The sequence below is a fragment of the Mytilus edulis genome, chromosome 4, assembly GCF_963676685.1.
Source record: "Mytilus edulis chromosome 4, xbMytEdul2.2, whole genome shotgun sequence".
NCBI lineage: Eukaryota > Metazoa > Mollusca > Bivalvia > Mytilida > Mytilidae > Mytilus > Mytilus edulis.
This window is the reverse complement of record NC_092347.1, coordinates 42516271-42577218: the sequence shown is the minus strand read 5'-3', so window position 1 is coordinate 42577218 and position 60948 is coordinate 42516271. Positions and strand designations below refer to the sequence as shown.

Sequence of the window (60948 nt, the reverse complement as noted above, 5' to 3'; positions counted from 1 at the left end):
TCCATGTCAGATTTCCTCAAAATGCTTTGGTTTTTGAGTTATAAGCCAAAAACTGCATTTTACCCCTATGTTCTATTTTTAGCGGTGGCGGCCATCTTGGTTGGTTGACCAGGTCACGCCACACATTTTTTAAACTAGATACCCCAAAGATGATTGTGGCCAAGTTTGGATTAATTTGTCCCAGTAGTTTCAGAGGAGAAGATTTTTGTAAAAGATTAATTTAATTTATGAAAAATGGTTAAAATTGACTATAAAGGGCAATAACTCCTAAACGGGTCAACTGACCATTTTGGTCATGTTGACTTATTTGTAGATCTTACTTTGCTGAACATTATTGCTGTTTACAGTTTATCGCTATCTATAATAGTATTCAAGATAACCAAAAACGACAAAATTTCTTTAAAAATTACCAATTGGAGGGCAGCAACCCAACAACCAGTTGTCCAATTCATCTGAAAAATTCAGGGCAGATAGATCTTGACCTGATAAACATTTTTACCCCCAAGTCAGATTTGCTCTAAATGCTTTAGTTTTTGAGTTATAAGCCAAAATCTACATTTAACCCCTATGTTCTATTTTTAGCCGTGGCGGCCATCTTGGTTGGTTGACCGGGTCACGCCACACATTTTTTAAACTAGATACCCAAATGATGATTGTGGCCAAGTTTGGTTTGATTTGGCCCAGTAGTTTCAGAGGAGAAGATTTTTGTAAAAGTTAACGACGACGGACGACGACGACGACGGACGACGGACGACGGACGACGACGGACGACGGACGCCAAGTGATGAGAAAAGCTCACTTGGCCCTTCGGGCCAGGTGAGCTAAAAATGGTTAATTAACAATAGGCAATGAATAATCATCTCTTCAATCATAATATATAAATCAGTTCGGCAGGATACATTTCTTTAGTAAAACGGCATCATGACCTAAGTCGTCATTATTGAAAGCAAATATCTCTTCCAAATATCTTAAATTTTTGAATTTATAGATGTTCTTTCGACGTTTTTTTGTTAATTTTAGTTAGAAATTGCAACTCTTTAGCAAATACAGAAACAGGTCAGTAATGAGTGGTGCACAGTAAGTCCCCATTGGAATTCCGATAACTTGAATGCGATATACGGAAACTCCATAGAGAACACAGATGCTATAGAGCTAATAAAAATTCATGGGCAGTTATAGTATCAAGCAGGTCTTTTGTTACTGAAAAATGACCTTACAGAGTATATATTTGCATTCTAACTTTTTAAATGCCCATTCAGTAATTAAGTGAGGTGTGTGAATTTATTTTTAATACTTAAGATTATGAGGCAAAGTCAGTGGTATATAGAGTAAAAAAAATCAAAAACTGATTCAAAATCACCAATATAAGCATGCATTTCATCAAGTACTTCCAACGATTTTTTTAAACTCCAGTCCCGAACAATAATTAATTCCATTATTTTCAAAAGCATGCATTTCAATGCGTCTCAATCTTCAAAATCGGTTATCTAAAAATACTACCATCGCTAACATTTTTAACAATAAAAATCGTGGTTACCCTTCTATCGATAAGTGTCATGCCAAAAAAATGACTTACATGTCCCCGTCTTTCCACCAACAATACGGTAAGGTCCACGTTTAATGGTCGCACATTTTCTTTAAATTTTGAAACTGATATAACTTGAAGAACAAACAGTATTATTTATTCACTCACATGAAACAAACCGGGGTGTGGTATTCAGTACGTAGGAGAAACTGGACGATATTTATCTAAACGCACTCAAGAACATCTGTATCGTTTTAAAAGACCCAATAAATTCAAAAGTATCATTTACCAACACCTTAAGAAGCACAACCATCCTTTTAAATATTTAGCAGTTCAACCTTTAGAAGTAGTAAATAAGCAGCCTGGTGACATAATGACATAATGACATAAAGCTTTATTTAGAGTCGGTATAAGCAAGCAATTACAAACATAAGCTCTGAAGAGCTTTTAAAACCGACATAACAACAAATAAAACAAAACATACATATCGAGTCATGCACACAACATTAAACATATAAAGCAAGAGTTCAATCAGTATATAAACATGCAGCACAAAAGTTCTTTAAGCATCTTACAAGTTTAACACATACTGGTACATGCAATTATGAGATAAAAACACAAAAGCACAAATGAAATGGTTTGCACATAAAAAGCATAAAAGCACATTAAGTTTCTAAAATTAGCACAAAAGCAGCAGAAGCACTATAGTAAAGATATTAGAATAAATTTGCCATGCTGAAAATAAAGCAACAAAACAAAAAAATAATAAGCAGAGATTAACTGGTTTTGCAGGCAAAGCATTGGCATGAGCTGCCAGACCAAGAATTTATCAAGTTCTTGAATTGACTTAAAGACGATTGCTTACGAAGCTCATCTGGCAGCTCATTCCAAAGCCTAGCACCTGCATACCTGAAAGATTGTAGGCCATATGCAGTTGTTCTTACATGTGGTAGATCTGCTGTATTCTGGTATCTGAAAGAGTAAGTGTTTTCCTTTAAGTGAATCAAATCATGGAGATAAACAGGACAATCTTTATTTATAATTTTGAAAACTTCAATCGCCAAAGATCGCATTCTTCTTACTTTTAAAGATGGTAATTTTGATTTGCAGAGTAGATCTTCATAACTTGCTGAATGGTCTTCGTAGATAAACCTTAGTGCTCTCTCTTGGATTTTCTCTATCTTTTTTTTATTTACCTCCCCACAAAAGTGCCAAACTAGTGGGCAGTAATTAAAGTTGGACATTATGAAAGAATAATAAATTGTTAATTTTCCGAGTTTAGTCAGGTGTTTACCTATTCTTTTTAATACATTTAATTGTTTGGATGCTTTTTTACATATTATAGAGACATGTTCATTGAAATTTACGGTGAATCGCATTCAAAGTTTGTACGATCACGGAAAATAATTGAATTAAATTGGATTAAAAAATTACAGACAGTTTACCCTCTCGGTCTAAATGATAATATCATGGGAATTGGTAATACATCTAGAACCAATTCCGTTAACATTTTGGATATAGTTTCTAAAACTGTTCGTAAAAAACGTTCTCACGGTCGTAGAACAAATCGCAATCAAAGAAAATTTCGGGCCAATCATACCAATATTTCGGACCTAATTTCTATTTCAAAAAACAACGGCAGACATTATCTGTTAACAAAACTCTGTTCGTTACCGGATAATAAGTTAAATAAAATTTTGGAGGATTGCAACACAATTTCATATAAGTATGAAATTGTTCAAATTATTATGGCATATTGTTATTCTAAATTATTTCCCAAAATTGATCGCCCTGAAGATCATAAAAAACATTTTATTAAAATTAAGTATGTCAATAAAGGCTTTGATTTTGTAAATATTGCCGGTATATTTAACGACCATTCTGTTAAAGAACAAATTCCTGGATATTTTGACAATACTGAGCTACCTCTTATTTGTTATATTTACAAGAAATCTACCCGGAAATTTGTGTTTAACTATAGTCAATTGTGTAAAGATGTTAATATCAGTGAAAATACACCTACTTCTTGTAATTGCAGTAATTCCGAATATATTTATGGACCCATTTCCCATGTTATAACAGGAGATCTTAACATCGATTGTGCCTGATGTTCATATGATGAAATCATAATCTTTCAGTCAGTTTAGTTGAAGTCTGGAGCTGGCATGTCAGTTAACTGCTAGTAGTCTGTTGTTATTTATGTATTATTGTCATTTTGTTTATTTTCTTTGGTTACATCTTCTGACATCAGACTCGGATTTCTCTTGAACTGAATTTTAATGTGCGTATTGTTATGCGTTTACTTTACTACATTGGTTAGAGGTATAGGGGGAGGGTTGAGATCTCACAAACATGTTTAACCCCGCCGCATTTTTGCGCCTGTCCCAAGTCAGGAGCCTCTGGCCTTTGTTAGTCTTGTATTATTTTAATTTTAGTTTCTTGTGTACAATTTGGAAATTAGTATGGCGTTCACTGATTATCACTGGACTAGTATATATTTGTTTAGGGGCCAGCTGAAGGACGCCTCCGGGTGCGGGAATTTCTCGCTACATTGAAGACCTGTTGATGACCCTCTGCTGTTGTTTTTTATTTGGGCGGGTTGTTGTCTCTACTAAGTTGACACATTCCCCATTTCCATTCTCAATTTTATTTATTGAAATCAATTTAATACCAAGTTTTTTATTGTACTAAGTGTACTACTAAGTAAACTTCTTAACCTATTTTTTTAACATAATGTGAAAACCTGATGTGAATTGAAATATGGGAAGGACCGTGTGTTGCACAACATAATGTAAGTTAGGCTAGTGACCTATATAATTATACAAAAACAATGTTACTTCATTCGTAACAATGATTTGTATAGTAAGATCCTTGTTCGTAAACGGTAAACATAATTCGAATACTTAATTTGAGGTAAGTCAACGTCTATTTTTTTTTTACAAGAAGTTAATATTATATTTGAGGATAGATCGATATAGATAACTGATTCGTGTATTCCTACAGATTTGTTCCGCAATTGTTTCAGTTATTTATTTTAACAGGGAAGATAACTCTTTTTGCAGCCGGTATTGCGTGCAGAAAACTATATTTATTTCTGCAGGATGCTACCTTTATCGAAATAGCAGGTAATTGTTTGACGTTCTCAGCACACTCATCAGCGTTTTGAAGTGTGCAAATGTTGACTGCCTTAATACTGAGGGATTCCACACTCCTTTTCATCATACTTTACGAGCGATTTTCTAATTTGCCCCTCATAACTGGTATCGGGATCGTTCGGCCTGATTACATGTTCGCCCTAGGTTCGTTCGCACTGAGTTTGTTCGCCCTGGTAATCCGTTCGCCCTGGGTTCGTTCGCCCTATTTTCATTTATGATATGTATATATATGTTACATTAATGAAAGAAATACATATTTATATATATTAAAATTTATGTATATCTATTAACAGTTAAATACAGAATATTAATTAAATAAAATTCTTGGCTGCATTGTTACACTTTATTTTATATTTACTTTTAATTACTGTTGATTGAATCTGGGAACAGTATATCTAACGTTAATATATATGTTCCTGATTGAATTTTTATTGCTGATTAGGTATGATTTGAAATCTTTGATATCACTGATTGGTATATGAATTGCCTTTGATGGATTAATAATGAAAATAACATTTTTCTCAAATAAAATAGTCAGCTTGGATGGGTAAAAACACTGATGTACAAATTGTTAGGAATTAACTTATAACCTAGTAGCAGCTAGCTGTAGACAACATAATACATCGTAAATATTCGGCGAAATTGTAGACCGACTTCAACATATTTAATTTACCGAAATCAGAGCGGACGGACCCGGATTCCTCATAACTAGCCTCACCGGACACAATTACGAACGATTTTTGAACTGTGATTAATATTTTTTTTATGTTGACTAGTTTTCTTGAATTTTTTATACCATAGAATTTAAGATGTATGAAGGCTTTCCATTTTGCATCATATCCCACATAAATTTTTATGCATGTTGGGATACTTTAGTAAGATTTGCGTGACCTCGTTTTACGGGTCAAGAGAGCCACATATGGACGCAATTCCGAACAGCACTATATTGATATATCTTGCAGAAGAAATCAATGACAACAGTCTATATTGATAAAGCATACATTAATCTTTGTCTCAAACACATTTTCATAGGAAAATAAAAAGCACAAGTTTGTTTTTTACTTCAATTACTTCAGCAGTGGTTGTAGACGAAATGTCGGTCATGTGTAAAGTAAAGATTTCTGATTTTTTTTTGTTTTTGTGTAAGTTCCTCCTTTAAAGGAGCACTAAATTCAAGTTTATCCATTTCGGTGGTGTACTTATCATTCATCTATGATTTTTTTTATATTGGTCAACATTTCTTTCGGAGTTCTCTGGACTTTTCAATAAAATTAACATATTTTCTTTTGGCCATAAATAGGTTCACATGAATCTAAAAAACGTCAATTGTGGGGTTATTTGGTCATGATAAAAGGCATCACGCATATGAACAGAATCAGGAGATATTTTTCTTTCTATATATTAACAAAAGAAGGCAATATGCACTTACCTTTATGTATTTTTTTTATATAACTTCCAGGTCAGATTGCCGTTCTTATAATATTTTCAAAATTATTTTGTCATCGTCATCAACATTCACCAAGTGCACATAAATTGTATTATCATGAAAACAAGGGATTTTTAATAGGGTTTTTATTTATAAAAACATTTATTGATAAATATAAACAAATATGATCTCAGAGGGCAAACATTGGAAATTGTTCGTAATTGTGTCCAGTCGTAATTGCGTCCTGTGGGGCTATAGTCCAAATAATTATGACGTCTGGCAAGGCTATTTTAATTTTTTCTGGGACGCCTTAAATTAAAATAGCCTTGCCAGACGTCATAATTATTTGGACTACCTCATAACATGATAATCCCTTATCAAGCCCCTAACAACCTCACCTCAAATTGGTGCCTTTTACAACTACCAGCACTATTCAATACATGTACATCATGTACATCCCAAGCAGGTAAGCAAAGGATTGAATTTGACGGTTTAAATAATTATGATGTCTTGGATAAACATTTAATTCTGCTTAAGGGCATACCATACAGCTACAGGGGAGGTAATGATGCTGCTAACATTAAATGTTATTTTCGCGAAGTCAAACTGTGACATATCGGGAAAAGATGCATTTTTCGAATGATTTTTATCATTCAAACGTATTTAACTTGAAACGAGTTTTTTTAAATGACATTTGGTTTGATTAAGTACGAAGATTATTCATGTTATTTGTACCAATTTTCATGAAAACGTAAATTGTGCAATTTTTTTAATTTGGATATACATGACATATGTATACAGCAAAAAAATGACGTTTTTTCTACATTCATGAACATTTGATAAATACATGAAATATGAGTTGTTTGTAAAAATAAAATGCAAAAATTTATAGGCCATTTTTATGAAACAGAAATTACAAATAATTTAACAGCTTGTAATTATCTTTTAAAACAAAAAAGTAAATACATCTGTTCCAGACCGTATGAGTATTTGGACCATACGCGTACGGTCTGGACCGTATGCGTACTTTTTCAAAATACGCATACGGTCGGACCGTACGCGTACGGTCTGATTAATATTAAGAAGTTAGTCAAGTTTATTAGATACAAATGTATATAACAGATCAACAGAACTTATGTCTCAAATTAATATAAAAAGTTCAATAGTAATGGAAATAAAAACTTATTATTTTAACTATTTAAAATAATCACGCTTATTTAATCTGTTAATCTCCTGTATTTAGCATGTCAGTCATTCGTTAACTGCATGCAGCCCATTATGCTCATTGAAATTGAAGTTATCGTAAGAAAACATAATGTGGGGAGACAATTGTTATAGAATATTTAGGAACTTTACAAAAAAAGACAAAGGAACATGCATTAACAAATCATGTTAATGTAAAAGAAAATATGACGTTCCTTGTGGTACATTTGTAGCAAGTGTCACCTTGGTCCAGAGTAACATTATAGGATTCAGATATACAATTTAACAAATATTTAATGTCAATTGTTCGCTTATTCACTTTATTCATCTATTTGTAATAATAACAATTTGTATAACTAAAAATAAAGATTTTGATAAATGTTTGTTTAAATTTAACCCATATGATCCCAAAACATGTCTGCTCAGCTGGACCGTACGCGTATACTCATACGGTCCGACCGTACGCGTATGGTCGGACCGTACGAGTATACGTATACGGTCAGGACCGTACGCGTACGGTCCAAATACTCATATGGTCTGGAACACATCCACAAATCCTAATTTTGAGTGAATATCTGAAATTTTGATTTCATTTTACTCAAAAAGTAGCAATTGAAGTTCACATGAATACGGATTTAAAGAGGTGGACTCATTCACTTGCAAGTGAAGACCTAATTATCAATGTTAGTGTAATTTGACAAACATGACAAAATTGAACCTTTTTGGCTGCAAAAAGCGAATTGTTATTTCACTATATTTCAATTTCATTATTGATTGAACAGAAAAAAATCAAACTTTAGATTTTTTATATATCTCCTAGCTAGTGCCCCTTTAAGCATGCTAATAATAAACATCTCTTCAGGCTAGCTGCCTAAGGACTAAGATATTTAAATTAGGTTTCAATAGAACATAAATAATCTGAGTTTGAGTTATTTCTCCTGCCCACCATTTTTTGGTGTAAAGGAAGAAAAAAAAGGGGGGGGGGAGTCAATAATTGATTTTCCCACTTGACTTACCAATGAAACATGAGGTACATTAACTGACAAGTTTTGAAACAAGCAGGGATAAAATGAATTAGAATTCTTCCGAAAATTACGTTTTCTTTTGTCTAGTGAATGGTTAGTATAACAACTTGAATTTGACTGATTTATGGAGGAATTTGTGCACTTTCAACTCCCATAACCCTAACAGTATAACCCCTAACAGTATGAACCCTTAATATATAAGAATGGTATAACAATGATTTAAACTTTCGTAGGACAAATAAAAAGATAATATATTTTAGTATTACTTTAGTTGTGCTTCCCCTAATACCAGTACATGTATATAGGTCTTTATATTTGTAATATACATGTATGCTTTTTTTTTCAGAAAAAATATCAAAATGACAGATTCTTCAGAAAAGACTCCTTTAATTAACTCTGATAGAGTTCTTCAAGATGCTGAAGAAAAAGAAAAATCAAATGATATTATCAAAGAAGAATTTTCATTTTCCAGAATCACACGACGAGAAAAATTGCTGCTTTTATCTATGGGACTTATGAATTTTTTTGCGTGCACATGTTTTTCACTTTTAGCACCATTTTTCCCTGCTGAGGTTAGTTCTGTAGTTAATTTTTTTTTATTATAGTGTAAAATGTTAAATAAATTTTGGTGAAAACATATACATTTGTATACAATGTATATTTTCACTGTCTTTTAAAATTTTGGTATAGGCATAACTGGGATATTACATGTACACATGTAACATGCACATGAAAATGCACTTTGTACAATACTAGTCTATTATACTTGTGATTGTTTTATTTAAGTGGGAAACTATTGAAAATCATTACACTGCTAAAATTAATACTACATGTACAATAGTTTAACAGAATAGAACACATTTTGTTTAAAGGGACATTAACTAAGATTAATATGTTTCAAACATTTATAAAAGAATAAAATTATATTTTGCTATTAACAGTTGTTTTGGTACAATTTTGTCAAAACCCACTCAAAAACTTTACTAGTGTATTATTGGCTTGCAAGCAAATGATTTAACATCATATGAATAAGTATTCATGCAACCTTTAATTTGACCCCTAACTGAAGATTGATTAGAAGTGTGCTAAGTGCACATATATTTACTAAGTCAGGCTTATGTTGAAGACAGTACTTTGACCTACATTGGTTTACTATTACAAATTGTGATTTGGATGGAAAGTTGTCTCATTAGCACTCATACTACATCTTCTTGCATCTATTTGCACAAATTCATTGATAAGTATCAGAAGTGATTGTTTGCAAACACCATAAAAAATACAGCAAAAGTGAAACGATTGAGTTGTTGTAAATGTACATATGCCAAAATTGTAAATTTGATATATTGAACAATAATATACTACTGTGAATTCACTAATATTAGTTGGATACTAATTTTCAGGGTTTTTGTGGGTACAAGGGAACCACAAATTTAAATATCCAACAAATTACAAATGTTCGAAAGGAATTTATACAGACAAAAGTCATTATCAAAACCACAAAATTAAATATCCACGAATATGCAAGTTTTCTTCAATCTACGAAAATTGGTACCTACGAAAATTAATGAATCCACAGTACTACTATGTCTACTATGAGGATACTGTGGATACATAATGACCTTGACTGGATGTGAAGCCCTTGTACAATGTTGTACAAACCTAGTACAATTTATATTTGATTACTTGGAACTCGAGTCAATATCCAATCAAATGTTCTTATTTCTGTATTTTTAGGCTGCAAGGAAAGGAGTATCAACAACAGTAACAGGATTTATATTTGGTGTGTTTGAATTTGTTATTTTTATATCATCACCAATATTTGGTAACTATGTAAGTATGATGTCAGATTTTAATGTTACTTATGTTTTTTTGTGTTTGCATTTGAGACTTCTCTCCATAAGGCATTTTTTTGTGTGTTTGCATTTAGACTTCTCTCCATAAGGCATTTTTTGTGTTTCTGCATTTTAGACTTCTCTCCATAAGGCATGTGGATCTTGTATTGTTAACTGCCTTAGTAGTCTCAGGTTCAGGGGTTGATGCTTTGGGTTGATCCCAGTCTAGGTCAATTCAATGACTTGAAAATTGGTATTTGCTGCATTAAAGCATGGTCTGGTCTTATCTGCTCCTTGTAAAAAAATACTACATGCCTGTCCCTCCGAACACTGGTTCTTCTCTCATACAGACCAAATCAACATGTCTAAGATGCTTTGTATTCATATCAATGGTTATGTAATCTTATAAAAACATGCCGACCCTTTAAACTGGATACTGGCCTGTATTTTTTGTATTTAATTAATTAATCAAAATCTATTAAATTTGACCTCCTAAAACTGACCTTGACAACTTAAATCATCTATCAGTATATATAATTGTTATGTAAACAAAGAAGATAATTCTGGTCTATCAGACACCTGCATGTGAGTGACCTCTTCTTACCTGTCAAACGTAACTCAAACTGTATACTCAAGCTCAGTGGGTACAGTATATCAAACAGGAAATCTGATACGCTTCTCAGAATAAAATAATAAAATCTTTAACTTTACAACATTGATGGATTTTGGATACATATGACTGAAAAACTTAAGGAACTGTAGCGAATGGTAGTAAATAGATTGACCACATAATTCCAAGCATTCAACAAATACAAGTTTTATCATAAAGAAGATATACATGTATATTGTCAAATAAAATTAAGAAAAAAATCATGGGGGCTTGAATTTATACTGATTTTACCAGGGGTTGGCCCTGTATGCTATATATTTCACCACCAGCGATAGCGAGGGATAAAATATCTGCAAATAATCACACTATTCAATTGACATAAAAGAATGGAGCAAACTGAATTAGTGACATAGTTAAACTATTTACAATGCAGTATTTAGATAGGTTTTGATTAATTAAAATGATAGTTTTACTTATGTGTCTTATATGTATACACAAAATGGCTTGTAACACATTTTAGCATCCTTTGTTTACGTTTCATTGTTGTGATGTTTTTGGTTTCACAAGCATTTATTTTCCCGTAAAATGCTAATATTCTTTTGTCATCGTTCTATGACTTCGGGTAGCTCATTGATAAAAAAAGCATGACGTGTGAGTATGTTCTGAACAGCCCAAACAATATATTCATGTTTTACCACGGGTGTGATCTCAAAGCGTTTGAAGAATGTCATGTTAGAACTACCAATATAAGTGTGATTTATTTGATGTGAAGTGTTTTATAATTGTTTGTGAAATGGGGAATGCCATCAGTGCCATGTTTTACTTCCAATTTTGCATTAGGTACCCTTCTGTGATGAAATGAATGCAATTTATGTCAAATTTGAATTAACAGATTACTAGTAAGATAAACTGGCATCACTAATATTACTAAGTTTGATTCACATTTTATTAATATTATCAGAAATTATTAAGATAAAAGCTAGCACATTGTTTACACCTGTCCATTTTCATATTATGTTATTTATTAGCTATGACCCAACGATAAAATTGGCTATAATTAAGTAGTGTCAAGTCCTGCCAATATATATGTTCATTACTGTCAGAAGGTAATTATTGAATTAGTCCGAGATTACTCTGACGTCCAACGGCTGTTTTGCCAGACAAGCTGGGCCGTCCCACGGCCCCAGCTTGTCTGGCAAAACAGCCGTTGGACGTCAGAGTAATCTCGGACTATTATTGAATGACAGATGATTACAGTGTATCTATAAATGATTATTATAATGATGTCAGTCTAAAACAGTGTTCTATTATTTATTTTTATTAGAAATTATTAATTATTGATAAATGGCATTTTTACCTATTATTCCTGCAAAACAGACAAAATGAAATAGGACTTGTAGCTATATTTACAATACATATAATATACAGAACCAAATTTCACACTGAAAAACATGTATTGTGACTATTTGTGAGTAAGATAAAAAAAAAAACATTTTAAAATACAAATGTATTCTCAAACATGCACATGCACGCTGAAGGGGAGTAACTCTTGATGATTTCAATTTTAAACAATTGGCCACCCTTGAAAACTGGCTGTTTTTCTCAGTCCAAAGGGCAGTCGGTTTTGAGAAGTTTCACTGTACCTGCAGTCTGTGTCCTTTTGAACTGGCATGTTAAAAATCCCACTCAGCATGTCAATTTTGTATAGAGAAGGGTTCCTACTCCTGTATCTCTTTGACATTTTATGCTGATCATTGAAGACCACTTAACATGTTTTTTTCTTTATATACTGTGGATTTGTTTATTTTGTGGGTAACACTTTTTATGGGTACTAGATTTCCTGTATTTCACAAGTTCTGAATAAAAGTCAGAATGAAATTTGTATTTTGTCGAATATTTAAATTTGTAGTTTACCTATTCCCAGGAAATCCTCAAATTAAATATAATAATATTTATATTACAAATATTTAAGAATTGACAGCATGAAAAGATGAATTTTAGATTTTGAATGTTTCTTTTATATCTTTTTGAACAGATTACAAGAATAGGCTCAAAGTTTATGTTTTCATGTGGTACATTTGTAACTGGGACATGTGCAATTCTTTTTGGGTAAGTTTACAAACTAAATTTTTACAATTTTTTTTTATTTGCTAGACATTCACAATTATTATATAAGTTAATGAATCAGAACCATGCATGTGGGGATTTGTTTCTTCATTTCAATATATATATTAATTTCATGATTTTGTCACAGCAACTTTCTTTTTAACATTGAATATACTTATTTTCATGACAGGCATCTAAAAAACTGATAGTCTAAACATTAAGCAGTTCCAATTTCAATGCACAAGATGAAAATTTCAACAAATAATACCTCTTGATGATAAATTATAATATAACTCTTTTGAGAAAATAATTATAAAAAAAATACCTATATATAAATAATTGAAAATACTAACTTGTTCAAGTAATGCCCCTGACTGACTACAGGTTTTTTGTTGAGCCTGCGACTTTAGTTGCAGAAAGCTCGACATAGGGATAGTGATCCGGCGGCGGCAGCGGTGTTAGCTCACTTCTTAAAAGCTTTATATTTTAGAAGGTAGAAGACCTGGATGCTTCATACTTTGTATATATGGAGGCCTCATGTTACGAATATTCTGTCAGTCACATGTCCAATGTCCTTGACCTCATTTTCATGGTTCAGTGACTACTTGAAAAAAAAGTTAAATTTTTTTGTAATGTTAAGTTCTCTCTTATTATGAGTAGTAGGATAACTATATTTGGTATGTGCGTACCTTGCAAGGTCCTCGTGCCCGTCAGACAGTTTTCACTTGACCTCGACCTCATTTCATGGATCAGTGAACAAGGTTAAGTTTTGGTGGTTAAGTCCATATCTCAGATACTATAAGCAATAGGTCTAGTATATTCGGTGTATGGAAGGACTGTAAGGTGTACATGTCCAACTGGCAGGTGTCATCTGACCTTGACCTCATTTTCATGGTTCAGTGGTTATAGTTAAGTTTTTGTGTTTTGGTCTGTTTTGCTTATACTGTATGCAATTGGTATACTATATTTGGTGTATGGAATGATTGTAAGGTGTACATGTCTAGCTGGTAGGTGTCATCTGACCTTGACCTCATTTTCATGGTTCAGTGGTCAAAGTTAAGTTTTTGAGTTTTGGTCTATTTTTGTAATACTATAAGTAATAGGCCAACTATATTTGGTGTATGTAAATATTTTATGATCTATATGTCAGTCACGCAGATTTTATTTGACCTTGACCTCATTCTCACAGTTCATTGCTCAGTGTTAAGTTTTTTGTTTTCGTCTGTATTTCTTAAACTATAAGATATAGGTCAACTGTATTTGTTGTATGGAAGAATTGTTAGCTGTACATGTCTGCCTGGCATGGTTTATCATGTTTATCTGACCTTGACACCATTTTCATGGTTCATTGATCAATGTTTGTTTTTCTTGGTTAATGTTAAGTTTATGTGACAGTTGTATTAAAGCTTTACATTTAGGACTATCAACATAAAATCAATGATTAGTAAAAAAGGCGAGACATTTTAGTGTGTGCACTCTTGTTAAACTTTAGCTCTATTTTGTAAAATACATGTGTGACGGTCACTGTGACCTACATTTCATACTTTGATCAGTTTCCACAGAAACGAAGTTTGATACATGTATATCAAGTAATTTCACAACTATAAAAGAGTCCTTTTGTTGTGTGAAGTTATCAGTCTTTATATCAAAATAAAATTTGTACATATTTTTTTATTTTTCAGAGTTTTAGATAGATGTCCTGATGGGATAGTTTACATTGTGATGTGCTTTTGCTGTCGTATAGTGGAAGCATTAGGGTGTTCAGCATATGTAACAGCTTTGTTTGCCATAACAGCCAGTGTGTTCCCTGATAATGTATCCACTGTTTTTGTAAGTGAAAATAGTAAAGAAAGAGGGGTTGTTCTATCTATACTGGTCTTTCACTCTCCAAAAGGGCCAGCATAAGCTATTTTTATACAACCCCAAAATTATTGCATTCGTATATTGCTATAATGTTGTCGTCATCTGAAGACACTTGATTTCCGGACAATAACTTTAGTATAAGTGAATAGAAATCTATGAAATTTAAACACAAGTTTATAACCACAAAAGGAAAGTTGGGATTGATTTTGGGGGTTGTGGTCCTATTAGTTTAGGAATGAGGGGCTAAAATGTGGCCCATTTAAGCATTTTTCTAGTTTCCTGACAATATTTTATGGAATGGTGTATTGATTTCTCTGAAATTATACCACAAAGTTCTATACCAGAAAGGGATGTTTATAATTGGCTTTGGGGTGTTATGGCTCAAATGGTTTAGGAATTAGGGGCAGAAAAGGGGGAAAAACAAGGGTGTCCTGGTCAATGGATAATTACATTTAAGTAAAATTTTGATTACCTCACTTACACTGCTTTTTAGCTCACCTGGCCTAAAAGGCCATGTGAGCTTTTCTCATCACTTGGCGTCCGTCGTCGTCGTCGTGGTCTGTCGTCGTCGTCGTCTGTCGTCGTTAACAATTTTTCAAACATCTTCTCCTCTGAAACTACTGAATGGATTTGAATGAAACTTAGCATGATTGTTCCTTAGAGTATCCTGCACAAAGTGTGTGCCTGATTTTTGATCCGTCAAAAAACATGGCCGCCGTTACTTAAAATAGAACATAGGGGTCAAATGCAGTTTTTGGCTTATATCTCAAAAACGAAAGCATTTAGAGCAAATCTGACATGGGGTAAAAATGTTCATTAGGTCAAGATCTATCAGCCCTGAAATTTTCAGATGAATCAAACAAACCATTGTTGGGTTGCTGCCACTTAATTGGTAATTTTAAGGAAATTTTGCAGTTTTTGGTCATTATCTTGAATATTATTATAGATAAAGATAAACTGTAAACAGCAAAAATGATCAGCAAAGTAAGATCTACAAATAAGTTAATATGACCAAAATTGTCAATTGACCCCTTAAGGGGTTATTGTCCTTTAATGACAATTTTTCACAATTTGTTCATCATATTTGCTAACTTTAAAAAATCTTCTCCTCTGAAACTGCTGAATGGATTTGGATGAAACTTAACATGATTGTTCCTTAGATTATCCTGCTCAAAGAGTGTGCTTCGATTTTATCTTGAGGCTACCTTTTGTTATACATGTGTAGTGGTACCAGCAACGTCCTTTCCTTCCGAGGGAATGTTTTTATGTGACTTGTAACAAAAAATAGAAAGTCAAACAGTATTCATTATCACTGAACTAGTATATTTGTTTATGGGCCAGCTGAAGGACGCCTCCGGTGCAGGAATTTCTCGCTGCATTGAAGACCTGTTGGTGACCTTCTGCTGTTGTTTGTTCTATGGTCGGGTTGTTGTCTTTTTGACACATTCCCCATTTCCACTCTCAATTCTATTTTGTCTGTAATTATTGAACAGATCATATTTCTACTCAAGAACAAATTCAAAGTGACCTGCAACTGATTAGAGACATTTTAACGGTGTTTGTACACGATTCAACACTTTCATGGATTAATAATTGGTTCATCCCAAGCTGTAAAAACTTACCTTTGTTTGTTAATCAAGACTTTTTTGTAAACGTGATTGGTATGAGATGTACATTTAAATTAATTTATTTACTCAGTGAAACTTATAATAACTATAATTGTTGAATTTACAATTGAAAGATAGACGAAAGTACGAGAGCGACATTCAAACCCATAAGTCGAAAAATTAAACTGATAACAACATGACTAAAATAAATTTAAAATATCAGACAAACGATGATGCAAAAAAAACATAGGAAAAGTAAGACTGAGCAACAGGAAAAAGCACAAGTAATTTGAAAACGTACACTCATTAGACTCATTGGTAGCCTTCGGCTGTTGTCTACTCTATGGTCGGGTTGTTGTCGCTTTGACACATTAGACTCATTGGTGGCCTTCGGCTGTTGTCCGCTCTATGGTCGGGTTGTTGTCGCTTTGACACATTCCCCATTTCCTTTCTCAAGTTTATTTGTAGAAACGGCGGTCGGTAAATTAATTCATTATTTAATTGACACAAAAACAAAGTAGCAAGCTATGTTTGTAGCACGTTTTTCTTATGTTTATGAAAGGTTATAACAAAAACACTGCATCCCACAGAAAATCTAAACTTTTCAATAGACGTATAAGATTCACCCGAGTACTCGCGACCCAAGTACTCGCGAGTACTCAAGTATCTTGACCGAGTATCCGAGTATTAAATTTCAGATCTTTTGACATCCCTAGTAATTATGGTTGCAAATCCATTAAAATTTGAATTGAGATTTTAACCATATCTTGAGGGAAAGAAAAAAAAAGGGGGGGGGGTGAAAAGAAATTAAGGGCGAGGGGGAATTAGGGGGGGGACAAAAATTAAAAAGAAATTTTCTTCAAATATTTTTTTTGCCAAAAAAAAAAGGTTGGGTTGGGTGTAAAAAAAAATGGGAAAAGGGGGGGGGGATCAATTCTCAACACCTTAGTGTATTGCACTTAATCAAAATAAAGAGGGGGGTTAAGGGGGTCAATTCTCAACTGGAAAACAATTGGAAAAAATTGAATATAAATTCAAAAATTCAAATCGTATAACCAATTCTAAGTTCTTTGACTACAGTTATTTTGTGTCAGAAACCTATTTTGTGTCAAATATTTAATTACAATCCAAATTCAGACCTGTATCAAGCATGAATATTGTGTCCATTTTTGCCCCAACTATTCAGGGTTGGACCTCTGTGGTCGTGTCCAGCTGCGCTCAGGGAAGCAATTTATTAACATTTGACTTCTGTGTCCCATCCTTTGTTTTTATTTCATCTTTTTGTTCTTTAATTTAACTACAGTTTTCTTACCACTTGACATCTTTTTCAGTTGTTGTTCATTAATTTATTTCCAGATAAATTACCTCAATCACCATTACAGGGTCAGAATCCAAAATGAACATGACTACCCTCCAATTTTCAAGAAGTACAAATAAAAATTAGGCTGCCACTGGTATGCAGACTTTTGTTATATATCAAGAAATAAAATACTGTAAATTCTGTAATTATTGCAATGTTACATTATATTGAAAATAAAACAGTATCAAGATTGCAATAATAAAAAAAAACATTCCTAATTACAGTAGCGGGTAACAGCTTTGTTTTAGATATAAACTAGTATATTGACTTATTGTAATTCGATCAGGTTAATTGAAAATGTAAAATGTTAATAATGTTTTTGACCTAAGAACATTGCCATTGTTTATATTTTCTGTACAACTTTTATGTGTATTTCAGGGAGCACTAGAAACATTCAGTGGGATAGGTATGATGGTAGGTCCAGCGATAGGTGGAGCTTTATATACTGTAAGTCCATTATGTATTATGTTAATCTGATGGTTCTCTTGTGGTGTCTTGACCATTTTACACTTATACAAAATTGGAGCAGGCTTGTATTTACAGTAAAATCTAAATAGCATTGGATTTTTACAAGTGACAATAAAGAAGTCAGGAATCTGTATGACATGAAAGTAAGGAGATGTGTTATGATTGTCAATCCATAATGAGACAACTATCCATTAAATTTCATACGAAGTGGATGTAAGGAGGATTCATTTTCATGGAAATACAGTAAATGACTCGATCAAATTACATTTATTTGCATAAGTGATAGTATTTATTAAATGACTTATCTCCATCAGAAAAACTATTGTAAATCATATATGACATAAAACTCTTTGACAGCAGAAATAGTTCATGATCTAATGTAGTGTAAAGAAATTTCAGAAACGTTTCTGATTAAAAATGAATTCAAAAAGAGATTAAATCTTTGATGACAAATTCCAGTGAGATTAGTTAAAATTTAACCTGATTGTTTCCCTTTATCTTCTTTCCTATATACATACCAGTAGATTTGCTCTATTCTAAAAGGTTTTGCTTGATTTAAGAAACAAATTTTAGTCATTTTAGTCATACTGATGTTCAGAGAAGATGATGATTGTTTACCTATTCCTTTTCATCAGAACATAAGAATTCCTCATTTACTCAAAAGCCTGCAAACTACCAAAATATTAATACTATTTTTCATAAATCTTATTGCCCCAATTTGACAAAAAATTGGGGCAAACTTAATATCTTGTTAAGACAGATAAATAGTTATAGATTATCAATTATTCTTTAAATGAGAGGGACTTTCTCATCAACAGCCAATAGCCCTGAAACAAGATGTATCCAGGAAACATCTTAAGTTTGATTGAAAGACCATTGGTAATCTCTTTATTGCTCTTTTAGCTCACATGGCCCGAAGGGCCAAGTGAGCTTATGCCATCACTTGGCGTCCGTCGTCGTCTGTCGTCGTAAACTATTTCAAGAATCTTCTCCTCTGAAACTACTTGGCCAAATACTTCCAAACTTTAACTGAATGTTCCTTAGGGTATCTAGTTTATAAATTATATCCGAAGTTTTGATCTATCAACAAACATGGTCGCCATTGCTAAAAATAGAACATAGGGGTCAAATGCAGTTTTTGGCTTATAACTCAAAAACCGAAGCATTTAGAGCAAATCTGACATGGGGTAAAATTGATTATTAGGTCAAGATGTATCTGCCCTGAAATTTTCAGATGAATTGGACAACCCATTGTTGGGTTGCTGTCCCTGAATTGGTAATTTTAAGGAAATTTTGCTGTTTTGGTTATTATCTTGAATATTATTATAGATAGAGATAAACTGTAATCGGCAATAATGTTCAGAAAAGTTAGATTTACAAATAAGTCAACATAACCGAAATGGTCAGTTGACCCCTTTAGGAGTTATTGCCCTTTATAGTCAATTTTTAACCATTTTTCGTAAATCTTAGTAATTTTTTACACAAATCTTCTCCTCTGAAGCAAATCTGACATGAGGTAAAAATCTTCATTAGGTCAAGATCTATCAGCCCTGAAATTTTCAGATGAATCAAACAACCCATTGTTGGGTTGCTGCCACTTAATTGGTAATTTTAAGGAAATTTTGCAGTTTTTGGTCATTATCTTGAATATTATTAAAGATAAACTGTAAACAGCAAAAATGATCAGCAAAGTAAGATCTACAAATAAGTTAATTTGACCAAAATTGTCAATTGACCCCTTAAGGGGTTATTGTCTTTTAATGACAATTTTTCACAATTTGTTCATCATTTTTACTAACTTTAAAAAATCTTCTCCTCTAAAACTATTCAACCAAACTTCATTTGAATGATCAGTAGGGTGTATAAAATAAAGTTTGTGTTTTATTTTCTATTTCGTCAAAAAACATGGCCGAAGGCATTGTTTACCAGGTGAGCGATTCCGACTCTTGAGAGCCTCTTGTTTCTAGGTAACCTCAATGACATAGGCTTATGATTTCATTGTTTTCTCTTTCTTTGTTTACTCAACTAAGAAAAAACAATTTCACTCTACTTATGTTATATGGAAAAGTTTAAATAAATTGAGGAGATAGCACAAATTATTTGTAATTCAAATGCTGGTTTGATAAAGACTAAAGAGCAGGCTTCTTCTGACTGAGTCCTTGATTGATGCAAAATATTAGATTATGTACTGATGTAGTGGTCTATCTGCTGCTTGATATTTAAATCACAAGACAGAAATCATTTGTCCATTTATTTTTTTATTGAAATTTTCTTGTCTTACATAAATATTTTTATATCTTCAGGCTGGAGGCTTTGGTTTACCATTTTTTGTTATGGGTTCTGTAGTTATACTGTATGGAATGTTTTGTCTCTATCTCATGCCTCCAGTTAAAGGTAAGATAAAAAAAAGGGGGGATTACAATACACACATAAAAAGAATAAGCATTTTGTACCTTTTGGCTGTGTACTTAAGGGCATACGATACAGTTTTGACCCTGTATTTACAGTTTGATGAAAATTTCCATATAGGCTATTTTTGGCCTGATTAAATCAAATATGTAATAAAAAATATACCTCCATGTGGTACTTTTTGAGTTAAAGGAGGTCGAAATTTTGTATATTTGCTCAAAATTCTGATTTGTGGCCGTATTTTTCCTTTCGAAAGAAAGAGATAACTTTTTTGTTTTAAAAGATAAACACAAATTGTTTCTTGTTAAATAATTTGTAATTTCTGTATTTTACAAGTATCCTAAAAATGTATGCATTTTTTATTCAGAAAAAACTCATATTTATCAAATGGTCATGAATTGAGAAAAAAAACGTCATTTTTTGCTGTATATTTATCAAAATTAAAAAAATTGCACTATTTACAGTTTTATAAAATTTGGTCCACATAATCTCCCTGGAGAATGAAACAAAATGTTGTTTTAAAAAATAGGGGTCCATGCACTCGTTTTCAAATTAAATCAGTTTGAATGATAAAAATCAGTCAAAAAATGCATGTTTTCCCGATATGTCACAGTTTGACGTCGCGAAAATAACATTTTACGTTAGCAACGTCATTACCTCCCCTGTAACTGTATGGTATGCCCTTAAATAGGGATGTCTCATTTGGCAGGGTTAAGGTATCTGTAAAACTGATTGAAGGCTAAAAAAACCTTCTGTTCTTTTTCTCATTATTTGCCATAAATCAGTTCGGCACATCAGCAATCATAAAATTTTCAAAATTGTATTTGACTTTAAATGAAAATAGAAATTCTTGATTTTAAATTAAAATTGTTTTGTGTAACAATTTCACTGGTTGTAATTAAGGAGTTGCCAGCCATATTGACTTTCTAAAATCCATAAATGTTCAATAAATGCAACAGAAAATATAATGAAATAGCACCTTCCTTAAAAACTTCATTTTAATGAGATATCTTCCAAATTTGAAGCGCACAAATAACAAAATAATCTTTCCTTTGAAAGTTATCATTCGTATGACGTAAATCTGCTAAATCAGTCATGAAATTTTTTGGGATTTTATTTAAATTTAAATTTTATACATTTCTAAGTTTTAATGCATTTAATTTTTTTTTGTTATATATGTGTTGTGTACAAGTTGTAATGTTGTACAAATTATAATTTGTACAGAATTTTTGTACAAGTTATCAGTGTTTTATGACCTGCTGAACAAAAATGGATGATGCCAGCACACAGTCTTTTGCTCCGTATATTTCTGTCAATTTTTCACAACTTCATTATACAGTCTAATACTTCAAGCATTGATACAAAAACATTATAAGACCTCACAAAGATTTTGTATAGATATGAATATGGTATAAGGAAAAAAATAAAATTAGAATTTAAACCATTCAGGTATCCTCATTTCCAGTTTGAAGGCAAGGAGAATAGCACTAAACGTTAGGTTGGCGTATATTTTTTTGAATTTAAAACATAACACTGGTACATTTTATAAGTTAAACCTGTATCACCTGTTGCAAGAAGGTAGGTGTCAAAAAACTTATAACTTGTACAAAAACCCTGTACAAATTATAATTTGTACAAACTTACATCTTGTACACAACATATGCATTGGAATAGTAACAGTGACAACTGCTATGTATTTGATTTTTAATCTCAATTTGCTGAAACTCCTGAGATCCCTGAATGCATGTGTATCACGCATGAATAGATCACAGTGAAAGTTACGAAAGTAGTTTCGGAAACATGGTTTATCGCAGTGTAAACCAAGAGAAAAAGTCTAATTGACCAATCCAATTGAAGTATTTATAGATATGCAAATCATATAAGAATTATACTCTCTTGAAAATACCAAGATTTTAACAAACATTTCAGCATTAGATTTATGAAAAAAATATTTTAAAGACTACCAGCTACTGGATTTTAGATTTTGCTGTCTTTTAACATTTAATATTCAAAACCCTACAAAAGTTTTCAGTTAAACATCATAATAAGAGATACAAGTTTAAATTAAGAAACCACTGCCATATTTGTTGTTGCAAATTTCTATTGACCAGTATATTTGCTTTTAAACCATGCTGTTAAGTGTTTTTGATAATGCAATAAATGTCCTGTAGTATTTACATATCAACTAAATCATTGCTTTAAAATTGTAAATTTGAAATATTTTATTGTAATACTTTTCTTTTACAGATCATCATAGCAAGTTATCAAAACCTTTCTATTTTCTCCTGAAGAGTCCATTAGCTTTAGTAACTGGATTCTCCATTCTTGTAGGAGCATTTTCATTAGGATTTATGGATCCGACATTAGCTCAACATTTGTCAAAGGTAATTTACTTTTTTTTCATTTTAATATGACCGCAAAAATTGAAAATTTTTTGGTCCTATATTGGTATGACGTCGTCGTCGTCGTCGTCCAAAGACATTTGGTTTTTCGCACTATAACTTTAGTATAAGTTAATAGAAATCTATGAAATTTAAACACAAAGTTTATGACCACAAAAGGAAGGTTGGGATTGATTTTGGGAGTTTTGGTCTTAACAGTTTAGGAATAAGGGGCCAAAAAGGGCCCAAAATAAGCATTTTTCTTGGTTTTCGCACAATAACATTAGTATAAGTAAACAGAAATCTATGAAATTTTAACATAAGGTTTATGAACACAAAAGGAAGGTCGGGATTGATTTTGGAAGTATAGGTCCCAACAGTTTAGGAATTAGGGGCCAAAAAAAAGGCCCAAATAAGCATTTTTCTTGGTTTTTATTTTGAATTTTGACGGGATGTATTATGGTATACAAATGTCCGGTGTCCGTCTGTCTGTCTGTCCGTCCATCTGTCCGGCGTAAACATGTCGCACCGTAACTTGAGAACAACTTATCCAAATTTCATGAAACTTAACATAGTTGTTTCTTATGATGGTCAAATGATCTGTATACTTTTTGGTGAAAATAAGATTAAAACTTATTGAGTTACAGCACTTTGTAACTAAAACAGGGGTGTGTTTTTTTCACTTGTCGCACCGTATCTCAAAAACATTTCTTGATTATTGCTTAAAACTTTACACACTTCTTTGTTGTATTAATCTAAAGATCTGTTTACTTTTTGGTGATGATTCAAAACTTGATTTTGGAGTCATTGAGTATTTTGTTAAACAGGGGAGGGTTTTTTTACATGTCGTGCCGTATCTCAAAAATAATTTATGATTATTGCTTAAAACTTAACACACTTCTTTATTTTAGTGATATTTAGTTTTGGGGGTTTCACATGTCCCGCCGTGTCTCAAAAACAAAATATGATTATTGCTTAAAACTTTCTCAGAAACTATTTATGATTATTGCATAAAACTTCCACACAAGACGTAGGGCGTATCATGCGTTCATGGCGCAGCTGTTTATTGCACAATAACTTTAGTATAAGTAAATAGAAATCTATGAAATTTTAACCCAAGGTTTATGATCACAAAAGGAAGGATGGGATTGATTTAATGAGTTTTGGTCCCAACAGTTTAGGAATTAGGGGCCAAAAGGGTCCAAAATTAAACTTTGTTTGATTTCATCAAAAAATGAATTATTGGGTTTCTTTGATATGCCAAATCTAACAGTGTATTTAGATTCTTAATTTTTGGTCCTGTTTTCGAATTGGTATACATTAAGGTCCAAAGGGTCCAAAATTAAACTTAGTTTAATTTTAACAAAATTTGAATTCTTGGGGTTCTTTGATATGCTGAATCTCAACATATATTAGATTTTTTATTATAGGCCCAGTTTTCAAGTTGGTCCAAATCGAGGTCCAAAATTAAACTTTGTTTGATTTCAACAAAAATTGAATATATGGGGTTCTTCAATATGCTGAATCTAACCATGTATTTAGATTTTTAATATTTGGGCCTGGTTATTAAACTGGTCCACATTGAGGTCTAAAGGGTCTAAAATTGAACATTATTTGATTTCATCAATTGAATTCTTGGGGTTCTGTGATATGCTGAATCTAACCATGTATTTAGATTTTGGATATTGAACAATAAAACATGCAGGTAAATGTCCAATTTAAAATTTTTAAGTTTAAGTTCTTAGACCACATTCATTCTGTGTCAGAAACCTATTTTGTGTCAACTATTTAATCACAATCCAAATTCAGAGCTGTATCAAGCTTAAATGTTGTGTCCATACTTGCCCCAACTGTTCAGGGTTCAACATCTGCAGTGCTTCACATTGAGGAATTAAAAATAAATGCATACACACAAAATTTCTGTGCAGTAATAATTATACCCCCGCTTTAAAAAAGGGGGGTATACTGTTTTACCTCTGTCTGTCCGTCCGTCAGTCTGTCCGCCGTCAGTCAGTCCGTCCGTCAGTCAGTCCGTCCCATGAAACTTTCGTCACATTTTTCTCAGGAACTACACATCCACCCTTTCTGTAATTTGGTATCAACATTTATATATGTCAGCCATACCGTGTGATGCGTTTTCAGATTCATCACTTGACAACTTCCTGTTTACCGAACACTTGTCTGATTTTACACATGATAGCCAAGTTGAAAATTTTCGTCACATTTTTCTCAGGAACTACAATACAGGGATTTCTGAAATTTGGTTTCAGGATTTATATAAGTCAGCTATACCGTGTGATGTGTTTTCAGATTCATCACTCGACAACTTCCTGTTTACCGAACACTTGCATATTTTTACACTATTAATATTATCCACTTGCGGCGGGGGTATCATCAGTGAGCAGTAGCTCGCAGTTTCACTTGTTTATATAATAAAAGAGTTAATCTGCTCAGATGAGATGTACATGTTCATTTTTTTCCATGAGAAATTGACATGGACAAGTTACTCATAATCTTTTGAGATATGTTTTGTGGTATAAATAGTCTTACAAAGAATATGTTTTTGAATTTTTCAGTTAAATTTAAATACATGGCAGATAGGATTGATGTTTTTGATAGCTCCAGGAATATATGCTTTCACAGCGCCATTATGGGGCTGGATTACTGATAGTAAGGTAAGGGGGAGATAACTTGTTAAATGTCTCAATGAATGCTTTACTTGCAAAACTGGTTTGAATGAAGACCTTACATCTGATGCTCCTTTTGGTATAAGTGCCAGGTTTGCATGCTAAACAACCATTCTACAATAATATGGAGCTTACGCCAACCATTTAGGTCAACTTTATCTCAAGAAGTTGAGATTTGAGTTCTAAAGAAGTTGAAAATCTTATTATAAGTGAATTTCAATCAAATTTTATCTAATTTACAGACTGCCTAGCAGATTACATGTAAATACATTACCAGGGGCCAGCAGTTTTGACTTATATGTTGTTTGTGCAGTGCTTCATTTAATTTCTTTATATTACTTTAATATTTTGAACTTTATTTTCTATGCATTAGGCAAAATGATGTTTTATTTGCATACAGTTATAAAAAAAGAAAAAGGAAAAACTTATGCTTTTAGATTAGAAGAAATGTGCTTGTAAGAAAAAGCCCATATTATAAATGCTTTTACTTCATCTTGACATTTACAAGACATAGTCCTAAATTGTTGCGAATATCACTTGGACCTTTCCCTCTATAAATACACAATGTCAATTAGAAAATCGTGAAAAATAAATCATCCAGATAGAAATGGCTGAACAAAAAATATTGTATTATTAAGTACAGGTCCATGTAAGAATCAGGCAAACAGTGATAAGTCCATGTTGGCAAATTGATCAAATTTCATATTCATGATATGGATTTACCTTATTAGAACTTGAATATGAAATTCTTTTTTTTTTTAAATAATTTTTGTGTTAAAAATATTCATTTTCAAATTTCCCCTTGATGGCCCCTAAAAATGAGCAAGGAAAACTACAAAAAGGCATGTTTTTAAAGTAATTTATCTTGCTTTAATAATATATTTTTTGTTGCTAGTATATAGTTTATATAGAGTTCATATGTATAGTGATATGGAAACAGATTGAAAAAAAGTTTGTTGGTTTACAGTAAACAAATATAGCCTCCATCCAATATGATTGACTGAGGCAATGTAAGAATATTCCATACAATGTCTATAAATGCTGCTACATCAACTTGACTTTTACTATGACTCATATAAAAAAAGAAGATGTGGTATGATTGCAAATGAGACAACTCTCCACAAGAGACCAGATGACACAGACATTAACAACTATAGGTCACTGTAAGGCCTTCAACAATGAACAAAGCCTATATGAAAAATGAATGTAAAAAAATTTGTAACACATCAAAAAACAACTGAATTACAAGCTCCTGACTTGGGACAGGCACATACATACAGTATGTGTTGGAGTTAAATATGTTAGCAGGATCCCAACCCTCCCCTAATACTGGGACAGGGGTGTAACAGTACAACAAAAGAACAAAATACAAAAATCAGTTGAAGAAGGCTTAATTCATCAGATGGATAAAAATACAAATACTATGCAGAGTGGACGTGACGGGGTACTTGTATATCCCAACAACAAAAAGATACCAAGTAAAGATATGAGAGTATTCACAGTTACTGACAGCTAGTTCAAATCCACTAACAACTAATAAAATAAATCACGCATCTGAGACTAAATTATCAATCAGTACACATCCAGCATCCCATGGGTTAGTTTACTGATAAGACAAAATATTGATTTATTTTGTTTCAGTAGCCTAAGCTAAAACAGTATGTAATATTTCAAGTATATGACTTACACAGTAACATAGACCTTGAAGAATCAATCAAGTAAAATTATTATGTAACTTATTTGATTTCAGGGTTATGTGAAGACAATGATATTCATAGGAAATCTTTTAAGTGTTTTAGCTTTCTTAATGTTAGGTCCAACAACTTTAATACCTTTCTTTCCATTGTAAGTATTAGTAATGTTAATTATTTATTTTATATGGAGAACCAATATACCTTATGTCTTGTGTGATGTAAACTTTGGGTGGATGCTAATTATAAAGTATTTACATATGTTGTAATGGGTTGTGTCATTGTATGGTGTTCTCCCTAAAGGTGTGAGGTTGTGGGTTTGAAACACATCAGGGTCATAGCAAAGACTTTAAAATTGTTATTTACTGTTTCTCCTATAAGCAAACTGCAGTAATGATTAAATCTTTTTGCAAACAATCTGTGTTTACTTTGTTTTGAAAGAGAAACAATTTTCATTAACAGCCAATTAAATCAATTATCATTTACGCCACTTAACCAACCCATTTGTTTATACTAAAGATATCAAGTCATGTGATCTGGCAAACTTCATCCACATGTGTTATTTCTTTGACTGTTAGAAGTTGGAACATAGACTTTGTGCAAAAATAGATGATCTTTGAAATGATTTAAAATACAGGGAAAGTGTTGGGATGAGATGACAGAATTTTTGGGTGTGAAGATTGCATGAAATGCAATCAAAATCCTATGGTACTGACTTAATATCTAAATCTTCCAAGGTTTATCACTTCTTTTGTGATACACAAAATATAGTACATTGATCCTAACATTATATACATTCTATCCATGAGAAATTTCAGAAATTTATCAATGAAATATATGCTCACATATTCAAGTTACAAAATGATGTTGAACTTGTCAAGAAAATTACATAACTTTTGCATGGTGCAGGAATCTTAAAATCTGTTGTAAAAATATCAATTAAGTTGTTGCTAAAGTCATCTTTAAAAGATGGAGTTATCTTCCTTTGTCCAAAATTGTGGTTCAATCAAATGCAACTAACACTGTATACAATGCAAAACTTACTTATAATTTAAAAACCATCTTGACCCTTCAGTGCAAGTACTTTGATTGTCTCAAGGTGATTGATGGGTCAGGTTTACCAGTATTTTTTAGAGAAAGGTTGAAAGAGAAAAATGAGTACCTTGAAAAACTATGTATGTTAAGATAGGGTTACACACATTAAAATAGATTATTATTTCTTTCAGTAATATATGGTTTATGATCATATCATTGATTATACTTGGTTTAATGGTAGGATGTGCCCTTATTCCAACATTCAAGGGTGTTCTACAAGGTGCTTTGTAAGTATTGTGTATATATGGGTATAAGGGTCAGTTTTATAAATGGCTAGAGACTACAAGCCAATAATTAGAATATCTTTACATCCAGTTGGACAACCTACAGATCTTTCTGTAATTTTTATAATATGACTGCAAATTTTTGTTTGTATTCATATAATGATATGATAAATGTAAATACCACAAGAAGAAGGTTAGGATTCATATTGGGGACAAGGGGTCAGAAAACTAAAATGAATTTAACCAAAACATAAATTTCACCAAATTTTTATGTTAAAATTCAGGCATTTTCAAATTACTTTATATTTATCATTATGAAGTCAGAAATATATCAATTATGGCATAATTGGTAAAAATTATTTTATAACTGAAACAATTGGACATTGTAACATATGCTATCATAAAAATTTTACAACATCATCACAGTTGAAAAATTTCAGGTTTTTAGGGCCAAAATTAAGAGTTAGTCAACCAACTCCTTTATTATATAGCATTAAATGTTTTGTGTATACATTGTATGTACTCCTGTTTTATAAAGATACCCGTAAAATCTAATGATTGTTTTTTTCTTCTATTTCAGACAAATTGGAATGCCGGAAAACATGGACACCCATGGTATAGTGTCAGGATACTTTAATTCTTTGTTTTCATTAGGGTATGTTAATACATGTAATTACAATTAATCTTTCCCTATTCAACACCTACATCTAAAGCCTCAATTTATTTCTGTTTCAACTTATAATTGCGAACCAAATGAACTCTGTCAGATTAATTTACCTGTGTAAAAAATGCATCTTTTAAATAGATAAAAATACATGTTTTAACTTTTAAAAAAATGCGTGTGATGTTGTATTTATTCAATATCAATTATATATTTTAAAACTGTTCAATATAAACACTAATTTAATCATAAAAAGTTGATTTCTGACAACATTTTCAACATTGTTGAGTAATAGTTATCTTGTTTTACAGGGCATGTTTAGGACCAACTGTGGGTGGTGCTTTTGTTGATAAATTTGGATTTAACTGGGGATCCACAGGGGTGGCTTGTTTGTTTTTATTGGCTGTAAGTATAACTTTACCTAAAATATATTATTCTTCGAGGTGAAGGTATCAATTCCCGTAGTCTACTGTAATTTCAGAAATTATGCATTGTGTTTCATTTTGCCAAATTGCATTAAAGTACTTAAAAAACATAAACACTCACATTCTAAAATTGCATGGTATTTTTTATCATGTTTATGTAGATTTTGCTGAAAACATGGTAATTACTCTTAAATTTTTGTCCATTTTTCAAATATTGCAATACATGTAATAAGACTTTTTGTATTTATAATATCTTGGCTTTCTAATATTACTTATTTGACTTTAAAGCCTCTTTAAAATTGTTTTCCTTTGGCATTCAAAATCATTTAACTTTGATATGGGCACATAATAAATCTTAGTTTTACAAGCAATTAAGGTAGATAGGGTGTCTTCCTCCATCTTGGATTTTGAAATACTAGAAAACAAGGTCTAGATATTTGATGAAATGTGCAAATTTTTATAGTAGTAGGTAATTCATGTGTGAGAATTTTCATTATAATATAAAAAATGCCATGTTTGATCATATTTATGATTGTATTTTACAAAAATAAGAATTCTTTTGTTTGATTCATTTTTTTCCAACTTTGTCAAATAAGGGGAGGCAACTCAAATGCAAGGGCAGATAATCCAGATAGTGTAACTTTTACAATAGAATGTGTTAGGAATTTGCCCATTTTTACATGTAGCAAGAAAACGAGTCCGGTGACCCCATTTTTTCTTTATCTTATCTGAAAGTATAATATTGAAGCTATCTTCTCATTTTTTATCTCTAAATTCTATGGTGTGGTTTGCGTTTTATGGCGGAAAAATGGGTTTTCCATGCATAATCTATACAAAATCTTGACAATTTTGAAGAACCTGTAGCGTGAAAATAAGTCCGGTGACCCATTCTTTTTATTAATGTTTTTAAACAAGCAGGATATGAACTACATTTTGGCAAATTATTAAAAGATTCTATGGATTATAATTTAGACACCCCATCTACCTTAAACATTTATATATTATTTCAGGCTTTTCTAACTTTCTTTTATGGACTTCAGTCATCAATGTGTAGGAAACCACTTACATACACAGTCTCACAAACTGATTATCTCAAGATTGAAGGAGAAAACAGCTCTGTAGAGATTATGACCAATGGAGAAGCACAGAATACTGTATGATATGTACAATTAATTCAGTATGTGATAGGAAAAAGTAGCATGTTGTCTGTGATATGGGTTGACATTGAAAAATTGTGATAGAATTCAACCATAGAAGATTATATACATGTAGTCAGTATTGGATATTAAGAGAACATTATTTCCTCATCTAATGAACTGGTATAGCTACCTCAATATATTTTATTAAGATTTTTTTCTCTCTTTTTGATGAAATCCATAATTGGTAGTTCATGAATGCAATCAGCAAAGTATTCAGAAGTGGTGATATACAGTTTAAAAATCTGATTTTCTAAAGATACGATGGGTAGCCATTCAGACAAGGAATAAATTGTTAGAAGAATAGAATGCAAGACCTAATAATCTAAGGGTCTGATAAACAGTTCAAAGACTTGATAGTCTACAGGCCAGTTGGGCAGAACATAGGGTGATGTGATAGCTTAGTAATCAAATATTTAAAGCAATATAGAGGTTTATTTTTTTATTGTTTTGTAGTAATATTTGTTTGATATATTTTCTTATCAATTAAGTGTAGAACTGCAATGACCAAAAATTTGTATATGACCTCAAAAATTTTTTGCAGTCGTATATTGGTATGACGTTGGCATCGTCGTCGTTGTCGTTGTCGTCCGAAGACACATTGGTTTTCGCACTATAACTTTAGTTTAAGTACATAGAAATCTATGAAATTTTGACACAAGGTTTATGACCACAAAAGGAAGGTTGGGATTGATTTTGGGAGTTTTGGTCCCAACAGTTTAGAAATTAGGGGCAAAAAAGGGCCCAAATAAGCATTTTTCTTGGTTTTCGCACCATAACTTTATTGTAAGTGAATAGAAATCTATGAAATTTAAAGGCAAGGTTTATGACCATAAAAGGAAGGTTGGGATTGATTTTGGGAGTTTTGGTCCCAACAGTTTAGGAATTGGGGGCCCAAAGGGTCCAAAATTAAACTTTGTTTGATTTCATCAAAAATTAAATAATTGGAGTTCTTTGATATGCCAAATCTAACTGTGTATGTAGATTCTTAATTTTTGGTCCCATTTTCCAATTGGTCTACATTAAGGTCCAAAGGGTCCAAAGTTAAACTTAGTTTGATTTTAACAAAATTTAATTCTTGGGGTTCTTTGATATACTGAATCTTAACATGTATTTAGATTTTTGATTATGGGCCCAGTTTTCAAGTTAGTCCAAATCAGGGTCCAAAATTAAACTTTGTTTGATTTCAACAAAAATTGAATTCTTGGGTGTTCTTTGATATGCTGAATATAAACATGAACTTAGATATTTGATTATGGGCCCAGTTTTCAAGTTTGTCCGAATCAGGGTCCAAAATTGAACTTTGTTTGATTCAACAAAAATTGAATATATGGGGTTCTTTGATATGCTGAATCTAAACATGTATTAAGATTTTTGCTTATGGGGCCAGTTTTCAAGTTAGTCCAAATCAGGGTCCAAAATTAAACTTCGTTTTATTTCAACAAAAATTGAATTCTTGGGGTTCTTTGATATGCTGAATATAACCATGTATTTAGATTTTGGATATTGAACCATAATAAGTAAATGTCCAATTTTTTTTATGCAACCGCAAAAATTGAAAATTTTGTGGTCGTATATTGGTATCACGTTGGCATCGTCTTCCGTAGTCGGCGTCCGAAGACTTGGTTTTCCCACCATAACTTAAGTATAAGTAAAAAGAAATCTATGAAATTTAAACACAAGGTTTATGACCATAAAAGGAAAGTTGGGATTGATTTTGGGAGTGTTGGTCCCAACAGTTTAGGAATAAGGGGCCCAAAGGGTCCAAAATTAAACTTTGTTTGAATTCATCAAAAATTGAATAATTGGGGTTCTTTGATATACCGAATCTAACTGTGAATGTAGATTCTTAATTTTTGGTCCCATTTTCAAATTGGTCTACATTAAGGTCCAAAGGGTCCAAAGTTAAACTTAGTTTGATTTTAACAAAAATTGAATTCTTGGGGTTCTTTGATATGCTGAATATAACCATGTATTTAGATTTTGGATATTGGACCATAATAATTAAATGTCCAATTTAAAGTTTTTAAGTTTAGGTTCTTAGACCACATTCATTCTGTGTCAGAAACCTATGTTGTGTCAACTATTTAATCACTATCCAAATTCAGAGCTGTATCAAGCTTGAATGTTGTGTCCATACTAGCCCAGGGTTTGAACTCTGCGGTCGTATAAAGCTGCACCCTGCAGAGCATCTTGTTTTTTTAAATGAAATGTTGAATTGACATTGATAGAAATTAAATTGTTTTAAATATTAAAACAAAATGACTGTATAAGTCAAATATGAGGGCATAACATGTATACTTCCATAGTTTTTAAATACCTGACAAAGTGACTTGTACTTATACATGTACTCACTGTACATAGTAAAGTTTCCTTTTGGACAACATTTTGTCATCTTTATTTCTTTATAATCTATTACTTGTGCAATACTCTTGGCTTAGTTTAATCTACTTTAAAATTTAATACTTTTATAGAAATCATATTAACCAAGAGATGACAAATATTTATTTGTGTTTAGTTTCAACTGTTCTTAAATGTGCATTCTGATATTAGTAAAAAGTCTGTATTTTTCTTTCTCTAAGTCTTTGGAAATCTATCCCTTTACGAACCCATTGTATAAAAAAAATTAATCAAAGTGTGGTTGCCGGTGATCTCAGAAGATGATTGGCTCAGTCAAAGGGTCATAACCTTTTTCAGCTCAAAATGTTCTCACAGGTGTTAATGAAATTGACAATTTCGTGGAAAGTGGAAGTCACTCGAAGGGGATTTTGGTTAAGCATTTATCTTTTAATCATTTAGAGAAACATATTATTACATAGTATAAACGCGTGGATTAACTCGATAGTTAAATTATAAATATTCAAGTCCTCGCCGAGGCTTGGACTTTAAAATTGACAATTTAACTATCTTGATTGGATAAATCCGATAATCCACTTGTATCAATGTAATAATCTATATTTATATATCTCAACGGAATTACCCATCCTTTCAATACTCCAACAGATGTGTGTCCCTCTAGACATCCTATATTTACTATTTACATGTTATATTGTGATCAAAGCTTCCTTGTGATATGCTTTTCTGTTATATTAGCATTGTTCAAACTCCACGCAAACATACCTTTGTCTTTAAGGCTTTGTCAGGGATAATGTCAGCACATGCTTTAATTTTATTTTTTTTTTCCAATTTTGGACTTAAGGTTTATTCTGCTCAATATTTAAATATTTGAATTTAACAATAACATTTGGTCATTTTACAAAAAAATCTATGGTAGGTGAAAATTGAATGTTGTTTTGTATTATTCAAAAAGTGATAAAAGTCGAGTTTTATTGATCTCACATGCCATGAAATTTTGTAATGCAACTTAGCCATATTTATGTAATGTTATAATTTTATAGTAATGTTACATATAAATAAGGCTAAGTTGGAATGAAAAGTTAAAATTGCAAGAAATTGTCCATATTTCTCTAATCATTCTTTGTTGCCATAGAGATTTTCAGGATTATGATTTATTTCATATTATGCAACTTTTAAAGGGGCATTAGCTGTTAAAATCATGCTCATCTATTTGACTTAAATTGACATATTTGATTTGTAACATACTAAAACATATATCAAAATTATAAAGGGTTTTAATGATAAGTGTCAACATTTCATGTGTATTTTAGTCTTACCCACCATCTAATTAACTTTTGAGGTGATTCCCGAAGACTTCCAAATCAGTCAATCAAATGGTTTACCTTTGTTTCACTTTACGCCTTATTCATGTGTAACAGGTTAAATTGAAGGTCACATGAATATGGATTCAATGAGGTTGAATTATTCACTTGCATATGAATAATTCATCATCAACGTTTCTTACCTTATTTTGACAAATTTAACCATAATGGCTGCTAAATGATAATTTTTACTTCACTATTTCACTTTCATTAATGATTGAACAAAAAATATCATGTCTTAATGTTTTTATACATCCCTTAACTAATTTCCCTTTTAAGAAGTTATGATTCAATAGTGCTAAATATATATTTTTTCATTTACAATTTTGCTGAGAAATGAAAAGATGCAGTTTGTGTTTAGAGATAAAAACAGTACTAATGACTACAATATTATATTTGATTATGAAATTCTGGCTTACTAAATGCCCTCCCTTGATATTTTGACAGAAAACTTATAAATTTTGATATTTACGCAAGTTGTGCTTTTTATTCTCCAACTAAACCAAATAACTTTCATTAGAGTTATAATGATGTGTGCTACTAATTTTATGCTATACAGCAAGATTGTAAGTGTTGGGCATTTTTTTTTTACAACTAGTTAGAAATGTAAAATATAGTTAAATCTTTGTATTTTTTCTCTTTCAAAATGCTTTCGTGATATATTTTGTATAGCAGCTTTTTTCCATATCACCATCTATGAGAGGTTACACTTAACATACTTAATTGATATATGATTGTTATATTGAGGAATATTGATTATTCCAGATTAATTTATTTTTGTTATTATTTTATACACAATTTTGCTTTTTTGTATTTTGTAAATTGATATATTTTGATTGATAGAAAATATGCCATATAATTGCAAGTCTTTTTTTTCTTTCTATGAATACATGCAGGGGTTAAGAAATTTTGTTATAGCTCAATAGCCCAGGGCTTATTGGTTGCAAGATTTTACTAGCCCTGTTGGAAGAACTACTAGCCCAACAAAACTGACTTGCTAGCCGTAGTATGCCTTACAAATTCAGAGTTTGCTGCAATAACAAAGAATTCTATAAGTTTAACATTTTTTATCCATTTACAGCATTGTACAGTAGATTTTTGCAAATTGGATATTTAAAACTTATATCAGCAAATAATCCATTAGCATATAAATTCAATTAATCGATAATTGAATATTCACTGAAAATTCTGATATAATGAGATGACCAAATCCGGGGATGATACAAGTCTTGACCACTGCTTTACGTGGGTAAGTAAAAGGATTGGAGGGGGTTTTATCAGATACAGTTTGTGTAAAAGAATTATCAGCACATATTTAAAATTTATATCTGACAAAAGTAAGGTTTCTGCTGTCAAAAGCGATTCACATTTATATTGCAATAAATAAAGGAGGTTAAATCAGGTTGCATAAGCAATGTACAATACCACCCCCTGTACTGACACATCGATATTGAAAGTACAAGATCCACCCAGAGTTATTTGTTCTATTTTAAAACTTGTACAAAATCAATTCTAATTCTGGAAATCCCGGATGACGTAGTTGAATCTAATTGGATAAGAAGAAAAGTGATGAGGGGATTTTCCCCTTTCAATTTTAGAAACGCAAATAATTTTTTGTTACTAGTCCGTCGGGCATTTTGAGTTACAAGTTTTGGTTGCCAGAGGTCTAAATGTTGTAGTCCCGGGCGTCGAGCTAGTGGATTTATTAACCCCTGACATGTTAATCCTTCAATTTACATATTCAGCTATACAATTTTTATACTAAAGTTGGCTTTCATTTTGATATTAAGTGATTGAATTGTTTGCATCCATCAAAGTTTAAGCTGAACATAAAAGACAAATCAATGTGTAGAAAATATATTTGTCAATTTGCTAGAATTTGGTTTCTATAGCTTTTTGTCTTGAGAATATGAATGAAGGTTAATATTTAAGAATTGAATGCTTTTTTTATGCCCCATTTATGGGCATTATGTTTTCTAGTCTGTACTTCCATTTGTCTGTTGGTCTGTCTGTTCCTTCCTTCAGTTGTCTGTCCCGCTTCAGGTTAAAGTATTGGTTAAAGTTTTTGGTCGAGGTAGTTTTTAATGAAGTTGAAGTCCAATCAACTTGAAACTTAGTACACATGTTCCCTATGATATGATCTTTCAAATTTTAATGCCAAATAAGAGATTTCCCCCCATGTTTACGGTCCACTGAACATAGAAAATGATAGTGCGGTTGGGGCATCCCTGTACTGGGGACACATTCTTGTTTTGTAAATGCATTGGGGTGTAAAAGTGTCAACGGAAGTAAAACATTTTGTATGAAGCTAGGGAGCATTTTATACTTAAAATATGAGCACAACTAACACTTTTACAACCCTGTTAAATTACTGAAAGAAGCATTGAATGCATATGATAACATTTTATTGCTAGTATCATGAAAACATGATTACTCTCTAGTTTTATTTGTTTGCCTGTTGTTGTGGAAGCTCGTATCATCATTTCATTTTTAAATAAATATTAATTTCTGAATGATGCAAGATTGCTGTTAGCCAATCAAAATACTGTATCATATTAAAACATACATGTAACTATTCCAGTCACAATTGTGCCCTGAGATAAGTGTCATATTGATACTGTATTTTAGGTTGAAAGTGAATTTACACCCATTCCAACAGACAATTCATTTGTATGTCTTGTATATCTTTTAATCTTAAGCAATGGATGAGCAGTTACAGGGAAAATGAAATTTACACTTTAATTTTATATTAAACATTTATAAATACCATTAGAGGCATTGAGAGTTCTAAAAAACAAACACACAACAATACGCACAGTAATAAGTCAACATGCTAATTTGTAATCCACATGCAAAATAAAAGAAAATAAAGTAACTAAAAAAAAGAAACAAGAGAAGACGATGCTAGATGTATTTTTTCATATCAATGTAGTGGCACAGAAGTTTTTAAAGTATTTCTAATGTGTTGTTTTTGTTAAATTCACTACTGGAACACTATAAAAAAAACGAAATTTCTCAAAGATAACAACAAATAATAAACTACAATAAACAACTTTCGCCCTTGGTTTAATTTTGTGACATCGTCAGAGATGCTAACTCCTAACTTCTCATTGATAAAATTTCTATTGCGCAATATAGAGATTTTTTATTCCATGCGCATAAATTTCACAAGAATTGGTCTAGGTTTGCCATGTTTTCCTGGTATCCTGTGAGCTGCTACGATCTCTTGGTTCAATTTGTACACCCAGTTTTTTTATCTCATGGAAAAAGTTATGCGGCAATCTTTCCCCCTTTTTTTCTGGAAAGTCAAATATTTTGATATTTGTTTTCCTAGATTATTGTTCATTCCAGATTGATAGTTGCATTGCTTTGGTTGCATGTCTACATGTATTTTCAATCTCTTCTTTTAAAAGCCTGATAATCGCATTGTCAAATTCGACACTGTCTATTCTTTAACTTAGCCTAGATATCGCTGACTTAAAGTGCTGTTCAACGTTCTCTTAATTGGTTTGAATTTCAACCATCATTTCTTTTTTAAGTTCTTTTTTCTTTTTCTTTTTTCATTTTGGCAAGTAAGCTTGTTACTGTTTCAGTGACAATCATTTTAACATCTTCTTTTTGAGCTCACCTGACCTGAAAGGTCAAGTGAGCTTTTCTCATCACTTGGCGTCCGTCGTCCGTCGTCTGTAAACTTTTACAAAAATCTTCTCCTCTGAAACTACTGGGGCAAATTTAATCAAACTTGGCCACAATCATCCTTGGGGTATCTAGTTTAAAAAATTGTGTCTGATGACCTGCCATCACACCAAGATGGCCGCCATGGCTAAAAATAGAACACAGGGGAAACATTCAGTTTTTGGCTTATAACTCAAAAATCAAAGCATTTACAGCAAATCTGACATGGAGTAAAATTGATTATCAGGTCAAGATCTATCTGCCCTGAAATTTTCAGATGAATTAGACAACCCGTTGTTGGGTTGCTGCCACTGAATTGGTAATTTTATGGAAAATTTGCTGTTTTTGATTATTATCTTGAATATTTTTATAGATAGAAATAAACAGTGAACAGCAATAATGTTCAGCAAAGTAAGATCTACAAATAAGTTAACATGACCAAAATTTTCAGAGAACTCCTTAAGGAGTTATTGTCCTTTATAGTCAATATTGAACAACTTTTCGTCATTTTTGTAACTGGTACAAAAATCTTCTTTTCTAAAACTATGGGCCAAATTTAACCAAACTTGGCCACAATCATTACTAGGGTATCTATTTAAAAAAAAAGTGTCTAATGACCCTGCCTGCCAACCAAGATGGCCAACATCAGTAACAGGTGAGCGACACAGGCTCTTGAGAGCCTCTAGTTTTAAAATGTTTTTCATAGAATTTCTAGTTTTAAAATGTTTTCCATAGAATTTCTTATCTCATTTAAGGTAGATCATAAGTAAATATTTTTTGAGACAGAATTTTCTTATACTTAGCCAAAATGAAGATTTTACGATGCTCTTTTCAAAAATATAATAAAAAGTATGGGTCACATGCTATTTTTCAAGCTATGAGTCGTTGAAAATTGTCTAAATTTGGTTAGATTTTCATGGAAAAACACATTTGTGTGCATAAAAAAAAATCTATGAGATAGAATTTTGAAATAAATTGTGAAAAGATAGGTTTTGTAATATATTTTAAGAAAATAAAAAGAAAAACCTGGTGTCACCGAACTTGTTTTCTTGCTATAAGTAAAAAGAAAAAAATTTCCTATCAGTCCAGTATAAATTTTTTACTAAAAGAGTTATCTTTCCTTAAATGGCTCTATAAAAAAAAAATTCTAAAAGCAAAAACAATTATATTTGTTTAAATATTTTGAATTATACAATACATACAGATCTTCGAAACCGGTAAAGTTGTTCTTAATTTCTTTTGTAATACTCTCGTCTCGTCTGTCCCACATATTGAATACCATACTTATACTGGGTTCAACTTACCACCTATAAAGTTTTGAGTTTTTCAATTAATGTCACAGGAAAAGGAGAGTGAAAAAGCTCTCCCGTTCACTGTTGACCTTATTGTATTTTAACCTAATACAGGTTAATTACTTTTTATACGACCGCAAAAATTGAAATTTTTTTGGTCGTATATTGGTATCACGTTGGCGTCAGCGACGTCGTCGTCGTCGTCCGAATACTTTTGGTTTTCGCACTATAACTTTAGTTTAAGTAAATAGAAATCTATGAAATTTAAACACAAGGTTTATGACCACAAAAGGAAGTTTGGGATTGATTTTGGAAGTTTTGGTCCCAACAGTTTAGGAAGTAGGGGCCAAAAGGGCCAAAATAAGCATTTTCTTGGTTTTCGCACTATAACTTTAGTTTAAGTAAATAGAAATCTATGAAATCTTGACACAAGGTTTATGACCACAAAAGGAAGGTTGGGATTGATTTTGGGAGTTTTGGTTCCAACTGTTTAGGAATTAGGGGCCAAAAAGGGCCTAAATAAGCATTATTCTTGGTTTTCGAACAATAACTGTAGTATAAGTAAATAGAAATTTATGAAATTTAAACACAAGGTTTATGACCATAAACGGAAGGTTGGGGTTGTTTTTGTGAGTTTTGGTCCCAACAGTTTAGGCATAAGGGGCCCAAAGGCCCAAAATTAAACTTTGTTTGATGTCATCAAAAACAGAATAATTGGGGGTCTTTGATATGCTGAATCTAATAATGTACTTAGATTTTTTATTATTGGCCCAGTTTTCAAGTTGGTTCAAATCGGGGTCCAAAATTAAACTTTGTTTGATTTCATCAAAAATTGAATAATTGGGGTTCTTTGAAATGCCAAATCTAACTGTGTATGTAGATTCTTAATTTTTGGTCCCGTTTTCAAATTTGTCTACATTAAAGTCCAAAGGGTCCAAAATTAAAACTAAGTTTGATTTTAACAAAAATTGAATTCTTGGGCTTTTTTGATATGCTGAATCTAAACATGTACTTAGATTTTTGATTATGGGCCCAGTTTTCAAGTTGGTCCAAATCTGGATTCAAAATTATAATATTAAGTATTGTGCAATAGCAAGAAATTTTCAATTGCACAGTATTCAGCAATAGCAAGAAATCTTCAATTGCACAGTATTGTGCAATAGCAAGAAATTTTCAATTGCACAGTATTGCGCAATAGCAAGAAATCTTCAATTGCACAGTATTGTGCAATAGCAAGTATTTTCAATTGCACAGTATTGCACAATAGCAAGAAATATCTAATTGCACAATATTGCGCAATAGCAAGAAATTTTCAATTGGAGTTATCTTTCTTTGTCCAGAATAGTAGTTGAATCAACTTAAATCATTGTTTTATACAATAAACAATGTATATTCACTTTTACTACCAACTGATAAATTAAAACAATCTTTACCATTCAGTGATAACAAACACCTTTTGTTACATTTTAATATTTTATGATGTATTTAAATGAGTAGTTTTTGTTGCAAACTCCATTAGTAATTTGAATTGAGATCAGTTTTGGAATAAGGGTAAGGGGGATGTGAAAAAAAAATTGGGGGGGGGGGGGCAATTTTTCTCATTTCATATTTCATAAATAAGAAGAAAATTTCTTCAAACATTTTTTTGAGAGGATTGATATTCAACAGCATAGGGAATTGCTCAAAGGCAAAAAACAAATTTTAAGTTCATTAGACCACATTCATTCTGTGTCAGACGGATGTCAAGTTGGTTCAATATTCAACATTCAACATTCAACATTCAATTTTTTTTTTTTTTTTTTTTTTTTTTTTTTCTCGTATCCATTTTCAACATTCAACATTCGATTTCAACATTCAACATTCGATTTCAACATTCAACATTCGATTTCAATATTCAACATTCAACATTCAAAATTTTTTTTTTTTTTCTTTCTCATTCAAATTTTTTTTTTTTTTTTTTTTCTCGTATCCATTTTCAACATTCAACATTTGATTTCAACATTCAACATTCGATTTCAATATTCAATATTCAACATTCAACATTCAACATTCAACATTCAACATTCAATTTTCAACATTCAACATTCGATTTCAACATTCAACATTCGATTTCAATATTCAACATTCAACATTCAAATTTTTTTTTTTTTTTTTTTTTCTCATTGCAATTTTTTTTTCTTTTTTTTTTCTCGTATCCATTTTTTTCAACATTCAACATTCGATTTCAACATTCAACATTCGATTGCAATATTCAACATTCACATTTTTTTTTTTTTTCGTATCCATTTTCAACATTCAACATTCGATTTCAACATTCAACATTCGATTTTAACATTCAACATTCGATTTCAATATTCAACATTCAACATTCAAAATTTTTTTTTTTTTTTTTTTTTTTTCTCGTATCCATTTTCAACATTCAACATTCGATTTCAACATTCAACATTCGATTGCAATATTCAACATTCACATTTTTTTTTTGTTTTTTTTTTTTTTTTTCGTATCCATTTTCAACATTCAACATTCGATTTCAACATTCAAAATTCGATTTCAATATTCAACATTCAACATTCAAAATTTTTTTTTTTTTTTCTCATTCAAATTTTTTTTTTTTTTTTTTTTTCTCATTCAAATTTTTTTTTTTTTTTTTTTCTTCGATTTTCAACTTTCAACATTCGTTTTCAACATTTGATTTTCAACTTTCAATATTCGATTTCAACATTCAACATTCGTTTTCAACATTCAACATTCGTTTTCAACATTCAACATTCGTTTTCAACATTTAACATTCGTTTTCAACATTCGATTTTCAACTTTCAACATTCGATTTCAACATTCAACATTCGTTTTCAACATTCAACATTCGTTTTCAACATTCAACATTCGTTTTCAACATTTAACATTCGTTTTCAACATTCAACATTCGTTTTCAATATTCAACATTGGTTTTCAACATTCGATTTTCAACTTTCAACATTCGATTTCAACATTCAACATTCGTTTTCAACATTCAACATTCGTTTTCAACATTCAACATTCGTTTTCAATATTCAACATTCGTTTTCAACATTCAACATTCGTCTTCAACATTCGATTTTCAACTTTCAACATTCGTTTTCAACATTCAACATTCGTTTTCAACATTCGATTTTCAACATTCAACATTCGTTTTAAACATTCAACATTCGTTTTCAACATTCGATTTTCAACTTTCAACATTCGTTTTCAACATTCATTTTCAACATTCAACATTCGTTTTCAACATTCAACATTCGTTTTCAACATTCAACATTCGTTTTCAACATTCAACATTCGTTTTCAACATTCAACATTCGTTTTCAACATTCAACATTCGTTTTCAACATTCGATTTTCAACTTTTAACATTCGTTTTCAACATTCAACATTCGTTCAATATTCAACATTCGTTTTCAACATTCAACATTTGTTTTCAACATTCGATTTTCAGCTTTCAACATTCGATATCAACATTCAACATTCAACATTCGTTTTCAACATTCAACATTCGTTTTCAACATTCGATTTTCAACATTCAACATTCGTTTTCAACATTCGATTTTCAACTTTCAACATTCGTTTTCAGCATTCATCATTCATTTTCAACATTCAACATTCGATATCTGTGTATATTTAAGTCCATTTGTTTTTCATTTTGAAATATCAAAATAAAAAATAAAAAACGAGAATGTTTCCATTGTTCGGTTTTGATTTCTCGAAAACCAAAATGAAAAACAAGTGTTTTCGTTTTTTGTGTTTTATTTTTCTAAAACCAAAACGGAAAACGAAAGTGTTTTCATTTTTTGTTTTTTATTTCACTAAAAACCAATTAAAAATGAAAATAAATTTTAAAGTGCAAGTTTCCATTTTTCGTTTTCGAATTTACTCAAAAAGAGATTAGTATTCAATTTCAATTATTAGCCGATTTATAATGGAAACAGTTTTCCTTTCTAGTTTCACATTCTTTGTAAATTCTGCCACAGGAGGGTATTGTAAACCCTCCCATGATAGTACAACATAATGTAGACAAAATAAACCGCATGACTTCTGAATTGACATACGGTGATAAAATAATCAAAGACTTTCAAATTACCTTGTTCATACCTTTGATAAATAATAAATTATCATATTTAAATATTAAACGAATCACAAATTTAAATTGTACAATATAATATTAAGATTCATAAAGATGGTACAAATAAATAGATTTGTTACAACATGACACGTATAAGGGAGGTAATTACTTTTTAAAACTGACAAGAAAACTAGCCTAGTCGTTAAAGTATACATGCACAGCGGTTGTCAGATCAAAAGTCTTTAATAACAATCAGGAACCGGGTGCGTGAACTTTACTTTTAAGTTTAGAAAGGTCGATCTAAGATTATTAGAATTGATGACCAACGTCCATCTGCCAGTATTGTCAGTACCGTGAACATCGAGGACGATAATATGTTTTGCTTGATAGATTGATTAAAAAACAATTTCCCGAAATTTCACAATTCAAACCTGGACAAGCATTCAATTATTTTGGCATTCGGAGCCTATAGGGTTTTTGTTTTGCTTATTTGTGAAGGCTACATATATGGTGACCTGAACTAGAGGGCGTTGTTGGGGTATTATGTTATTGAGAATAGTTGACAAAAAATATAAATTATAGAGACAATGGACCAAGAAATAAATAAAAAAGCTAGAATAATGGTGTAAAATATAAAGAGAAGAGAATAATTGGCAAAAAGTATAAAGAATAGAGAAAAATGGCCTAAAATATCAAAGAATACAGAAATTAAGAACCATGAATTCAGACCATCATACTAGTTGCCTTAATCAATGTTAGTTTGTCTCTGGGAGATTTGTATTGGTTATCATACGGTTTCTCTTTATTTCGATGTCTATTAATTAAGATACGAGCTTTCATTATTTGCCAACATATTACATATCACATTATAACAAAAAATACTTTTATTTTTTGCAAACTACCATAGATTTGCGGGTTACTGTTCTGCATAAAACCACATTGGAGGCCATTTTTTTTCAAGTGGACTTCAGCTAATCACCCTACCCTGCCATTACCGAAAATATTATAAAACACATTTCAACGGCCATACATTTGTCCGCACAATGTGTAAAGGGGAGCTGGGTAGGCTAGCTGATGTCTACTGGAGAAAAAAATCAAGGTTGTTATTTGGCTTATTTTATTTTCAAAAGAAATGACCAAAGTCGGGGTCGGACACCCAACCCAACCCTTACCGAAAATATAATAAAAATTGTCCGCACTAGTAGTACTGCAACCACAGGTCATTTTTTAAAACTTTAATGGTCCGGAAGAACACACACCTAAATTATATAACGACGGAAAGAGGAAAACATATAAAATAAGAAAAATTGGGTCGTAAAAATCCAGAGTGGTCACAATTTTGTGAAATTGAGGTTAAAGGTCAGACCTAAAAATATCAATAATTCAACCACAAGGACAAAAAGGAGAAATATTCTGATATTTATTCAATAGAATGCTGCAAAAACAATTCGATCATAAGCATATGCTATAAACGATGTTAAAATGACAAATTTGACAACTTATATGAAGAGCTGCCATTACAAAATAGCGTTGATTTGGAACCTTCTGATTTTTTCCATTTAAGGCATAGCAAAAGAAGAAGTGGCCTTGTCCTTTTCACATCCATAAACTTTCATATTGTGTATAGTGTTTCACTAAAGTATATTACAGAATTATTTTCTAAACTATAAAACACCAGTTTATTAAATTATTTCAAATTTTTTTCTATCTTTGAAAAAAACAAAATTCAAGCGCTGAAACAGTGTTTTTAATTTTGCATCTTAAAGGTTGTGTATTTTGTAAAAAATAGTATCTAGTTATAGATAAATACATATTGTGTATTTGTAAAGTCTAAACAGAGCAGTTATAACACAAAATATACTATAGTCATCCGAGGCGAATGCGAGGTTGAAAACAAATTGGGTGTAAAACAAAGTCAGTTTGGTGCATGAACATTTTTTAGTGGATTAATCCTGGTAAAAAAAGTTAACTCATTATTTTTTTAAGGGAAGGATGAAAAATTACACAATGCAATGCCAATTTTCTAATGTTGTAATTCAAAAAAATTTTTTTTAAATGGGGACATGAATCAATCTCTCAGTCATCATATGCGGATTAAGTACGCGTATAAGCATAACAAGACACTTCCCTTTTTTTATAAGAACAAGTTAGGCGCAGGACAGAGTTTTTTCATAGCACAGTACAAATGCCATCTGGAGCGTAAATACCGTCAAGATTCTGTCAAACTCGTCAGATATAGTCTTACCTTTGCATAGGAAACATAAAAGCAATGTGAGTACAAAGTTTCGATCAATGTTCGTGACCCATATTCCCATATGCATATGCATGATATATCTGCACTGCCAATCCCAAATGTAATTGGGCGAATGTTGCTACAGAAACGATTGAATTTGTAATAGCCATACATTTAAGAATTTTTGTTAAATAAATTTTTAGGGACACTATACGGTTCAGAAGCGCCTTTGTGTTATTTTTCACAAATTAACTAACAAATGAACTTTTGAGCATAGGCTCCGTGTTGAAAACCGGACCGTGACCTATAATGGTTTACCTTAATAAATTGTGACTTGGATGGTGTGTTGTATCATTGACACTCATACCACATCTTCTTATATCTATTAAGAAGATATGCGGACATCATTTCCATAGAAATACCAAACCGAGGACATAGCTCATAAGAGCACTGGTGCCAGGGTGAAGTAGTTGTTCTTCTTTTAATATACCCTTGATATTTTCAGACACACCTTGGCTGTGCGGGATGTATCAAGTTCGCAGTCACGTCCGGTCAGAATGTGGACGTTTAATCCGATGACTCGTGTAAAGGGAGTGTCACGTTCTCTGCACGTTAAAAACCCTTGCAACAACTCTTTGAGGGGTCCGTAGGTGGCCTGTTGCAACGGCAAATTCTGTCCCAATCCAATATACCATCATTTTCCAGTGGCAGTCTAAATTTTCCCGACCAATTCCCGAATGACCTCTATTATGACAAAACCTACCTATTGTTTTTATTATTAACTTGTTCTCGTCCTGAAGATGCACGAAATATTTGCCACTGGACGTTAAGCAACCAACAATCAATCAATCAATCTAGTTTAAAGACGCACCAATTTTGCCTTCTTGTGCAAGTCTCATAACATCACTGATGATTCGCCCAAGGACAGCAGAATATCAAGAGAAGTTGGTTTTAGCATCACCTTGTCACACTACAATGTATTTTCACACAATATCAACTATAGTCATCATCCTGAAAGACCCTTATCCGAAGGATTTGGTTAACTTTTATGAAAAGTCAAAATTTTATTAACACAAATATAACTTATTTACAGAAAATACACGAAAGAACTACTATATATATTCAAATCACTCAAAAATAAATAAACTTATCCTACAAAATCTTCATAATCACATCGAAACTATCAAATTGATTGTGAAGGAAAAAATAAATTGTGGAGCTGATTGACGGATAGACAAGTTTCGTAATTAAAACGGGTACAAATGATGTTTTTATTTTTGAGTTTTTGACAAAATTGTTTGGAATTTGCCCAACAAAATTTGCATGCAGTATCGCAATAATATGTTTTGTCCTCTAAAATGTCAAATACTGTTTTTGAATCATATGTTTTCTCGTTTTCAAAGAAAAGGAGCGTTACATTTCTATCTAAAAAACAGCCAACTTTAAGTCTGAAAGTTTTACTTGGGGATGGTATTATATTTATGTCTTTATCATTCCGATGATCCTTGATGATATGTGCATAGAAAATATTTACGAAAATAGCAAGAAATTTAACAAAAAAAAATATTTTTGGGTTTTAAGGCAACTACTCAAAACCGTAAATTGAGGGGTACCCCCATTAAAGGGATAAAATACAAAAATGTGACCATGGAAACTTTTTACGACCCGACGGAGATTAAAATATAGATATTATTCTATCATTTAAAACAATTTACATGTACAGCTGTGTGTTATTCCGGACCATTAAACTCGTTAATTAAACGTCTTTTTCGATGTCAGTTGCACGACTATAGGTGCAAAGGGAAGCTTGATAGCAGAGGGTTACATTAGAAAAAATCCAGGGTGTTGTTCTGCTTAATTTTTTCTTCTAAAGTAGTTCTCAACTTGATGTCGGATACCAAAACCAACCATTACCGGATAGTTAATAAAAACAATTCTGCGGCAAAATACTTTTATCTGCACTAGGCAAAAACGTAAGCTAGAGATATAGGGCCTACTTGATCAAAATTACAAGTTTGGATATAGCTAGGATTATTCTTTTTAAGCTAATGAATAATTTCCTTGCCCACCATACAAGTGATTACAAAATATAAACCTTTGGTCTAATCATAATCAAGCGAAATCCATTATTTCCGATGTAGAATGTTTTGTAAAATCAGTTTTGTGTGGCCAAAAAAAAGTTAAAATCAAAAGTGCAACTTTCTTTTCTTTTAATGCAGAACAATTATTACTGTTCATGAACTATTTTACAGGATGCCGAGAATATGGAATTTCCGAAAGCTATATATTTCATAGAATAGAGCAATTTGTCATCTTTTAAAAATAATCATAACTATTTACGATTCTGTAAACACACAAAATTGTTGACTCTTTAAAATATAAAGCGTGCTGCACGCTGTATAAAATACTGAAAGCGGTTAATATTACCTGTATATAACTAATGAACCATAAATGAAATTTAAAAAAAAAAAAATTAAATGGTGTCTTTGACTACTTAACTGGTGATATAGTGGTTATTTATTAATAAAAACATTTGAAGTACGTTTGAGTCTTACGCAAAATTTGTGTTTATATATCTTTGAAAGCTGGATCCTGCCGACGGGCTGGTTAAGCCTAGTCTTACAAACTCCGCATTTTCATTGCAGCCGATTGCATTGAGTGTGTAGACAAAGGTAATATCATTGGTTACCTTTCTTGTTAAACCGTGAAGTCATTTTTAGGGTAAGGTATACTACCCTGTGGAAGTAGCCTAGTCCTACAGGCAGTTTAATTGGTTATATGTCGGAACAGTCTACTCTTAATGGAGGGTAGTTTGCCTAACCTAATAATGACTTCACCATACAGCTACAATGTAGCAAGCAATCTAACCAATAATACCATATTTGCCTACACACTCACTGAATCGGCTGTAACGTCTTTACAATTACATGTTGCAACACCTTATAAAATTATTGGGCTACAATAAATGTTTAGAAAATTACGTCAATGTGCTTTCCCAAAGGGTTGTATGCAGAACATTTCCCGGAAATTTATAATGGTAGTTTGTAAAAACAATGTCAAATTCGAAATATAACTGAACAAAGAAGTTACATACATTCAAAAGGTTGAGATATTGAAGGCCAAATAAGTTTTTATATTTCACATTCTTGCATGTCTTATATATAGTTACCAGACAGTCATTAATATAATTCTAAGGCAAAAGTAAATGTAGAGTTTCATTGGTTAAATGAAGACTACAATACAAATAAAGGATTCTCAAATGATCCTTACTTTTGTTTGTAGTACAATGAGCAAATCCCGCAATCAATCAATCAATCAAGCAAGCAATCAATTAACAAATCAAGCAATCAACTAATCAATTATTCAATTAATACAATTGAGAATGGAAATAAAGAATGTGGCAAAGAGACAACAGCCAAATCAAAGAGCAGAAAACAGAAAACAACCGAAGGCCATCAATAGGTCTACACTAAACTAAAATAAAATAAAAAAAACCACCATAAAACAACTAACAAAGGCCAGAGTCTCCTGACTTGGGACATGCGCAAAAATTGCGGCGGGGTTAAACATACTTTGTGAGATCTAAATCCTCCTACTATACAACTATACAACTATAGCTAGCCAATGTAGAATAAACAAACACACAACAATTTGCATAGTAACACTCAGTTTAAAAGAAATCCTAGTCCGATGTCGGAATAGGTACCAACAAAAAAACTACGCAAAATGAAACTAATTCATAAATTAAACTACTAGCAGTAACTGACATGCCAGCTCAAGACCCCAATTAAACCGATCAAAAGATTATATAGATATAAGAAGGTGTGTTATGAGTGCCAATGAGACAACTCTCCATCCAAGTCACAATTTGTAATATGGAATATGTGTACTGTGTTTCAAATTGATTAGACTGCAACTTCATCAAAAACTACCTTTACCAAAAAACTTTAACCTGAAGCCAAACAGGCCGATGAACGGAAGAACGAACGGACGCACAGAACGAACAGCATAAAGTCCATAAATCATTAAATGGAACGTAAAAAATGTGCTGAAATTGAATGAAGGTCTGGTAAATCTCAATGAGACCATAATCGGCATATCCAAATAAATTTCCCTAAGGCCACAAACAATATCTTTCACTTAAAGATATATTGCCACTTCTTCTGCAATGTAGTATTTATCAATAATAATGTAAAAGAAACTGAATGCATGTAAATTAAAAATGATCAGGGCAGCAAACTTAGCAGTCCTTTCAATACCAATCAAACACTATAAAAATATTTTTTGAATATTATTCTCATTGGTATAAATAGTAATTTTGTTATCAGTAACTTAAAACCATATCAAATATCATTGTTTTACACATCAAGGTACTACAATCTGTTGTTACCTATGCTTCTCTTATTGTTAACAACGTCTTTATACTAAAACCACTGGATGTGGATTTGCACTGATTGACATATTTGTCTTAGATACATGATTTTTGTATTAGTTTTTATTGGCTTTGAACTAGCTGTCAGTAACTGCGATTACTCTCGGATCTGTATTTTTTTGTCCCTTTTACAGCGGATGATCGTAAAGTCATTCCGGTCTATTGTTGCGAGTCAGAGAGCTTTCTTTTACGTAACTTGCGTGTTGGACTTGTAACCGATCTATAATCTATAAATACGCGGAAACCAGAGCTCACACCGTGTTGGTGGGTAGGTGATGACTATATGATAAGCTCAGGATGTCTTTTTAAATGTTGCATACGGTGACTTGGTGATGTCTTCATTCCATGCATTGTCCCATTACTTTATATAGACAGCTTATCAGTCAACCTGATCTATCAAAGTAGCTCTACTGTAAAGTAAGACGAGAAACAAGATATACACTAACTTAGATTGGTATATACATGTACATGCATATGTATTATACTCATATAAATTCAAGTCAAATTTATATTCTAAAACAACATAAAAATAAAAAAGTGTAAAAAAAATTGCTTTTAATATATTTTGTTTGTGAGTGGCTATGTTTAAAGGCATGTTTTCTAGTCTGGGTTAAGAATAAACTATTGGCTATGATTATGTGTTTTGTTATGATATTTTGCGCGGGAAAGGCGGAGATAGACAGGCTCTAAAAATGAAAAGTCTTACCTGATGTATAGAAAACAAAACACGCACAAGGAAATAGTTCCGCTAAAGTACCAATAGGTGAAATATACTGTTGTTTTCCCCGCCCGAAAAATGCTTCGGACGCAATGAATATCTATGATGAGTTTATTAATAAACTTTATACATTTTGTAACAAGGACGCAAAAGAACTTCAGTAACCATATGTTAACATATTATGAAAGCTCACGTACTTATTTATAATAGAGATAAATAAAGGAAAAAACGTATGAAAACCAATAACAATCTACCAGGGACAAAATAACGAGGACGTTACGCACGGTATTGGTGCCACTTAGCGTTACACGACGTTTCTAATAAAACAACGATTTTGACGTTGTTTCACGGAAAATTTCAAACGTTGATCTTATATTTTACTCATGTGAAATGCCGCTTTTCGAAGTTGCTTCTTTATATGGTTTTATTTTTTCAAGCCGGTGCAAATACAAAATTCCATTGAATTTGAACTGAAAATTTTTTAATTGTTTGAGAAGAATTATAGATGCAAGAATAACACAAAATAACAATTTGATGTCTTGTTAAATGATTGAAATATATAAAAAGAAGATGTGGTATGATTGTCAATGAGACATCTCTCTACAAGAGACCAAAATGACACAGAAATTAATAACTATAGGTCACTGTACGGCCTTCAAAAGCAAAGCCCATATCGCATAGTCTGCTATAAAAGGCCCCGAAATGACAATGTATAACAGTTCAGACGAGAAAACTAACTGCCTAATTTTTGTAAAAGAAATGAACGAAAGAGTCTGTTTTGTACATATTTTTTGGCGTTTTTGTATCTTCAAAATGTTTTAAAACATTAAAACTTAGTTTGATACTATGAGTGAAACAAATGCAGGACAAGTCTGAGGCGAATCTCTTTACTCTTAGGGTGAGCGTGCTTACAACATATAACATTGGCTGTCTTTGCTTATAACCTTTTAAAAACAGTGACTTATACTTACATTATAATGCATATTATTCATTTTAACGTATAAGTAAGACCACAATCTTAATATCAACCACGATTTTATACAATTATTTTCATTCTACTAGATGTGTATTTTTAAGTAATTGCTATATGTGCATGTTTACATGGATCAAGGTTTTTTCTCAAGCTAACAACTATGGACCAAGAATACATACCATGCACTTTTTATATACTATTGGTTATTTTTGGTTCAGCTAGCGCTTCCATTTTCAACATATAACAGAATATATCGGTTTACACTAAATCTTCTTTGACTTAAAAAAAAAACGTTTCCGAACTGATTATTTTTTATGTTTTCGGTTTCAATCTCTTTGGTTTCTATATTCGTATTTACATTGTTTTACAAGTAGTATCAACGTACTGAAGTACTGAACATCGGATGACCGCAAGTTCTTGTTGATGGTCACAAGCAGTTGTCTCAGAAAAAAATCACATTTCTATACCTGAAACTGAGATTTATGTACAGATATATATGTTTTTATAAGACAAGTTCGTGCGTGGATGATGAATAAAATTAATGACAGGGAATTCAACCTCACTGCTTTAATATCTATTACATTGTGGTGATACAAATCAGTTTAATCTGATGTGTTGTTTATATTTATATTATATTAATATTTGTATATAGCAGTTACATGTATGTATAATTTTCATGGTATAACATTCTATTCTACGATTCTAATAAAAGTGCAGTACACATGCATGGTGGACACTCTTCTATCACAATTCGATTTTTCCAATATATTGGATTTGAGAAGACATTCATAATTTCCAACAAAACTTTCTTGTGATATTCTTCCGCATGCGTTAACACATTTCTTTTGTACGTGTGCATAGATTTTAATGCATATAAATATTTCTAACGACACAATATGTTTGTATTATTAATTTCCGTTCTTATTAGTATTCATTGCAGATATGAATTTATAACAAGCGATAAGATAATTATTATGTTATTTTGTACTCGATGATATATATCCGCGTATTTATACGATCGGTTACCAGTCAAAAACGAAATTATGGTTAAACTTCATTCTGTCACACTACTACTAAATGTAATTACCCTTTTTTTCATACACATATTGCTAGGTACATTTGTAGATGTACTCACAGTAGGTAAAAAAAATAATCGTTAGCTATACTGAAATTTTATGACATGCGAGTATTTCTCTGATAAAACTTTTTGTTAAATGAGTCGATGTGACACAAAAAAAAATGATTGCACATTTTACTGAAATTTTCACGACTTAGGAGTACTTTTTCTCAAAAGATTTATTGTGAGAATTTTCATTCATGTGTAAAGCTTCGAATCTTTTAATACCAAAGTGTTTTACGGGTTGAGCAGCAAATTGGGACATTTTTTCTCTTTTTTATTTATTTTTTCTGACGATCTTCCTCCTCTTATAGTTAAAAACGTCTATTATTTCATTTAAGGTTAAATGTATACAATATAGTTGGAAATTTTTAAACCATTCTACTTACTAATGAATCCGCGCTTGGATTTCAAAGACGCGCATAAAACAAAATTGTAACAGCGGGACACCCTTAAAATGACGTTATAGGCATCGAAATGAGCTTTTTTTTCATTAGAAAATAGACAAAGCACAAATTCATCTATTTCATTGATTTCTATGGTTTATTTCCTTTCGAATGATATGCATAACATGGCTATTTATTGTAAAGGATAAGAGCTTGAATTTTAATAACCGCCATCTAACCCATATTTCCAAAGTGACACCAATATCGTGCGCAACGTCGTTGCTTTAGACAACTAGTATAATTGTCTCAAAGTGGGGGTTTTCGTTTCTGTATTCTGTAATACTAGAACCCTAGTTTTACTTTAGGCCATTTATGTCGAGCCTTCGACTTTAGTCGAAAAAGCGAGTCATAGCGATCCTACATTCCGTCTGCGTCTGCGTCGGTGTCGTCGGCGGCGTCCACAAATACTCACTCTGTGGTTAAAGTTTTTGAAATTTCAATAACTTTCTTAAACTAAACTGGATTTCTACCAAACTTGGACAGCAGCTTTTTTATGTTCATAAGATAGTATGCAGAAGTAAATTTTGTAAAAATAAAATTCCATTTTTTCCGTATTTTACTTATAAATATACTTAGTTTTTCTGCCAGAAAACATTGCATTCACCCTTTGGTTTAAGTTTTTGAAATTTTAATAAATTTCTTAAACTATACTATACCAAACTTGGACAGAAGTTTGTTTATGATCATAAGATAGTATCCAGAGGTAAATTTTGGAAAAATAAAATTCTTTTTTTCCATATTTTACTTTTAAAAGAATGGACTTAGTCTTTCTGCCAGGAAACATTACATTCACTCTGTGGTTAAAGTTTTTGAAATTTTAATAACTTTCTTAAACTATCCTGGGTTTGTACCAAACTAAGACAGAAGTAAATTTTGTTGACAAATAAATCCATTTTTTTGTGCATTTTACTTTTAAATGGACTTAGATTTTATGCCAGGAAAGAACACATTCACTCTGTGGTTAAAGTGTTTAAAATTTTAATATCTTTCTTATACTATTTTGGACCTGTACCAAAATTGGACAGAAGCTTTTTTATGATCAAAAGCTAGAACAAAATGTATCTAAAAGAAAATTTTGTTAAAATTTTGTACCTGTGTATCTCTATTTTACTTATAAATGGACTTACATTATTTATGTATGTGCCTGTCCCAAGTCAGGAGCCTGTAATTCAGTCGTTGTCGTTTGTTTATGCGTTACATATTTGTTTTTCGTTCATTTTTTTACATAAATAAGGCCGTTAGTTTTCTCGTTTGAATTGTTTTACTTGGTCTTTTCGGCTTTTATAGCTGACTACGTGGTATGGGCTTTGCTCATTGTTGAAGGCCGTACGGTGACCTATAGTTGTTAATGTTTGTGTCATTTTGGTCTTTTGTGGATAGTTGTCTTATTGGCAATCATACCACATCTTCTTTTTTATATATTAGTATTTCTTCCAGTTTATATTACAGACAGTCTGCAGTTAAGGTTTTTAAAACATTCTGTATTTTTACCAAACGTGGACAGAAGCTTCTTAGAATCATAAGATAGTATTAAGAGGAATATTTTTTATTGATTTTATTCCTCTTTTGTTGAGCCTGCGATTAACAGCATAAGTAGGCTAGACACTGGGTTCCGCGAAACCCTTAATAATGTTTCTCTATATACTCTTTAAATTATGGTGTGATCCATTTTTCTCTATTCTTCATACTTTTTGCCAGTTAACTTATTCTCTTTATATTTGAACACCTCATTATTCTATTTTATTATATAGCCTTCACAAATGAGCAATATTCATACTGAATAGACTCCGAATGGCAAAAAAATTGAAAGCTACTCGCGGTTTTAAATGTGAACTTGCAGAACGTTTTGCGACAATACCGGCAAGGAACCGGCAGCCCTGTATTTGTTTTTGCGGGGAAATAAATAAGCGGAACCGGACCATTTATACCTATTTTACAATAGCCACAATAGTAATAGAGGATAGTCACTGTTATGTCTTATCATCTTAGATCATCTCCAAACTTAAGACTAAAGATCACGCACCCTTATTGTTTAGATTGAAAAAGACTTTTGCATATGATCCGTCGACATAATCTCCGATTAAAAAAAATTTGATCTGACAATCTCTGACCTGTGAATCTATACTCTAAGTTTAACGTGCTAGTTTTCTTATCAGTTTAAAAAGTAATTACCTCCCTTGTTAGTGTCATGTTGTAATCAATCTATTTTTTTGTACCATCTTTATGTAATATTATATTGTACAATTTAAATTTGTGATCTGTTTAATATCTAAATGTAACAAATTAATCTTTATCAAAGATATAAACAATTTAATTTGAAAGTCTTAGATTACTTTATCACCGTAGTTCAAAACAAATGTTGAATCTTAAAATCAAGCGTTGAATGATACAATTACAAGAATGTCAAAATCCAATATTAAGAATGGTAAGTTTTGAAAACAAATTGTGAATGTTGGAATGTTGAATAAATCGAATGATGAAAACGAATGTTGAATGTTGAAAACGAACGTTGAATATTGAAAACGAATGTTGAAAGTTGAAAATGGAATGTTGAAAAATGAATGTTGAAAGTTGTAAATCGAATGTTGAAAACGAATGTTGAATGTTGAAAACGAATGTTGAATGTTGAAAATGAATGTTGAAAGTTGAAAATCGAATGTTGAAAACTAATGTTGAATGTTGAAAACGAATGTTGAAAGTTGAAAATCGAATGTTGAAATCGAATGTTGAATGTTGAAAGTTGAAAACGAAGGTTGAAAGTTGATAATCGAATGTTGAAATCGAATGTTGAATGTTGAAAACGAATGTTGAATATTGAATGTTGAATGTTGAAATCGAATGTTGAAAGTTGAAAATCGAATGTTGAAAGTTGAAAATCGAATGTTGAAAACGAATGTTGAATGTTGAAAACGAATGATGAATGTTGAAATCGAATGTTGAAAGTTAAAAATCGAATGTTGAAAACGAATGTTGAATGTTGAAAACGAATGTTGAATATTGAAAACGAATGTTGAATGTTGAAAACAAATGTTAAGTTGATATCGAATGTTGAAAACGAATGTTGACTGTTGAAAACGAATGTTGAATGTTGAAAACGAATGTTGAAAACGAATGTTGAAAGTTGAAAATCGAATGTTGAAAACGAATGTTGAATGTTGAAATCGAATGTTGAAAGTTGAAAATCGAATGTTGAAAACGAATGTTGAATGTTGAAAACGAATGTTGAATATTGAAAACGAATGTTGAATGTTGAAAACGAATGTTGAAAGTTGAAATCGAATGTTGAAAACGAATGTTGAATGTTGAAATCGAATGTTGAAAGTTGAAAATCGAATGTTGAAAACGAATGTTGAATGTTGAAAACGAATGTTGAATATTGAAAACGAATGTTGAATGTTGAAAACGAATGTTGAAAGTTGAAAATCGAATGTTGGAAACGAATGTTGACTGTTGAAAACGAATGTTGAAAACGAATGTTGAAAGTTGAAAATCGAATAATGAAAACGAATGTTGAATGTTGAAAACGAATGTTTAATATTGAAAACGAATGTTGAATGTTGAAAGTTGAAAATCGAATGTTGAAAACGAATGTTGAATGTTGAAAACGAATGTTGAATATTGAAAACGAATGTTGAATGTTGAAAACGAATGTTGAAAGTTGAAAATCGAATGTTGGAAACGAATGTTGACTGTTGAAAACGAATGTTGAAAACGAATGTTGAAAGTTGAAAATCGAATAATGAAAACGAATGTTGAATGTTGAAAACGAATGTTTAATATTGAAAACGAATGTTGAATGTTGAAAGTTGAAAATCGAATGTTGAAAACGAATGTTGAATGTTGAAATCGAATGTTGAAAGTTGAAAATCAAATGTTGAAAACGAATGTTGAAAGTTGAAAATCGAATGTTGAAAACGAATGTTGAATGTTTAAAACGAATGTTGAATGTTGAAAATCGAATGTTGAAAACGAATGTTGAATGTTGAAAACGAATGTTGAAAGTTGAAAACGAATGTTGAATGTTGAAAACGAATGTTGAATGTTGAAAACGAATGTTGAATGTTGAAATCGAATGTTGAAAGTTGAAAATCGAATGTTGAAAACGAATGTTGAATATTGAAAACGAATGTTGAATGTTGAAAACGAATGTTGAAAGTTGAAAATCGAATGTTGAAAACGAATGTTGAATGTTGAAAACGAATGTTGATTATTGAAAACGAATGTTGAATGTTGAAATCAAATGTTGAATGTTGAAAATGGATACGAGAAAAAAAAAAAAAAAAAAATTTGAATGAGAAAAAAAAAAAAAAAAATTTGAATGTTGAATGTTGAATATTTGAATCGAATTTTGAATGTTGAAATCGAATGTTGAATGTTGAAAATGGATACGAAAAAAAAAAAAAAAACAAAAAAAAAATGTGAATGTTGAATATTGCAATCGAATGTTGAATGTTGAAATCGAATGTTGAATGTTGAAAAAAATGGATACGAGAAAAAAAAAAAAAAAATTGCAATGAGAAAAAAAAAATAAAAAAATTTTGAATGTTGAATGTTGAATATTAAAATCGAATGTTGAATGTTGAAATCGAATGTTGAATGTTGAAAATGGATACGAGAAAAAAAAAAAAAAAAAAAAAAAAAATTTTGAATGTTGAATATTGAAATCGAATGTTGAATGTTGAAATCGAATGTTGAATGTTGAAAATTGAATGTTGAATAATGAATGTTGAATGTTGAATATTGAAATCGAATGTTGAATGTTGAATGTTGAAATCAAATGTTGAATGTTGAAAATGGATACGAGAAAAAAAAAATAAGAAAAAAAAAAAATTTTGAATGAGAAAAAAAAAAAAAGAAGAAAAATTTGAATGAGAAAAAAAAAAAAATTTTGAATGTTGAATGTTGAATATTGAAATCGAATGTTGAATGTTGAAATCGAATGTTGAATGTTGAAATCGAATGTTGAATGTTGAAAATGGATACGAAAAAAAAAAAAAAAAACAAAAAAAAAATGTGAATGTTGAATATTGCAATCGAATGTTTGAATGTTGAAATCGAATGTTGAATGTTGAAAAAAATGGATACGAGAAAAAAAAAGAAAAAAAAATTGCAATGAGAAAAAAAAAAAAAAAAAAAAAAATTTTGAATGTTGAATGTTGAATATTGAAATTGAATGTTGAATGTTGAAATCGAATGTTGAATGTTGAAAATGGATACGAGAAAAAAAAAAAAAAAAAAAAAAAAAAATTTGAATGTTGAATGTTGAATGTTGAATATTGAACCAACTTGACATCCGTCTGTGTCAGAAACCTATGCTGTGTCAACTATTTAATCACAATCCAAATTTAGAGCTGAATCAAGCTTGAATGTTGTGTCCATACTTGCCCCAACCGTTCAGGGTTCAATCTCTGCGGTCGTATAAAGCTGCGCCCTGCGGAGTATCTGGTTGATAGCTTGAATTTATCTTTATATAAAAAATGCCACTTATTTGACAAGTTGAACTATATTATTTAGACAATGATGCACGATGTACCCAGAGAATGCAAAACGAACTTTGAAGAAAGGTAAAATAATTATCAAAGGTACCAGGCTTATAATTTGATACGCCAAACGAGCGTTTCGTCTACATAAGACTCAACAGTGACGCTCAGATCGAAATAGTTAAAAAGCCAAACAAGTATAAAGTTGAAAAGCACTGACGACCCAAATTTCCAAAATGTTGTGCCGATACGGCTAAGGTAATCTATGCCTGTTGCATATCCGTTGCTATTGCTAACACACCACAGCTTGACGTCCTTAATCATTATGGATGCGCACACCATTTTCCCCCGAATATTTCCGAAACTACTTTCGTATCTTTTACTGTAACTTATTCATGCGCGAAACAGATTATTTCAGGGATACCATGGATTTTCAGCAAATTAAAATAAAAAAATAATACATAACAGTTGTTTCTATTCTATGCATGTTTAACAAAAAAGAAAAAAAACATTAAAGCTTCGGAAATATATAAAACTTGAATTTAAATAAAATTCCGCTAAATTTCATGAACGTTTTAGCGGATTATCGTCATGGCAAAATACAACGTCATATAAATAAAAACAAATAAAATCCATTCAACAAAATATTGTTAATAAAAAACACAAATGTTTTGTCAAAGAATTATAAAGATTAAACACATTTTTTCTAGAGGTTATTGATATGTAACCGGGGCTCTACTTCACAAATTTAACAGCCAAAGAACTTCCATGAGGAAGAGCCCTGGTTTACACATCAATAATCTCTAGAAAAAATGTGTTTAATCCTTATAATTCTTAATTCGCATTCGCACAAAACTTTATTCATTACCGATTTGAAAACCTCATTCTCGTTCTTCGTTCAATGTATGTTTGGAAACAACTGTTATAAACCCTCATTCAGACCAATAACCAGTTCGCATTGAATAAGATAAAAAAAAAAAGAGAAAAGATCTTTTCTTAAACTTTCCTTTGCCAACAAAAGTCTCGATGGCGTCAACTTGGGTAATATCTTTCAAAATGAAATAGTGCAATCGGTCTTCTACCTATACCAAGCCAAATGCAACTAAAATTACAAAAACGTTTTGCAGGATCTCAATATTGACGACGACTTCAAGTCTAAAGATCCTGATTGCACCTGTGCTAGTTCCCATATCACATATGATTTGACAGGCCACGTTATTACCGGTGACCTTATTGTCAATAACACTTCCCTGCAAAATGTATTAACTAAAGGTCCGAAGTATAGCGAGCTTAAATCCATCAATTGGAAATTCTTCAACTTCAAAATACTGATGGATTCAGTCGAGGATTTTGCCAGGCATTGGTTTAAACACAAGAAAGAAGTCAGAATTGAAACTGAATGGGTCAATCACTTACCATGCTACGTCAATACGTCAATCGTTAAAAACCCAAATGTTACAATACACTTGTCCTACCTCAATTTAGTAATATGTTGTTTTCCCCGCAGATAAAGCCTCAAACAATATCGTTTTATGTGTAAATCTCATTACATAAGCTGCTTGATAAATGAGTTGAGTATTGACAATTCACTTGGAAACTCAATATGTACCATCACGACACTTACCAAAGAGGATATCCTGGATAATCATAGGTCTGTTCTATGTTCCTTTGGAATTTTAACCAAAGATGAAGAACTGGATCTTCCATCACTGTATTGGATACCTAAATTACACAAGTGTCCTTACAAAAAACGGTATATTGCTTGGTCTTCCAAGTGCTCCAGAAAACCTTTTTCTAAGTAACATCTATTTTATCAGCAGGT

At 31.5% G+C, this 60948-nt stretch overlaps 1 protein-coding gene across 4 annotated transcripts; it reads left to right on the top strand.

Moving 5' to 3' along the window:
* The first annotated feature begins 4308 nt into the window (after positions 1 to 4308).
* LOC139519700 (MFS-type transporter SLC18B1-like) lies at positions 4309 to 35527 on the top strand. Of its 4 annotated transcripts, none has more exons than XR_011663649.1 (16): positions 4309 to 4438; positions 4567 to 4650; positions 8681 to 8906; positions 10069 to 10164; positions 12812 to 12885; positions 14565 to 14712; positions 18091 to 18159; positions 20484 to 20574; positions 22837 to 22973; positions 25547 to 25645; positions 27408 to 27502; positions 28575 to 28670; positions 29248 to 29322; positions 29640 to 29733; positions 30764 to 31466; positions 33181 to 33513. XR_011663649.1 is itself a non-coding variant. In XM_071311924.1 (14 exons), exons 2-14 carry the CDS (start codon positions 8694 to 8696, stop codon positions 30911 to 30913), a joined length of 1437 nt encoding a protein of 478 aa, XP_071168025.1. In that variant the 5' UTR covers positions 4329 to 4438; positions 8681 to 8693; the 3' UTR covers positions 30914 to 35527. The 4 variants fall into 4 exon arrangements, 2 of the variants coding, with proteins under 2 accessions (XP_071168025.1, XP_071168024.1); XR_011663648.1 differs by lacking the exon at positions 4567 to 4650 and adding an exon at positions 33969 to 34258 and having other exon boundaries at positions 4329 to 4438; positions 33181 to 33530; XM_071311924.1 differs by lacking the exon at positions 4567 to 4650 and having other exon boundaries at positions 4329 to 4438; positions 30764 to 35527.
* Positions 35528 to 60948: the final 25421 nt, after the last annotated feature.

What these genes read in the sequence shown, in the direction of transcription:
- LOC139519700 (XM_071311924.1), top strand. Translation starts at nt 8,694, where the DNA reads ATGACAGATTCTTCAGAAAAGACTCCTTTAATTAACTCTGATAGAGTT. An exon ending in ATAATGTATCCACTGTTTTT is followed by an intron (nt 14,713 to 18,090) that starts GTAAGTGAAAAT and finishes TGTGTATTTCAG; the next exon opens with GGAGCACTAGAAACATTCAG. An exon ending in TAGCTCAACATTTGTCAAAG is followed by an intron (nt 22,974 to 25,546) that starts GTAATTTACTTT and finishes TGAATTTTTCAG; the next exon opens with TTAAATTTAAATACATGGCA.